The following is a 62,650-nucleotide window of genomic DNA, read 5'->3' as shown; positions in this document are numbered from 1 at the left end:
TGCCTTGGGTTGCCTGGGCTGAGCCTTGAAAGGAGCTGAAGCAGAAGCATGGTTGTCTCCGCTTGTTATGGTGGTCCTTGGACCTGCTCAGGTGGCTGGGATCTATCCCGGGAGGCCCTTGCTTCTGTATGAATAAGGATAGGTTAGCCAGCTTTTGTTGTTGTGCTTGGGTGTGCTGTTAAAAGACTCTCTGTTCATAAGGCTTTTTGTCTTTGAGTATTTCAGCTTCCCTCTGTACAATCTACTACCTCCACCCTTCCCTTTCCCTCTATCTTACTCTTTTAAATAAACATTTATCCATCCTAAGGTCAGTGTGATTCCTTCTGGATAACCTCAGTACTAATTTCAGTGCCTTTTGGCCTGGGAGGGTGGCTACTGTGTGTCTTTTGGGGAACTTGAGACCAGAAGTGCCCTGTCCTAACTTGCAGGAGAGTTGGAACCAGTTTCCATTCTTCTTCACAGTTATAAACACTGGAGGGTTTTCTCCACTGGGTGAGAGAGCTAAGCCTAACACTGGTCCTACACCACTTTCATCTAAAGAGGCATCAAAAAAGCAGTTCCAAGGGAGTCAATCATGTCACAGGGCATGGGGTTCCCAAAGGGCAAATCTCAGGGCAGGCACACGTCAACCTAAGTCAGGGTGTGGGAAACCTCAGGCCCAGGGCCCAAATCTGGACCTCCTGGTATCCCAATAAGTCCCTCCAGTGTTTGTAAATTAATAAGTAAAATAAACAGTTGCAGGACAAAAAAAAGAGGAGATATTAGGTACAATTATAGGCAGATTTAGAAGCTGCCATGTTGGAGAAAGGTATTACAAGATCCTGGAATCTGTTGACGTACAAGACTAATACATTATCTGAAGAATTAGAGGCTGGAAGCATATTTCACAGTAGTCTTTCACTGCACACAAGAACTAGAACCTGTAATATTTCAACAGATAAAAGTCCCTGAAGCAGATGAAACCTTGAAACCTAGGCAGTTGCTGTCTCTGAGAGAAACAGACTTTGGAGAAAGCTCCCTTAAACTGAGTTAGACCATTGGTGTCTTGAGCTCAGTATTATCTACACCAGGAGTAGGTGATATCTGGGGGGAAACTGTCCTGGGCACCACCACAAAATGAGTGCACTGTAGATGAAAGCATCACCCTGCAGCCACCCACCATCTTCATTTTTTTTTTTTTTATAATATCTCTGGCCTTGTGCTACACGTGGGTTTCATTCATGAAAGAGGATGGGTGAAGAGGATGGGAGCAGCTAGAGAACCTCACTTGGCTTGCAAGGGATCCCAGCCGCAACTAGGACATTTTGTATATAAAAATAAGCAAAATTAGAAGTCAGAGGAGTGGGGCACTTCAGCAGGGGACAAGAAAGATGTCAACGGACAATCTGGTTCCCATATGTGCCACGTTGCCTGTTGCTGGTCTACAGTGACTGGCAGTGGTTCTCCAGGGTTTGAGACAAGAGTTTTTCCCAATCCTAGCTGGAGATGCTGCAGATCAAACCTGGGACATTCCACATGCAAAGTGTGCTCTCTACCAATGAACTGCAGACCTTTCCTGCCCACTTGCCCTATTAGCTCAGCTCCTCCAGCCTCCCCTCCAGTGTGACTGGAGGTTCATATCTGAGTAAGTGGGGAGGGAGAGTGGAGGCATGTTGGGGGAGGAGGTTCAGGGAGACCATGTGGGCCACTTAGGTGTGCTGGAGAGGACCGTGGTCACTCCCCCCCCCATTTCTATCTTGCCCATCAAATGCACAGACACATCTGCCAGACTTTGGCAGCATCACAATCTGACTTTCTTCTGATAGCTCGATAATCCCTGATCGTCACACATCATGCACCTCGTCTTTCCCAGGGCCCTGTAGTTTGTGGTGCTGCAAGTTTAGTTGTACCTGGACACGTTTGCATCCCTGATATAATTGGTACAGAGCTCCCATCATTCCCAGCTGCCACAGCCAATGGCTATACAGTTTAGGAATGCTAGAGGTTCCAATCAAAAACATCTTAAAGGCATCCTAGGTCATAGAGTTCTCCCAGGATCAATTTCGGGGTGGAGTTCTAGCGCGCAATCAGAGCATCTGTCACAAGAATGAGAGTGGAAGGACCGTGCTGCCTTGACTCCTGAGCTGTTAATAATAGACTTAGGTGCTGGGTTCCACACAAGACCAAAGGTAGACTCTGAGATCTAAAGACACATCTATCAACTTGAGGGTGCAATGATGGCCAAAAGGAGGCCGTCTTTGCTGCCACCATTGCCACATGGAAACGTGATAATGTGCTCTCCCCTCTGCTCGGTTGCATTTGTTCCGACGTTAGCTGCACTTGAGCTCTACCCATTTTCCAGCCTACCTCACAGTCTGGAGCTCTCCTGAAATCCAGGGAGCCATCTGAGCAGGGAGAATGCTCAGGCACGACAGTGGGAGTTAGGCCTCCAAGGGGACACCTGCCATGCCAAACAAAAGGTTCCCCAAAGCATTCAGGAATCCCTTGGATTCCAGAGGGTTCTTGGAGGTGGACACACTTAGCAGGTTTCCTGCCCATGCAGGATAACCGCAGACAGACTGGTCACGTCATCCAAGAATGGCTTATTGCCCAGCCTTACACTGCCATAATCTGGCGCCAACTCCTTCCTTTCGCAGCCGTCAATCTGGGCTAGTGAACTTTGGCACAAGCCCGAATCTTGGATTTTGCTGCTCAGATTTACACAGGCAAAAGCACAGAAGCTGACAACTAAGTTAAGTCCATCTGTCCTATGCAGAAGCAAAGAGTGATGGAAACCTATTTTTCTCCCTCCAAAGTGCAAAGGGAGCCCAGCATTCTGGGGCTGTGGTTGTTTTGCTAACCTGGAATTACCAAAATGACAGTAATTCTTGAGGAATCCCCAATGGATTTCCATCCAGAATGTCAATAACAAAGAAATCCTGGAGAAAATGTGCTTGATATAAATGCGCCCTGAGCCCTCCCATGTGGGGCTGGGGTGGTGTCTAATGACTTGGTGTTTGCTCATTCTTGGCTAAGATCCAGTTCCCCTGCCGAGGCATAACACCTGCTCTCTTTCAGGTTCTGTTTGTCTCTGACCTAGAACGGAAGTAAACTCTGGGTGGGTCCCTGATGATTTGGTGGCTGCTGCTGCTGTTTTGGCTCCTGCCTCAGGCCACCCAGAGGATGCTGAGGACCAAGTGCTCAGGTGACCAGGCCTTTTAAATCACAAAAGAATATTGAAGGCCTGGAGGCTGCATTGTTGGTGGGATTGCCACTTGGCAGTTGGTTTGTTTTTAATGAAAATACACGGGACTTCCATAGTTTAGCCCCATTAGAGCTGTGCACTGTTCCAGCATAAGTTTCCAGAAAAGGGATCTGGGATAGATCCTTGCCTGCTTTGCTTTCAGATCAGAGGACTCTTGCCTGGGATATGCATCAGCCATGCTGCTGGCATTCAAGATTTCCTAGTTTGGTATGTATGTTTCGGAGGCTTGTCAGGATTGGCTTTGGCCCTTAATGAGAGTGATAGACTTGAGGGACCTTCTCTGGCTTCGTTCTCAGGGATTTTATGCAGGGAGCAGAGGCACAGCTGACCAACAATCAGGTTTCCTGTTGACAATCTGGTCATGACTAAGAAATGTCCCCCTGCCTCTGCCCCAAGCAGACTTCTTCTAAGGCATGGGTGGGGAAGGTAGGTCTGGATCTACTGGTAGATCTCTGGGTAATCTGCAGGAGATCAGAAAGCATTTTGAATGCCCAGTTGTGTAATAACAGCAGCAACAAAGGACTCCCACCAGCCCTACACCAGCTGAGCTAAAGCATGAGAATCTCGGGTGCTTCCTCCTTTCCTAGGTCTTCGGGTTCTCTCCTTTCACCTTCCACAGGATCATATTCAGGGTGCAGTTCAAGCAGTCAACCAGACCCTCAGTCTGAGTGAGGATGGAAATGGGAAATCTGTAACCACAACAGGAGCTTGGTCAGGTGCAGCTGTGATGTGAAGGCCATTCCTTTGTCCGGCTGTAGTTGATGGGGAAAGATCTCCAGGGGAAACCCATGTGAGCTCACACAGTATGGCTGCCATGACTGTACCATCATTGCACTGTAGGTTCTGTTGGAACATAAGATGGATGGGCCCTGCTATAAGTAGGGATGTTGCACATGGACTCCCCCCCTCACTTGGCCCCCTGGATGTGGCTCACTGAGCCCCCCGAGCCACGTGAGCCAGTGCGATTTACTGGTCCCGGCCATTGTGTGCAAGATTTGATGTAGGGAGAATAGCGAGTCATCATTTCTACATATAATGGCAACTTGCACAGAGGATGGGTGGCTGCAGGCGCATGGCTCAGTGGGCGGGGGCGACACTCCTCTCTCCCCCTCCCGTCCTGGCTACTGCGAAGGAAGCGCCTTGACAGGAGGAGGACATGAGGGAAGCCCCTCTCGACCTCCTCCTGTCAAGCTGCTCCCCCCCCCCAGGTACCCAGCCTGGGATGGGAGGGGGAGAAATGAGCAACTCTCCTGGGAGCGACAACATAAAGTGCACAAGTTGCCATTTTTACATATAATGGTGACTCACCCAGAGGATGGGTAGCATAGCTCAGTGGGTGGGGCAAGCATGGAGGCTCAATGAGTGGGTCATAGAATCATAGAATAGTAGGGTTGGAAGGGGCCAGCAAGACCATCGAGCCCAGCCCCCTGCGCCTGCTCAATGCAAGAATCCAAGTCAGAGCATCCCTGACAAGTGGCTGTCCAGCTTCATCTCGAATGCCTCCAGTGTGGGAGAGCCCACCACCTCCCTAGGGAATTGGTTCCATTGTCATATTGCTCTAACAGTCAGGAAGTTTTTCCTGATGTTCAGCCGGAATCTGGCTTCCTGTCACTTGAGCCCATTCTTCCATGTCCTGCACTCTGAGATGATCGAGAAGAGATCCTGGCCTTCCTCTCTGTGACAACTTTTTAAGTACTTGAAGAGCGTTATCCTATCTCCCCTCAGTCTTCTCTTCTCCAGGCTAAATATGCCCAGTTCTTTCAGTCACCCCTCATAGGGCTTTGTTTCCAGTTCCCTGATCATCTTTGTTGCCCTCCTCTGGACCCTCTCCAGTTTGTCTGCATCCTTCTTCAAGTGTGGTGCCTAGAACTGGACACAGTACTCCAGATGAGGCCTAAGCAGTGCTGAGTAGAGGGGAACTAGCACTTCATGTGTTTTGGAAGCTATCCTTCTATTAATGCAGCCCAAAATAGCATTTGCCTTTTTTGCAGCCACATCACGTTGCTGGCTCATATGGGTCTGGGCCATGCAAGTGGGGGCGGTCACTCATCAAGCCCCTGGCTGACCCAGACAGATGTGACTCCATCCATCCCTAGCTATAAGGCGGTGATACCTAGTCACCCATACTGTTCATCTCCCCCTGCCCTGCTCCAGCGTAAGAACAAGGAGGGCCTTTCCCCAGGACCCTGGAACCTCCCTGTTCACGCTGAGGACATGACCAACCTGAACAAGCAAAAGCTAGGAAGATATCCAATTAATCCACTTACCTGTCACCCCCTGCCAAGATGGATGGTCTAGGAGTGGCACCACTAAGGTGGTTGCTTTGTATCTCTTGGGTCCAGGGTATCCCTTCCCAGGGCTGGGCCATGATCCACACCAACAACCCTCCCTGTTCCTCAAACGGGGATTCCTCACAGCTCACCATTAACTCATTGAATGCCCATGGGTTTGGGGTGGAGGGTTAATCACCAGAAGCCAGAGACAAGTCCTACTTCAATGGCCTTGAGGGGTAATTTCCTTGCCTCCAAGGCAACTTGGCTCTAATGGAAGGAGGAGGTCATGATCCTCCCTGAGACCTACTACAAGATGCTTACCTGGCTGAGGAACAAGCCAGGAAGGGTCTTCATAGTTGTCTTTGTCTCTAGACACCCCCCCTCCCCAGCTCTGTGGTTCCATGGTAAGATTCCTAGGAAAGGCCCCAAACAGCAAAGTTATGGCAAGAATAGGCCCTGAACGGCATGCGATAAAAGTGCAGACATGCCAGAAATGGCGTTGTTTTTCACCCACACTGTTGTAATCCCACACATGAGAACATGAGAACATAAGAAGAGCCGTGCTGGATCAGACCAAGGTCCATCTAGTCCAGCATTCTGTTCACACAGTGGCCAACTCCTCCTCCCTTTCCACAGCCATCAATCTGGGCTTATGAACTTTGGACCGACTGACTCCATCTTGGATTTAGGAGTTCAGCTTCAGGCCAGCCCAGAACCTGATGACTGAAGTCAGATCTGCCCACTTGGTGCACCATGGTGGCAGAGAAGTTGGCCTCATTCACCACCACTGCCACGTGGTAGGCAGGATTTGGAGCTCTCCCTTGTTCTCAGTTGCATTTCTTCTAATACTTGTGCAACTGGCACGACTTTAGCCACCATGCGGCCTGCTTCCTAGCCCAAAGTTATCCTAAAAACTAGAGATCCATCTGAGCTCCACAGACATGACCATGGAATCATAGACTCATAGAATAGTAGGGTTGGAAGGGGCCTACAAGACCATCGAGTCCAACCCCCTGCTCGGTGCAGGAATCTAAGTCAGAGCATCCCTGACAAGTGGCTGTCCAGCCTCGTCTTGAACGCCTCCAGTGTGGGAGAGCCCACCACCTCCCTAGGGAATTGGTTCCATTGTCGTATTGCTCTAACAGTCAGGAAGTTTTTCCTGATGTTCAGATGGAATCTGGCTTCCTGTCACTTGAGCCCATTATTCCGTATGCTGCACTCTGGGATGATGGAGAAGAGATCCTGGCCTTCCTCTCTGTGACAACCTTTCAAGTACTTGGAGAGCGCTATCCTATCTCCCCTCAGTCTTCTCTTCTCCAGGCTAAACATGCCCAGTTCTTTCAGTGTCTCCCCATGGGGCTTTGTTTCCACTCCCCTGATCATCTTTGTTGTCCTCCTCTGAACCCTCTCCAGTTTGTCCGCATCCTTCTTAAAGTGTGGCGCCCAGAATTGGAGACATTACTCCAGGTGAGGTCTAAGCAGTGCTGCGTAGAGGGGAACTAGTAAATAGAATCATAGGGTTGAAAGGGGCCTACAAGACCATCAAGTCCAACTCCCTGCTTAATGCAGGAAGCCTGATTCCCAGGCAGTTTCCCATCCAAGTACTAACCGGGGTGACCCTGCTTAGCTTCCGAGATCAGATGAGATCAAGCACATCCAGCCTATGTTGATGGCTTTTTCCATCCCACTGTTCCACAGTGAGACTAGGGGGGTGTCTCCATGACAACAGAAGGAGAAGCCAATGGTGGCTTACCCGGATTTTTCAAGGAGACAGCTTTGGTCTGTGTAGGGCTCCACAAACGAGTGGACCGCACCATTCTAAGTCCCTTCACAGGAACATACTTCTAGGTGAGGTGGGGGGATTGAACGTCATCAGACTGGCAGGGGCTGATCAACCAATGCAAGAGGCTTCCCCTATCCTTCCTTACAGCTGACAAAGCTGCAAACAATCGAAGCTTTGCATTAATTAGTCCAAAGCAAACCTTAAAGAAACACAGGTGCATCCTTCTTTCTTCCCTGAAGCTCCCAAAGCTGCAAATGATCGAAGCTTTGCAGTAATTACTCCCTTACAGCTAGGGATGTATGAAAGTGACTTACCTTTTGCAGATTATGTTGATGGTGGGGGGGAGGCATTCCGTCCCTCCCCACAGAATCCTGGCCGGGGGGGGAGGCGCTCCGTTCCTCCCCCTGGAATCCTCGAACGGCCGGCTGTGCTCCGCGGCAGCTCCGTGGAGCAGCCGGCCAGGCCCGGCCCAGCCAGGCCAGAGCCGTCCACGGCTGGATTTCCGGCCATGGAGGGCTCTGGGTAAAAAACACACAAAAAAACCACGTACACAAATGGCGGCGGCTATGGCCGCCGCCATTTGCATTCCTTCTTTTTGGCTGTCTTAATCTACGTAAATATTTACGTAGACTATGATGGCCAAAATAAAGGGGAATGCAAATAGCATAGCGGGTGCTATTTACATCCCTTTTTGATTCGCCATTTTAGCCTACGTAAATCTTTACGTAGGCTAAAATGGCGAATCCAAAGGGGAGGCAAATAGCGCCTGCTACGCTATTTGCATTCCCCTTTATTTTCGCCGTCATAGTCTACGTAAATATTTACGTAGATTAAGATGGTAAAAAGAAGGAACACAAATGGTGGCGGCCATAGCCGCCGCCATTTGCGTACATGGTTTTGTTTTTTTTTAAACCCACCCAACCATGATAGGCTACGTAAATCTTTACGTAGCCTATCACGTCTCTCTCTCTTTTTTTTTTACACACGCCTGGAAATGGTGGCGGCAGCCAGTCGGAAGACTGGCCGCCGCCGCTGAAGCCACCGCTGAAGCCACCGCTGCAGCTGCCGCCAGAGCCGCCGCCGCCTGGAAGATCCGCCCCAGGTGAGTCTCGTTCCGGGGGGATCCGTGGGGGGGGGGCAAGCCGTTCCACCATGGAGTTCAGGGGGCCGAATGCACTGGCATTCGGCCTCACCAAGATCCGTGGCGGAATTCTCTGACATCCCTACTTACAGCTGAGAAAGCAGCTTTGACATAGCGCTTCACAGCCTTTAGGAGAGTTAACCATCTGAATACTTGAAGCACCGTGGCTCTAACCAGCCCCCTTTCTAATCCTCTTTCTCCTTTCCACTGAAGCTTCCGATGCTGCCAAGGATCAAAGCTGCAAATTAATTACTTTCAAAAAGCCAGGAAGCAAACATCAAAGACACACAGCTTTGACATTAAGGCTCCTAAATGTGGTATTTTGATGCGTGGGAATCTCGGTAACTTCTAGAGTGTGCATTTTGGGGAAAAGTCTCATTGACCACAGTGGAAGTTACTTCTGAGTAGACACACATATATGTGTGCTGGGAAAGAAAGGGACAGGAAACCAGCCCCTTTTTTAAGCTGATGCAGCGCAGGGTGGAATGTGTAAACATAGTTACATCCAAACAGTACATCCAAAACCAAACAATGGAGAATCACAGCTTCGAGATAGTACTTTACAGCCTTTAGGGAAGTAGTGCTTTAAAATGTGCTGTTTCGATTGAGGGGATCTCTAAATTCTGAAGTGCGCATTCAGGGGACAAGCATCATTGACCACAATGGGAGTTACTTCTCAGTAGACAGTAATTGGTTTGTGCTGGGAAACACTGGGACAGGAAACACCCCTTGACTGGGGACATGGTGAAAGGCACACCCCTGGGCAGGGCTAGTAAACCCAAGATAAATGCAGGGGTTGGGGAACGTAACAACCACACTGCAGAGAACCTGACTTAAGGAAAGACTTAAGGAAAAGAATAGGATTTAAAGTAGTCTCAGGAAATCTGGTTTTTCTGTGAAAAGCCCCAGGGTGGTTGCAGGATGGCACAATGTCACGTGCCCTGAATGACCTCAAAACGGAGCCAGCTCACAGCAAATCAACTGTGGAGACACCCCCCAGGGCCTTGTCTTGGTCAGTTCTCTCCTTCCATTTCATCATACATTATGCTCCTGGAAAACAACAACAACAACAACAACATGTGATGAGGTTTGTTGTTTGGTCCTGTAACACTCATGAGGACCCAGGCCTTATCTATCAGCCAGAGAACCCAGGGCCACTGGGAGGCTGTGCTCCCTGCCTCCCAGGAGGTACATCATGGTAAGGGGGAGACCAACCTGGCCCCATCCATCGGCTAGAGTGGGGGCAGCTGCAGGGAGCTCCTTTCATCCTTTCCTGCCAGAAGGAGCACCCATGAGAACTTTGAAAAGAGGGATGTATGAGGATTTTGTTTTGATTCCTTTTCTATCGGGAGGTGGCCCATTCACAGCCCTTAATGCAAACCGGAGTGCAACTATCGGAAAAAGTTCACCCATCCCTGAAGCTTGAGATTACGTTAGAAAAAATTGTTAACAAGAATTAATGTGGTCTTTAAAATGTGCATTTAAAAAACGGTTATACTACTTTTCACACTTAGTCTATGGGGGAAACTGCACATTTTTGGTGTGTGCTTTAAAAAATGTGCACTGAAACTTTTCTGGTTCGAAATGGGGGGTGGAAGCACTCACATTTTGGAAGTGGGAATGAGCTGAACCGAGCTCTGAGGTGGAAAACAGAGAACCTCAACAAGCTCGGACCTCACTGGTTCTGCCATCTGTAGCTGAACCTAACAACTGGTGTGTGAGTTTAGTTTTTTCCCTCCCTCCCTCCTCCCTCCCAATCCCTTTTCCTTTTGTGCCATGTCTTTTAGATTGTAAGCCTGAAGGCTTATTATTCATCTTTGTCATCTGTTCTAAGAGTCTTGTTTGGCTGAAAAATGGGGTAAAAATGTTGTAAATAGAAAAAAAAATCATATAAGCTGCTGCTGTACAAAAAGAAAGTCTGATACTGGATACCGTTATGGGCAGGCTTAGAAGCCACCATCTTTGAGAAAGATATTACAAGATTCTGGAATCTGTTAGCCTACAGGACTAATATGATATCTGAAGGATTAGAGGCCCACATCGTGACTGGAAGATGGGAAGCACAAGTCTTTAACAACAGAGAAGAACTGGAACCCATAATATTTCCATAAATAAAAGTTCCGTCACCAGACAAAACTGTGGAACTTAGGTAGTTGTGCCCTCTGAGATTTTTTTTTAAAATGTCCTAAAGGAAGCTGCCTTATAGGTAGGGATGGACGAAAGGGACTTACCTTGTCCCGCAGCTTGCTTTGCGGTGGGGGGGAGGAGCTTCGCTTCTCCCCCCGAAGTTCAAGCGAGGGGGAGGAGGCGCCCCGCCTCACCCGGTTGAAATTCAGGCTGGGGGGGAGGCGCCCCGCCTTGCCCAGCCGAAATTCAGGCGAGGGAGAAGCGCCCTGTCTCCCCGGCCGCGAAAGAAAAAGTGAAAAAAACAAACAAAAAAAACCCGTGATAGGCTATGTAACGATTAACGTAGCCTATCACGGCTAGATTTCTAAAGTCAGCCATGATAGGCTATGTAAATCGTCATGTAGCCTATCACGGGTGACTTTGGGGGGAAAAAAGCGCTTACGTAAATGGCGGCGCCCATGGGGTGCCGCCATTTGCGTTCCTTAGTTTGGCATGTCTAGTTTACGTAAAGATTTACGTAGACTACGGCGAAAATAAGGGCAACGCAAATAGCATTCCCTTATTTTCGCCGTAGTCTACATAAATCTTTACGTAGACTAGATGTGCCAAACTAAGGAACGCAAATGGCGGCACCCCATGGGCACCGCCATTTGCGTACGTGCTTTTTTTTTTTTCAAAGTCACCCGTGATTGGCTACGTGACAATTTACATAGCCTATCACGGCTGACTTTGGAAATCTAGCCGTGATAGGCTACGTAAATCGTTATGTAGCCTATCACGGGTGTGTGGTTGTTGTTTTTTTACTTTATTTTTTTATTTTGCAATGGCGGCGGTGGCAGCTGGTCGGGAGACCGGCCACCGCCCCCGCCGAACCGCCGCCGGGACCCACCGCTGAGAGGGACATTCGCCGAAGGTACGTCCCATCCCGGGGGGGGGCGGGGGGCCGGCGGAGAATTTCCCCAACACTTTCGGGGGGCCAAATGCGTCGGCACTCGGCCTCCCGATGATTCGTGGAGAAATTCTCCGCCATCCCTACTTATAGGAAGTTAGACCATTGTTCTGTTGAGCCTCGTATTGTCTACACAAAGCATAGGTGACCTTTTGGGGGCCATGGGCACACATGGTTCTTTGAGAAAGTGTCCTGGGCACCACCTCAAAACGGGCGCCCTTCAGATGGAAGCATTGACCCACAGCTACCTGCCATCTTCATTTCCCAAGAATTTCTTTGAGCATGCGGCTCAGAGGCATTGTAAGAAAAGAAGATGGGAGCAGATACTACAAGATTCTGGAATCTATTAGTGTTTCGTACTAACACAGTGTCTGAGGGATTACAGGTCCAGAGTATGACAGAAAGGCGGGATGCACATCGCACACAAGTCTTTAACTACAGAGAAAGACTTGCAATATTTCCACAGCTAGAAGTCCCTCAACTGCGTGAAATTGTGCAACTTTGGCAGTTGTTCCCTCTGACTTAAAAATGCTGTTACACTCCTGCACCCGAGTCCTGAGAGGGGTGAACTTGTAGGGACTTCAACACTTATTCAGACTTCAGTTTCCTGGAAGGAGGGCACTGGAGACTTGTGGTGTTTCTTTTATAAAGGTCTGTCTACACTGTGCTCAGGATGAAGGCCTGCGACATCACAACTCCAAGCAAAACCCTGCTTCCTCGCGGCTGTTGAGGAGTCTTCTTCCACAGTACAAAAGCTGCTCTCCCTTTGTCTAAGGTTCAGCCTTCCCCCAGATCAATTTCTTCCTGTCCCCTCCGCCCTGTAGGACAAAGTTAACCAGTTCAAGTCAGAGTTGTTGGGGGGGGGGACGCTCCGGCTCTTTGTACTCAGTAGCACCCAATTCTGAGGGATGCCTGGAGGCAATTTAGACTGACCCCAAACACATGACAATACTTTGGAGGAAGCTGCCTTGTGGCAAGCTCAGTATTGTCTTCAAGAGGACTGGCAACTTTTTTTCAACCTGTGAGCACATTTGGCCATTTGGGAAGCTGTCCTGGACACCACCACAAAATGGGAGCTCTGCAGATGAAAGCATTGGCCTGCACCCGCCCACCATCTTAATTTCCTAAGAATGTCTCTGAGCTCCACCTGTGGCCCAGGGGTGAGAGTTGATTTAAATACGAACATAGAAAGCTGCCTTTCATGAAGCCAGAACTTGCTCCATCTAGCCCACTGTTGTCCCCATTGTGGTAAGTGCAGACATTTAGTATAAGCAGTTGCTGCACAAGATGAAATCCAGAGATTGTGCACAGTAATGTGGAAACAAGGAAGTTGCTGTGTTGAAGAAACTTACAACAAGGTTTCAGAATCTGTTAGCAAATAGGAGTAGCACAATTTGTAAAGAATCAGAGGCCCAAATGGTGACAGAAAAGCGGGAAGTTCTTTGAGAAGATATTTCCAAAGATAAAAATCCCTCAACTAGATGAAACAGAACCTTGGGCAGTTTCTCTCTTTGAGGTCACAGGACTGATAAGGAAGCTGCCTTCTACCCAATCAGAATGAACCATAAAGCTCAGGATCCTATACACTAACTGGCAGCCGCTTCCCAGGTCCCGCATGGGGGTCTTTCCCAGCCCTACCTAGAGATGCCAGGGATTGAACTGAGGACCTTCTGCAAGCAGTGAGTGCTCCTCCATCACTGAGCTACAAACCTTCTCAGCCACCCTGCCACCCTGTCCTACTAGCCTGTCTGTCCTCTCCTCCACTGCAAACAGAGGTTCATATCAGAGTAAATGGGGAAGGAGAATAAAAGCATGTTGGAGGTGTGCTTTCAGGAAGACAATGTGGGCTTTTGGGTACGCTGGAGGGCCACTGGGGGCCACAGCCACTCCCTTCCCCTCCCTCTCTTTCCCATTGAATGCACAGACCAATCTACCAGACTTTGGCAACATCTCAGTCAGACTTCTCCATTTCTTTTTGGAAGGCTTGATGAGCCCCGATGGTCACTCATCTTGCGTCTTCTCTTGCAGAGGGCCTTGTACTTCCTGGGGCAGAAAACGTAATGGCACCTGGTAGGGATGACACAGGTGCCCGTCTCAATCAGAGGTGCCAGTGGATCACCCATGCCTGCACCCCCGGCCTGCTCCCGCTGGGCTCCTGCCCCTGCTCAAGCCCCTCCCACTCTCACTGAGCTGTCTGCAACTTAACCTGTGCCCCATCCACCTCCACCGCAATCACCATGTTTTGAAAAAACATGGCAATTGCAATACTGTGCACATAGACCTGTACGCAAAATGGCATCATAGATCTTGTGTATATGGGTAATTCTAGGGCTGTGCACCACTTCAGTCCAAATCCTGAATAATGAGTTGAAGTGGGCTGCTTCGGAGGTGCCTCGGCGTGATATGGATCAGAACAGCACCAAGGTGCCCCAATGCAAAGCGGCTCGTCGACGAGGTCTGCCTTGGAGAGTCAGAACTCTTCTGATGCCTGTTGAGCAGCCCAGACAGGTGGACTCCAAATGTATCCATTTGAGAGAGATCCAGGAGGGCGAGAAGAGGAGGAGGGAGGGGGGAATGGGGGAGGAGGAGGAAGGAGTGAGCTGTGGCGAATGGAAACTCTTGTTGCTAAATTAGGGCTGAACAGAACCCAGCAGTCTCCAATCAGTGACAGTGGCGGAGGCAGGGGAATACTAGATTAAACTGGAGAAATGGATGTGTTTGCTCTTTGTGAGAGAAGTGGTGTTACTGGAGAGGGCTCTGTCTGAAGTTATTTGGCTAGAGGGATGTGTGTGTGTGTGTGTGTGTGTGTTATGTAGCCTATATGTATGTATAGGCTACATAATATGTATTAATATATGTATGTATGTATTTGTACTACTGTTCTTCTTCCTTCCCAATTGAACTATCTCTTTCCAGACTCTTTATTTTAAAAAACAAACATTTAGTACCTACTTTGAGTTTCCTCCCTGGGTCTTAGTCTCATCCCACCCCAGCCTTCTGTAATAGTTTTTGCCGTTCATTATTCTTGTTTATTCATTTAAAAAAATGGAAAATTTCACTTCGCTTCATTCTTTAGCTTCCCCCCACCTTCTCAATTCTCTCTCAACCATTAGTTCACCCTCACTTTGATTCTGGCTAGATTTTATACTGCAGTACTTTCTTGGCCTTGTTCTTGGCTCCCTCCACCACCACCACCCTTCTCAATTCCTGTGTTCCTTTTCTTCCCATTTTTGATCCCACCCCCAAGTTTAGTGTTTGCTTTTCTTTTGCTTGTGTGCATGTGTATGCATGTGCTTGTGCTGTGTGGGCAAGCAAGCAGTGCGTGGCAAAGCAGTACACAGTCCACATTTCCAAGAACAGGGGGCAAAGCATGACACACTCCAACAGCTTTTATTTAAATAATGTGATACTATGCTGTGTGGCAAAGCAAGCAAGCCCAATGTGAGGCATCTTCGGGGTGATGTTGGCAGGGGCAGAGGTGGGTGAAGTGTCTCTGGGACTAGGGATGTATGAAAGTCACTTAACTTTTCACGGATTCTGTTCATGGGGGGGGAAGCGTTCTGTCCCTCCCCCCTGAATCCTTGACGGGGGGGAGGCGATCCGGTCCTCCCCCCTGGAATCCTTGACGGCCGGCTGTGCTCCGCGGCGGCTCCGCGGAGCAGCCGGCCAGGCCCAGGCCAGGGCCGTCCGCAGCCGGATTTCTGGCTGCGGAGGGCTCTGAGTAAAAAAAAAAAAAAAAAGCGTACACAAATGGCGGTGGCTATGGCCACCGCCATTTGCATTCTTTATTTTTCGCCATCTTAGTCTATGAAAATATTTACGTAGACTAAGACGAAGAAAAGAAAGGGGAACGCAAATAGCGTACTGAGTGCTATTTGCGTTCCCCTTTCTTGTCTTCAGCTTAGTCTACGTAAATATTTATGTAGACTAAGATGGCGAAAAATAAGGAACACAAATGGTGGCGGCTGTAGCCGCCGCCATTTGCATACGTGTTTTTTTTTTTATCCAGGCATGATAGGCTATGTAAGTCTTTACGTAGCCTATCATGTCTATGGGGGGAAAAAAAGAAAAAAACACAGACTGCAAATGGCGGCAGTGGCAGCAGCCGGTCAGAAGACCAGCCGCTGCTGCCGAAGCCGCCGCTGGTACCGCCGCCATCCGAAACATCCGCCCCAGGTAAGTCTCATCCCGGGGGGATCCGCAGGGGGCGGGGGGGGTGGCAGGTTGTTCCGCGATGGATTTTGGGGGTGCATTTGGGGGGTGCTCTGCCAGTGCATTCAGCCTCACTGAGATCCATCACAGAATTCTCTGACATCCCTAGCTGGGACTAGCAGCACTGTTGCAGAACCCAGAGTCAGAGAGACCACGGAGTGAAGGAAAAAGAGATTCTTTATTTAACGCGCGGGCTTAAGGCTGGAATCGTTTCCAAAGAGCCAGAAGCCCCGATTTACATTAGCACATTGGTTTTATAGACATTGTGACGCATATGAAACGGCTCCTCCTCCCCCTCCCGCATGGGGTTGCAATCCTCAACATTTCTTCTCTTAGCACTATTGTTTATAATACAAGAACTGGGTTATAGGGTAGCCATGATAAGCAGAGAACAGAAGAGAACAGCAGAGAATAAGATATACAACTGTATGACCTTTGACAAGATAAGGAATTCCTGTGTCTCGTCAGCTTACAACAATATATTCAAGGGAGAAAGAGCTCAGCAAGGACATGAAGCATGAGACTGCATGAGGCTACTTAGTCTGACCCCCGATATGGCTGCTACAGCACTGGTAGGCAAACTGGCTCTCCCCCAGTCTGGATAGTGCGTCCTGGTGTAGCAGGGCAGCAGCGTGCAGAGGCCAGTCGCAGTGCCCGGGAGTCACTGTTTGAGGAGGCTGGTGCAGGCAGCAGCAGCGGTACTGTTGCCGAAGGAGCACCCTCTCCTTCTGTGGTGGACGAGGGGAGCCCGCTGATGGAGGTTAGGTCAGAGGTGTCCGATGTCCTCAGCGTGGTGGAGGGCAAAGAGGAGGAGATCCTCCAGGGTGTGGAGGAGGAAGAGCAGCAGGCAGAGTCTCCAGCACCTGACCCCTCTTCTATTGCTCCCCCTGGCTGTGTGGTGACCCCCGAGACTCAAGGCAGGTGGTCTCTGTCTCTACAGAAATGTCAGGGCAGCATCGTATAGGACCACTTGGAGGCGGGAGTGGGTCCCAGCACTGCTATCTGCTGCCACTGCAAGGCGTCTCTGAGTAGGGGGGAACAGCCAGGGTGCTGCACCACCAGGAGCCTGCTCCTGCCCTTAAGGAGGCAGCACCAATCGGTCTTGCTTGGGGAAGAGGCCCCCACGTCCCAGCAGGCAGGCAGCAGAAGGCAAGCAGAAGGCTGATAGTGCCGGAACTCCTGCAAGCTCTCCGTCTCTCACCCCCACGAGGCTCAGGCAGGCCACCGTGGAGGAGATGGGGTGGGGTCCACAAGCGGACGTTGCCAGCACCTGACCAGATCACCAACTGCATACATAAATATAAACTGGATAATGAAGTGAGCTTTGCTACACTCTCAATTACTTTGGTTCAATTGCATCACTTTTTAATTCAAATCTGTCTGAAATTTGGCGGGTGTGGTGTGGCATATATATATATATTTCTGTGCGTACTAAAAAAAAAGGACATTGCTATAAAAATGGCTCTGCTGGCCTGCCTGCTGGTGTTTTCCCAGGTAATATGTATTCCAAATTCAGCCAAAGAGGGCCTGAGGTCATCTGTTATGAAGCTGAATAGGAAATTAGTACTAGGGGAGAGTGGTTATTCGTACTTCAAAGAAACCTATGGCAGACATTAGGGATAGTGCCCTCCTCCACTTCAGCACCTAACTTCTCTGATTATATTATGCCTTCTGAGTTTGGTTTGAGTTTCTGAGAACAGCACATTTCACCCACGCTTAGAACACAAACTACTGCACCAAACTGTCTGAAATCTGGCAGGTAGAATTCCCTCCATGGGGGTTGCCAGGTCGCCACATTTCATGTAATTATCATGAAAACACAAAAGGTTATGGCCATTTGTGTTTTCCAATGCAAGTCAATGGGAAAACGTCAAAAACGAATTATTTGGATATCCGAATCTTGCTTCGGATTCGGATCTGATCTGAAGCGGGTTGGGTCCAAATCAGTCTAAAGTGAAGCAGGGCTGTTTCAGAAGGTCCAAAGTGGCATCTGAAGTGAAGTGTGGGGGGGTCCATGCCCAGCCCTAGGCAATTCATGGCACCATTTTGTTGTTGTTGTTGTTCAGTCGTTCAGTCGTGTCCGACTCTTCATGACCCCATGGACCATAGCACTAGGGATGTACGAAAGGGACTTACCTTGTCCCGCAGCTTTTTTCGTGGTGGGGGGGAGGCGCTTCGCTTCTCCCCCCAAAGTTCATGCGAGGGGGGGGAGGCTTCCCGCCTCGCCTGGCCGAAATTCAGGCTGGGCGGGAGGCGCCCCATCCCTCGCCGGCAAAAGTCAGGCCGGGTAGAAGCGCCCCATCTACCCGGCCGCGGAAAAAAAAAAAAAAACAACCACCCCCATGATAGGCTACGTAACGATTAACGTAGCCTATCATGGCTAGATTTGCAAAGTCAGCCGTGATAGGCTACGTTAATTGTCACGTAGCCTATCACGGGTGACTTTGGGAAAAAAAAAAGCGTGTACGCAAATAGCGGCCCCCATAGGGCGCCGCCATTTGCGTTCCTTATTTGGACCCTGTAGTCTACGTAAATCTTTACGTAAAGCTATTTGCATTGCCCTTATTTTCGCCGTAGTCTATGTAAATCTTTACGTAGACTACATGGACCAAATAAGGAACGCAAATGGCAGCTCCCTATGGGGGCCGCCATTTGCGTACGTGCTTTTTTTTTTCCTGAAGTCACCCGTGATAGGCTACGTGACGATTAACATAGCCTATCACGGTTGACTTTGCAAATCTAGCCGTGATAGGCCACGTTAATCGTTACGTAGCCTATCACGGGGGTGGTTTGTTTTTTTTTTAACTTTCCTTGTAATGGCGGCGGCGGCAGCCGGTCAAACGACCGGCTGCCGCCCCCGCCCCTGACGAAGACCCGACGAACCGCCGCCGGGACCCGCCGCCGGGAGGGACATTTGTGAAAGATAAGTCCCATCCCGGGGGGGTGGCGGGGGGGTGGCGGGGGGGTGGCGGAGAATTTCACCGCCGATTTCGGGGGGCCGAATGCGTTGGCACTCGGCCCCCCGAAGTTTCGGGGAGAAATTCTCCCCCATCCTTACATAGCACACCAGGCCTTCCTGTCCTGCACTCTCTCCCGGAGCATGCTCAAGTCCATATTCATTTCATCAGTTATGCTATCTAGCCATCTCATCCTCTGCCGTCCCGTTCTCCTTTTGCCCTCAGTCTTTCCCAGCATCAGGGTCTTTTCCAGAGAGTTTTCTCTTCGCATTAGGTGGCCAAAATATTGGAGCTTCAGCTTCAGGATCTGTCCTTCCAATGAGCACTCAGGGTTGATTTCCTTTAGGATGGATTGATTTGACCTCCTTGCAGTCCAGGGGACTCGTAAGAGTCTTCTCCAGCACCACAGTTCGAAAGCATCAATTCTTCGATGCTCAGCCTTCCTTATAGTCCAGCTCTCACAGCCATACGTTACTACTGGGAAAACCATAACTTCGATTATACGGACCTTTGTCGGCAAGGTGATGTCTCTGCTTCTTACTATGCTATCTAGGTTTGCCATAGCTTTCCTCCCAAGGAGCAAGTGTCTTTTAATTTCATGGCTACAGTCACCGTCTGCGGTGATCTTGGAGCCCAAGAAAATAATATCTGTCACTGCTTCCATTTCTTCCCCTTCCATATGCCAGGAAGTGTTGCAATTGCCATGGTTGTTTTTTTTTTTTTTCAAAACATGGTGATCGAGGCAGAGACAGATGGGGCCTGGGTAAGTGCGGGTGGCTTGGCAAGTGGGCATGGGGCTCGAGTGTGCGTCTGGGGATGCGCGAGTGGGGGCAGGGGCTGGGTGGACACCTGGGAACCCAGACACAGGAGTGCCTATCCATCCCTAGCACCTGACACATGCATAGTGTTTGCATCCGGAGTGTGAAAGGTATTGGAGATGTTATCTGTAGCCAAGGAGACTGTTTGCCAGGTAGCAATGATGGTGTAGAGGTGGAACATCTGAGACAGGATTAAGGGTCCAACCATGGATGATGAGATGCCATCTGGGCTTCCATCTCAGGCAAGGGGAAGCTGAGACCATGAAGTTGATGTCATGTGCTCTCTATGGATGAAACAGGTTGATGTGGATGATTGTGGAGAAGCAGCCTCAGTTAGGGCTGGGTATCTTCTAATTCACAAGGTATCTTGTACTCAGCTTAGGTGGGAAAAGGTCCCCTGCCAGATACTTTTCAGAGATTTTGGACTAGATGGTAGCAGGATGAGGACCTCATCTCCTGGGGAAAAGCAATTATCTTGATCTCCCTGGATGTACTGGGCAGCCCATTGGAGCTGTGCAATCTACATATGCTCTTAGTTCTGCAATGCAGCAAACAGGTTTGTCATGAACACTAGAAGGGGTTTCTCCACTGGGCGAGAGGGCTAAGCCTATAACTGGTCCTCTTCTGCTTTCATCCAAAGAGGCATCAAAACAGCAGTTCCAATAGGGCAAATCACATCACAGCTTCTGGCGTTCACAAAGGGCAAATATCAGGGCAGGCAATAGCCTAGGTCAGAGGTGAGGACCCCATGCCCAGGGGCCAAATTTTGACCTCCTGAAATCCTAATCCAGCTCTCAGAGATTCTCCGGATGTCCACTCCCTCTTCTCCTGACCCCACCCCCTGTCTCACAACTGACAGTCATTTGGTTATTTTCTGGCTGAATCTCCTACGGTTTAATTGCTGGTAGGAGAAGCTTTAATCTACACTAGGTGGATTTCTTTTGTATTTTAGGCCCCACCATTGCAATGAAGCCCCTGAGAGCTTCTCCAAAATTGAATTTGGCCCTGGGGCTGAACGAGGTCTCCCACCCCTCTCCTAAGTCTTAGGGTACTCCTTCATCACCTTCCACAGAACCATATTCATCATCTGGTTCTAGCACTCAACTAGCCCATCTGTCTGTGGATGGAAAGGGACATCAGTATCTGCAGCAGGAGGTCAGGGCAGCTGTGATTTGAATGCCATTCTGTGATCTGTGATTAGATCTAGGGGGAAACTCCCCAGAGTAAAAACCCAAGTGAGCTTTCAGACAATGGCTGCTGTGACTCACTGAGGGAGGAGGGCCTCTTGATATCTCATGGCATCATCTACCCTCATTGTATGGTAGATTCTATAGACTTGGGATGTGAGAAGGACAGGCCCCAGTATAAGTCCATACCTAGTTGCTCAAAATGGTTGTTCCCCCCACCCCTGAGCATGAGGGCAATCAGGGCCTCTGGAAGCTACAGTTCAAACTGGGGGCAGAAGTGACCTGAACAGGCTGAGGCTAGGAAGACATCCTCCTAATCTACGTACCTGTTGTCTCCCTCTCAAGGTGCCCAGCTGAGGAATAGCTGTTTCTAAGATGGTTACTGGGTATCTCTTGGGATTTTGACACCATCACAATTGGATTTCTCCATTTCTTTTGGAAGGCTTGATCATCCCTGTTCATCATACATCTTACATCTCTACTTAGACAGGGCCCTATAGTCTGGGGTCACAACTAGCTGGACATGTTTTGCATCCTTGTTATAATTGGTATAGACCAGCCTTCTCCCAAGTGATGCCCTCTAGATGTGTTGGACTGCAACTCCCATCATTCTCAGCCATGGTATCTAATGGCCATACTAGTTAGGAATGATGGGAGTTCAAGTCCAAAACTTCCAGAGGGCACCAGCTTCGGGAAGGCGGGTAGATAACAATGCTATTTGTCGCCTGCAAGATTGCCAAAAAGACCGAATACCAGGTGTCAATGATGGTGCTGAGGTGGGTCATCTGAGACAGGGTTAATGCAACATGTCAGCTTGGTTTGAGGGTTCTCCCAGGTAACCTTCCACAGGATCAATTTCAGGATGCAGTTCTAGGGGATGACAGAGGAAGGTCCATGCTGCCTTGACTCTTGAGATGTAAATCCTGGATTAAGGTGCTCGGCTCCACACAGGCCCAAGGACAGACCATGACAACTGAAGTGAAATCCATCACTTGAGGATGCAGTGATGGCCAGGAAGTAGGCCTTCTTCACTGCCGCCACCACTGTCTTATTGTAGGAATAACAATGTGCTCTCACTGATGCTCAGTTGCGTTTGTTCTGGACCTTGCACTATGTGTAGTCCTGCCATCATCTAGCCTGCTTCATGGCCTGAAGCTCTGCTGAAATCCAGGGAGCCATTTGAGCTCTGGAGCACCAGAACAGATGCTTAGGTGTGACACTGAGACCAGGGACCCAGCAGGAGGACCTGCCATGCCAGACAGAAGCTCTCCCAAAGTATTCAGGAATCCCTCAGATTTCATAGGCCTTTCGGGGTGGACCATTGTAATAGGTCCTCTGGCCCTTCAAGGTGTTATAACTGCAGACAGACCAGATGTTCCATCCATCCATGTCTTATTGGTCAGCCCTTATTTATCAGCCCAGCACTGTTATAATCAGGTGCCAACTCTTCCCTTCCCCACTCATCAATCTGGGCTTTGGAATTTTGGCACAAGCTTGGAGTCCATCTCGGAATTAGGAGTTCAACTTCACACAGGCCCAAGTTTGTAACCTGACAACTAAAGTAAAATCTCTGAGCCTGTCTGCTGCAGAAACAAGCAAAGAGTGACGCAAGCATGATTTTCTCTCTCCAAAGTGCAAAGGGAGCTGAGAGCTCTGGGGCTGTGGTTATTTCTCTAGCCAAGAATTATCAAAAAGACAGTAATCCTTGAGGAATCCCCTGTGGATTTCCATCCAGCAAGTCAATAACAAAGGCATCCTGGAGAAAATATGCTTCATATAAATACACCCTGAGCCCTTCCACGTGGGGCTGGGGGGTGTCTGATCATTTGTCATCTGGTCATTTCTGGCTAAGACATAATTCCCCTTCTGGGGCCTATATTGCCAGCTCCTCCAGGTTCGCTTTGGACCTAGGAGGGAAGGTCTCTCTGTGCCACTGATGATTTTCCTGTTGCTGTCACTGCTGTTTTGGCTTCTGCCTCACGCCACCCATAGGATGCTGAGGACCATGTGTCCCATGACCTGGCCATATACACTACAAGAAGATTATTACAGGCCAGGAGACGTTATTGTCGGTGGGAATTTACCACCTTGCACTTATTATTATACAAAGTCAGAAGAGTTTCGTAAATTACCCCCACTGGAGATGACCGATATTCCAGCGTAAGTTTCCACAAGAGGGATCTGGGATAGTTGCTTGCCTGCTTTCCTCTCAGACTGGAAGGCTCCTTCCAGCATTGCTAAAGACATTCAACATAACTTTTGATATCTGAGTCTTTGAGGCTTGTCAGGATTGGATTTGACCCGTAGTGCGAATCGTAGACTTGAGGGTTCTTCTCATTCTGAGGGGTTTTGTGCTAGCAGCATAGGAAGAGCTAACTGATAATTTGTTCTCATCTTGACATTGAGGTAATGACTAAGAAATGTCCCCCGTTCTATGCCCCAAGCAGCCTTAATCTAAGACAGGGGTGGGGAAGGTAGATCTTGATCTATGGGTAGATCTCTGGGTGATTGGCAGTGGATCTGCAAGCATTTCTGACTCACAATTATGTAATAACAGCAGCAATAAATGACTGCCTCCTACCATAAATTATACAGCTGAAATTAAGAAAACTAGTGGGTAATCTGGAGTGGGGGGTTATGTCCGAGGCCTATAGAATCCACTCACTTCTGGCAGACAAAACAGACTCCAGAGATCATAATATTTTAATTCAAAGCACATGTCTTTATTTCAAAATACAGGCTCCGATTGGGGTTGGTGCTAGTTAAAAATTAAGTAGATTCTGTAAGCATGAAGTCCGCCCACTCCTGATCTCATTCCCAACCTAGCATTCTGAGATGTTCTTTGGACTATAACACCCATCATACATAGCCAAATTCGGGGGACAATAGGAGTTGTAATGGACTCCAAGGTTGGGAAATGCTGAAAGCATTCCCATAGCTTGATGCTTCAGGAGTTTTGCAGGGTCTGGATGAGATTCTGTAGTATGCAATACTTGTATGGTTTTTGTAGCTGCAGAAATAAAGACACTGATAATAAATAAATACAGACACTGAAATGATTCAGCTGCAGAAATAAAGACATTGATATAAATACATACATACATACATACATACACTGAAATGATTAACTGCTAGCCATTAGTATCTTTAGTGCAAGAAATAAGATTTTGGCTAAAAATAAAGATACCAGACCTCATGGCTCTGAATAACTGGCTGCTTTAAACAGGAACACTGGGAACTGCCTTGTACTGAGCCAGACCCTGAATCCTCTCTCATTCCATATCTAGCAGTGGCTTTCCAGGATGTTAGACAGGGACACTATCTGCTGCGGTTGCCTGTATATGCCAAGGACTGATGCTGGGACCAGTTGCATTCAAAGGAGATGTTCTATCACTGAACTATGGTCCTAGCTCTAAAAATAAAACAAGTTCCCAGTTCTCATGGTCTCAAAGAAGTACTAAGCTGCTTTATACCATTTCAGCAGTTTGGTGCGACTTGGTTAATATTGCCTGCATTGATTGGCAGCTGGTTTACCTTTGCTTTAAAAAAGATCAGACAAATCCTGGGCATGCTTAGCCTTGAGAACAGAAGACTGAGGGGAGATAGGATAGCGCTGTTCAAGTGCTTGAAAGGCTGCAACAGAGAGGAAGGCCAGGATCTCTCCTTGATCATTCCAGAGTGCAGGACATGGAATAATGGGCTCAGGTTACAGGAAGCCAGATTCCGGCTGAACATCAGGAGAAACTTCCTGACTGTTAGAGCAATATGACTGTGGAACCAATTCCCTAGGGAGGTGGTGGGCTCTCCCACACTGGAGGCCTTCAAGACGAGGCTGGACAGCCATCTGTCAGGGATGCTCTGACTTGGATTCCTGCACTGAGCAGGGGGTTGGACTCAATAGTCTTATAGGCCCCTTCCAACCCTACAACTCTATGATTCTGGGATTCTATGAAATTCCTTGGAGGACAGGTCTATTGGCAGTTATTAACCATGATAGCTAAACAGGGATTCTGTAAAGAGAGGCAGTCTACCACTGAATGGGAAAAGAAGAAAGGAGGGTGGTAGCCTTCATCTCCTTCTTGTGGAGCTCCCAGGAAGCATCTTGGCTGACGGCAGGTGGAAACACGATGCAGAGCTAGATGGAGCCACCTGAGTCTGATCCAAAAACGTCATTTTTGCTATATTCTTCTTTGACAAATTAATGGAGAAGGGTGGTTCAATCAAGAGACATTAGCCATTGTTAGGCCTGACAGAGCTTTCCTGTGGGGAGGATCCTGGCAAACATTTTTATTTTTATTTATTATTTAATTTATTAATCGCCCATCTGGCTGGTCACCCAGCCACTCTGGGCGATGTACAACATACAATAAAACAATAAAATTCTACAATAAAAACATTTTCTAAAATACCCTAACCCACCCCAAATGCCTGCCTGAACAGCCACGTTTTTAATGCACGACGGAAGCTCATTAAAGAGGGGGCATGACGGAGTTCCCTAGGGAGGGAGTTCCACAGAGTGGGGGCCACCACAGAAAAGGCCCTCTCCCTCGTCCCCACCAGTCTAGCTGTCCTGGCTGATGGGACAGAGAGAAGGCCATCCGAGGCTGATCTTGTTAAGCAGCCTGTCTGGTGCTGCTGGAGGCGCTCCTTAAGATAGGCTGGGCCGGAACCATATAGGGTTTGAAAGGTCAAAACCAACACCTTGAATTTGGCCTGGAAAACAACTGGTAACCAGTGCAACTCCTTCAGCACTGGAGTGACGTGATCTCGCCGGCGGCTGCCTTTAATCAGGCGAGCCGCCACATTCTGTACCAGCTGCAGCTTCCGAACCATCTTCAAGGGTAACCCCACGTAGAGCGCATTACAGTAGTCTAAACGAGAGGAGACCAGGGCATGTACTACCGATGGGAGCAGATGGTCGGGAAGGAAGGGGCGCAGCCGCCGTATCAGATGGAGTTGATACAGCGCTGTCCAGCTCACAGCTGACACCTGAGCCTCCATGGACAGCTGGGAGTCCAAAATGACCCCCAGGCTGCGGACCTGGTCTTTCAAGGGTAGCCGTACCCCATTCAACACCAGGTCAACATCCCCCAGCCTCCTCTTGTCTCCCACCAAAAGTACCTCGGTCTTGCCAGGGTAATTTTAAATCTCTTACGTTTATTTTACTATTGCATTTTGGTTTTACCTGGAAGTCTCTTTGGAACCATTTGTATCCTGAAAGGTGGAACATAAATAATTAAAATAGATCATAAATGCATACAATTTTAATTGTGGTGAAGCAGATCTCTGATCCAGCAGGGCTCTTCAGATGTTCCTGTGAAATGCAGTTAGCAAGACTCGGTGCCTCTGTGTGTCAACAGAACCATCTGAATCTCTCTGTGAATGCTTCATGTAGATGTCTTTGGTCGAGAAGGATTCGTCTTTCATCGGAGAAGGTTGACCAAGACAGACTGTTTAGCCCCCACTTCTCATCACTTCTGTTGTGATCCTCACCCACCTCCCCTTCTCACTCTCATCATTGCAGGACAGTAGACCGGAAATACCAGCACTTCCTGGCCTTGGCGCTTGCCATCAGTGAGCTCAACAAGGATCCGACTCTCCTTCCCAACACAGCGCTCGGCTTCCGCATCTATCAGCACCTGGACCTTGTCGGGGTGATTCATAGGAACAGCATCCCTCTGCTTTCCTCTCGGGGCGAATGTTTCCCAATTATAAATGTGACAGATGGGATAATCTGCTGTCCATTCTTGGGGGTCTCAACTCCAAATCCTCAAGAGAAATCGCATACTTAATGGGCATCTACAAGATCCCACGAGTAAGGGGATTCATCTGGGGATAAATGTGGGGGACCTGCAGAGCTCAGGAATGCTAAGATGAACAGGCCAATCTCTAAAAACAGATTTGCCCATCTGGTAGGTGTGTTGCCTTGGCTTGGATGGCAGGAGTAGGGGTCTCCCGAGTTGGCTAACCTGCCACATGAATAACCTTGGTGGTAGCCAGGAATCTGAGGTGGCTATTGTGGGATGAATTACAGCCAGCAATGAGTCTGTTGTGTAAGACAAGGTTTTGGATTGGGAGAAATAACAAGGGGTCCTGTGACACCTTAAAGACTCAGAAAGGGATAAGGTGCTGCAGGACTCCTTGTAGTTCTTGCTGCAATCAATGAATCCAGCTACCCTCTGGGGAATGAGGGAAGCCATCCACATGCACAACAGTCTAAAATGTGTCAGTCTTTTATGTATTTGGCTATCACTGACTACTTCTCTATATGGTCATATGTTATTTCCAGCAGTATCAGAACCAGCATGCCTCTGTATACCAGTTAGCGGGGATCACCACCAGGAGGTGATACACTAATACACTCATGTCCTCTCTTGTGGGTTTCCCACAGGCAGCTGGTTGGTCCATCTGTGCTGGACTAGATGGAACTTGGACTAATGAAGCAGGGCTCTTACATTTTTCTTTTGATATAAAATGGCTTATTTTTCAGCCACATGCATCACATTGTAAGCAGAAAGCATTTGGAGTGGGAGCACTTTGGGGTGTATTATTAAGCCCCACTAACATGGTTTCCAGGGATGTACGGAACACTTACCTGGTTTCATCCAAGGACATCCTCAGTGGGGAGGAGGCGCTCCATCCCTCCCCCCAAAATCCTCGACAGGGGGGGAGGCGATCCATTCCTTCCCCCTGGAATCCTGCCTGGTTGGCTCCACTCCGTGGCCAGGCTGCAGAGCCGTTGGCCGGGCCAACCCAAAGCGGGGCGTCCAGCTGCTGCTGGGCTGGTGTGGACGCAAATGGCGTCCTGAGTAGGGGATGCCATTTGCGTCCCTATGGTAGCCTGTGATAGGCTATGTAAATATTTACATAGCCTATGATGGCTAAAGCGGGAATGCAAATGGCGTCCCCTACACCATTTGCGTTCCCGTTTTATCCGTGATAGGCTACGTAAATATTTACGTAGCCTATGACGGCTAAAGCGGGAATGCAAATGGCGTAGGGGATGCCATTTTCATTCCCGTTTTATCCATGATAGGCTACGTAAATATTTACGTAGCCTATGACGGATAAAACGGGAACGTAAATGGCGTAGGGGATGCCATTTGCATCCCTGCTTTAGCCGTCATAGGCTACTATCACGGGCTACCATAGGGACGCAAATGGCATCCCCTACTCAGGACGCCATTTGCGTCCGCACCAGCCTGGCAGCAGCCGGAGCTGCTGCCGCCGCCACCGCCGCAGCTGCTGCCGTTGCCACTGCCGCAGCCGCAGCCAGGTAGGCTCCGTTTCGCAGGGCTTTTGCGGGGTGGTGGGGCGGGTTGCTCCGTTCTGCCACGGATTCCGGGGGGCCGAATTCACTGGAATTCAGCCCCCTTGGGATCCGTGGCGGAATTCTCTAACATCCCTAATTGTGTCACATTTTCTGTTTTGTGTATCCTGAGCCATTTCCACATAGAATGCAACTGCTTTGGCCAAACTATTGTATTTGGGAAGACAATAACCCCCCAAATAGCATACAAAGGGTCAAATTCTTTGAATATAAAAACACAGACCTGCTCAGTGCATTGGTTAGAAATTGTGCCAGGGTTAGCTGCATGGTAATTGTGTCTTTTGGGGTTGATATCTACACTGGAGGGCGGGTGGAATCCCTAAAGACATCATAGCTTCACTTTATGTTTCCATATCCATTTCTAAAATTGACATCTTCCTCTTGGATAGAACTTCATGCATCTGAAGTTGGCTGTAGCACTCCAGGGAAGCTTATGCCATAAAACCCCAATATGCTAGTTTTTAAATGCCCACAAAAATCTGCCACAACAGACTGACATGAAATTCCTTTCTTCAGCTCGGTTATGGCTTTTTCGACCCTGTTCAGGGAGAGAAAAGTGTGTTTCCATTCTTCTACAGGATTGATCCTGATGAAATTTCTCAGTATGTGGGCTTAGTCCGTCTGCTCCTGCATTTCCACTGGAACTGGATTGGTTTGGTTGCGCTCAGTGATGACAGTGGGAAAAATTTCATCCAGACACTGACACCAATGCTCAAGCAGAATGACATCTGTGTTTCTGTTACTGAAATGTTCAACCCAACAAACCCAGCCCATCTGCTTCGAGTTCGAACTGGCTCTATTCCTAGTTCTTGGTTTGAGCCCCAAGTGATGATCGCTTTGGGGAAATTCATTCTTATAGCACACTTAATAGATTGGTTGGGTGTTCATCAAGAAAATTCCAACACCCCATTTAGGAAAGTCTGGATCCTGACCTCGCATTGGGAACTTCCTGTGATACCATCGCCCTTGGCCCCAGAGTATTTCAAGACTATCCACGGTGCTTTGCACTTCAGAGTCCACAGGAGGGATGTGCCAGAATTCAAGCATTTTCTCTTGGCTTTAGATCCACTCCAACCACAAGGAGATGTCTTTCTCCATTTCTGGTGGGAATTCATGTTTCGCTGCAAGTTTTTGAGATCAGGCCAAACCTCTTCAAGAGGAGACAGACTCTGTACTGGGAAGGAGAAGCTAATGGATGAGCCATACTTCAAGAGCAAATTCAGCATGTCCACTCGCAGCTACACCATCTACAATGCTGTTTATTCTGTGGCGCATGCGCTACATGCCATGTCCTCATCTCGATCCAAACATGGACTGGCAGGGAAAGGCCAGAGGCTTCTGAATATCCAGCCATGGCAGGTGACGTCCTCCTTCAGATTTGGCAATCTTGTAAAAGGCGCCTTGGTGGCTTCTCATTGGGCTGATCTGGGAAGCAAAGGGTGAGCCTGGGAGAAGGGCTATTAGTACAATTGAAAGATACTTAGGACATTCCCCATGGATATTCTTTCATGTTTGTCATTTCCCTTGAAGAGCATTAAGATGTGAGTAAGGAGCAGAGGAGCCTTATAGTGCTTCCATAATAATTAGGCATTAACACCTTTGCATACTGAGGAGGGAGGAATCCGGCAAGCCTCTGCTGCAAACCCAAACTTCTAGTCTACAAAGCATTATAGCTCCATCACGAACGCTCAGAGGCAAAAAATCAGACAGCTCCCCCTACCCAATGTTCCTTCTTGACAGCACGCTGAAGACACCCCGCCCCCAGATGTTGGTCTCTTTGTTTCTATGAGTGAGCTCCCTCCAGTTCCCAGAACCATATGAGGTTGTGCTGTATCTAGTACACATCAGCCACCACCACCCCCAATCACTAGGCAAACATATTTGAGTAGATAGTGCCCAAGGAAGATGAATCTTAAGCATTAAACTAAACAACACAGTACAGGGGTGGGGGGTGGGGAACACAGTTTCCTAATTTGATGGCAGTCACAGTATGTTAGAAGACAGTAGAACTCACTCATAAACATACCATTTTCTGAGTGTCTCGTCCATTTCAGACGCTAGTCTCATTGAGGAGCATCCGATTTAACAACAGCGCTGGAGATGAAGTGTCCTTCACTGGAAATGGCAAGAGATATGATATCCTCAACTCAATCTATTCCCCAAATCGATCTTTTTATCCTGTGAACGTTGGAGAAATAGATTCAGGGGCTCCTCCAGGCCAAGACTTTCCAATTCTCTCTAATGAAGTTGTGTGGTCTACAGAGGTGGGGTTGCAGTGAATGTTCTGGGCTCATTGGAAAATGAAAGAATGTTGCAGTTCTGTCCTTTGAAAAGAGAAGCTGTCTTCCTAGATGAGTTCAAAGGCCTACTGAGTCCGGGAGGGGGTGGCTATTGTCCAGTTGTAAAGTACAATCATTGCATGCCAAAAATCCCAGGTTCTGTCCTTGGCATCTGCAGGTAGGGCTGGAGAAAGGAAAATGCCTGAAATCCTGGAGAGCCGCTGCCAGTCAGTGCAGACAATATTGGGCTAGGATGATCAAGGATTTGACTCTGTAGAAGGCAGCTTCCAATGTTCCTGTTTCTTTCTCAGAATATAATTTAAACAAGCCTCTTTTATGATGGTTCAAAGAAACCTGCAAGCATCCAGAAGATATTTGGCCAACCTATATTGGTGATCCATCATGTAATGGGAAACTCTGTGGAACAGCTGCTTTTAGTGCAATTGTTGGCACTGGATGTGCTCCACTGTTTTATTTTCCCTTTTAGAAGATGCCCTTTGCAAGATGTGTGGAGAGGTGCTCTCTGGGATACCAGAAGAAAGTTCCTGAGGGGAAGCAGGTTTGCTGCTATAGATGTGATCTTTGTCCGGAGGGGACAATTTCTAACTGGACAGGTGCGTCAAACATTGAGAGCCATATAAAAGTGCAGAATGTACTGGTGTAAGAGTAGAACAGGGCTAAGAGGAAGATCATAGAAAAGGAGAAGAGTCGGTTATTTCCCTTAGGAATATTTTTTCTATAAATTCCTGGTTTCCTGGTGTGCAAAGTATTCACCATTTCCTAAAGACAACTTCAGCTTTAATAATAAAATAATAACTGTCAAGCATCATTTTCTAAAATGGTTGTTTTAACATCAGGCCTGAAACAGTTTGGGCAGAACACTGATCAGGGCAGGTTGTTTGTCATCCTTGTAACTACTGGAGCATGTTACCCCAAATTCAAACCAATTGCCTTTTTCATCTATAGTGATTTGTTTAACCTGTTCTCCAACCTCTGCACCAACACATCTCCTCAGAGGACAGAGTATAGTCTAAAAAAATGGCAGATAGTAATCTCTTTAATTTTTTAACCTTCATTCAGAAGGAGCTGAAGGCTACGGATTGTGGGTCAGTTCTTACCCAGTTTTCATTTCTAGTTACAGAGTTTGGGATTTCCACATTGTGTGATAACAAACATGAATCTGGTACAGGGGGTAAAAAAAAAAAAGGTTTGTATATATTCTGACTCTGTTCTTTCTTGTTGAAGTTAATCAAAGGTGTAAAATAAGTTAGAGAAGGGATATTTCCATCTGCTTCTTTGAGGGTTGAATTTGATCCACAGAAAGAACATCTGTGTCACATTTGAAATGCTTCAATACAGATTGCTCATTCTAGATGCAGATCGCTGTGACCCGTGCCCAGAAGATCAGCACCCAAACAAAAACAAGAGCCAGTGTATTCCCAAGAAGGTCCACTTCCTTTCCTATCAAGAGCTGCTGGGCTTCGTTTTAGCTTCTCTGGCTCTTTTCCTCTCTCTGATCACAACTCTAGTACTGGCAATCTTCATTAAACACCGTGACACACCAATTGTCAAAGCCAGCAACCGAAACCTCACCTACATCCTCCTCCTCTCTCTCCTGTTCTGCTTCCTCTGCTCCTTCATGTTCATTGGTCGACCCATGAAGGTTACTTGTTTTCTCCGACAAACTGCTTTTGGCATCATTTTTTCTGTTGCTGTTTCTTCAGTTTTAGCAAAAACTGTCATAGTGGTTCTGGCCTTCATAGCCACCAAGCCAGGGAACATGGCAAGAAAACTCTTGCAAAGACAACTGACAAACTCCATTGTCCTGGCCTGTCCCCTCATCCAAGCTGTGATCTGTGCTGTCTGGCTGGTGACCGCTCCCCCATTCCCAAATTTGGACTTCCATTCCCTGGCCGGAGAGATCATAGTGGAATGTAATGAAGGCTCAGTCACCATGTTTTATGCTGTCCTGGCTTACATGGGCTTCTTGGCTCTCCTCAGCTTCATGGTGGCTTTCCTAGCAAGGAATTTGCCTGACACTTTTAATGAAGCCAAGTTTATCACCTTCAGCATTCTGGTGTTCTGCAGTGTTTGGGTCTCCTTTGTGCCCACTTACCTGAGCACCAAGGGGAAGTCCATGGTGGTTGTGGAGATCTTCTCTATCTTGGCTTCTGGGGCTGGTCTCCTGTGTTGCATCTTTTCACCCAAATGCTACATTATTGTGCTGAGACCCAATCTCAATTGCAGAGATCATCTCATCAGGAAAAAATAATTTGTCTATGTTATGCTTTGGAGAATTCACTGAGAATTCATTTGCTAGTGTCTGAATCATAATTTCCAATCATATATCTCAATACAAGAGTTAATGTGATCCTGTCTATTTTATTAAAAAACAAACAAACTTGTGAATCAAATAGATTATTGTGGTGTGTTTCTTTCTTTCTTTTTTCTTTTTTGCATGGTCTATTTACTTTAGGCTAAGTGGTTCTCAAAATCCAGAGAGAGACATCTTGTGAACTGCTCTCATGTGTTTGCTCTCACATGTTTGCTTAAAGTCATTAGAAGTTAATAATTAGTCACAAATTTAAGATGAAAGCAGCAGTATAGCCATTAGACAAATCGTACAATTTCAATTTAACAATATTTCTTGGAAGCCTGTGGACAGTTAAGTCAATTGCCTAGATATGCTGACTTCATGAACAATTTGGCATTAAATGGATGGGGACTTTGCCGAATGTCTGCTCCTGTTACTATCACCCACCCTCTCAGCTAATGTAGAATTCTAGGATCAAACAATCTTGGGTTTAAGGGTCAAGGTAGATGGGACAAACATGTGACTAGCAGTTGTGGCCTTATATTGTTGCAAATAAACAACAACCAAGGTGTTGTTGTATCAGGACCATGATAGCGGTGCAGGGTTATTTATTTATTTATTTCATTTCTATACTGCCCAATAGCCGAAGCTCTCTGGGCGGTTTACAGAAATGAAAACTAAACAGCACACAATAAAACAATTTAAAATATATACAACATTAAAACCACAATGTAACAATACAACCACAATAAAACCTAGCAGCAGTGCAGAAGTTTAAAATACAGATTTAAAACAGCAAAGCTAAAAGTCTAGAATGCTAAAATGCTAAAATGCCTGGGAAAATAAAAAGGTCTTCACCTGGTGCCGGAAGGAATACAATGTAGGTGCGAGGTGAACCTCACTAGGAAGCTTGTTCCAGAGCCGAGGTGCCACAGCAGAAAAAGCCCTCCTCCTAGTAGCCACCTGCCTCACTTCCTTTGGCAGGGGCTCATGGAGAAGGGCCACTGAGGATGATCTTAAGGTCCAGGCAGGCACATATTGGAGGAGGCGATCCTTCAGGTAACTTGGCCCCAAGACATTAAGGGCTTTGAATGTTAATACCAGGACTTTGAATCGGGCCCGGAAATGGACTGGCAGGCAGTGCAGCTGAAAAAGTACTGGCATAATATGAGCTTGCTGGCCAGTCCCTGTTAACAATCTTGCTGCCCTATTTTGGACCAGCTGAAGTTTCTGGACCATTTTCAAAGGCAGCCCCATGTATAACACATTGCAGTAATCCAGACAAGAAGTTATCAGAGCGTGGATAACTGTAGCTAGGCTATCTCTGTCCAGATAAGGGCATAGTTGGTATACCAGCCTAAGCTGATAAAAAGTGCTCCATGCCACTGAGTTCACCTGTGCCTCGTGACAGTTCTGGATCCAAGAGCACCCCCAAACTATGAACGTGATCCTTTAGGGGGAGTGCAACCCCCTCCAGAACAGGTTGAATATCAACTAGCTGGGCAGACGAACCACCCACTAACAGTACCTCCGTCTTGTCCGGATTGAGTTCCATGTCCGGTTCTTACTGTTGCTTCTTGACTCTCGTACAGGTTTCTGAGGAGGCAGGTAAGGTGGTCTGGTACTCCCATCTCTTTCAGAATTTGCCACAGTTGTCAGTGAAGCCATAAGCTATGCCATGCAGGGCCACCCAAGATGGACAGGTCATGGCAGAGAGTTCTGACAAAATGTGGTCCACTGGAGAAGGAAATGGCAACCCACTCCAGTATTCTTGCCAAGAAAACCCCATGGAACATATCACAAGGCTAAAAGATATGACACCGGAAGATGAGCCCCTCAGGTCGGAAGGTGTCCAATATACTACTGGGGAAGAGCAGAGGGAATTTCCAAGTAGCGCCAGAAAGAGTGAAGCGGCTGGGCCAAAGCCGAAAGGACACTCAGCTGTGGATGTGTCTGGTGGTGAAAAGAAAATCCGATGCTGTAAAGAACAATATTGTTTAGGAACCTGGAATGTCAGATCAATGAATCAAGGTAAGCTGGAGGTGGTCAAACATGAGATGGCAAGATTGAACATGGACATCTTGGGAATCAGCAAACTCAAATGGACAAGCATGGGCGAATTTAATTCAGGTGACCATCATATCTACTACTGTGGGCAAGAATCCCTTAGAAGAAATGGAGTAGCACTCATAGTCAACAAAAGGGTGGGAAAAGCAGCACTGGGGTACAATCTCAAAAACAACAGAATGCTCTCAGTATGAATCCAAGGCAAACCATTCAACATCACAGTAATTCAAGTCTATGCCCCAACCACTGAGGCTGAAGAAGCTGAGGTTGATTGGTTCTATGAAGACCTACAACACCTTCTAGAACTAACACCAAAAAAAGATGTCCTCTTCATCATAGGGGATTGGAATGCTAAAGTAGGAAGTCAAGAAATCAGTGGGATAACAGGCAAGCATGGCCTTGGTGTACAAAATGAAGCAGGACAAAGGCTAATCGAGTTTTGCCAAGAGAACACGCTGATCATAGCAAACACTCTTTTCCAACAGCACAAGAGTCAACTCTACACATGGACATCACCAGATGGTCAATATCGAAACCAGATTGATTATGTCCTTTGCAGCCAAAGATGGAGAAGCTCTATACAGTCAGTAAAAACAAGTCCTGGAGCTGACTGTGGCTCAGATCATGAGCTGCTTCTTGCAAAATTTCGGCTTCAATTGAAGAACGTAGGGAAAACTACTAAACCGTTCAGGTATGACCTAAATCATATCCCTTATGAATATACAGTGGAGGTGAGGAATAGATTTCAGGGATTAGACCTGATAGACAGAGTGCCTGAGGAACTATGGACGGAGGTCTGTAACATTGTTCAGGAGGCAGCAACGAAATCCGTCCCAAAGAAAAAGAAATGCAAGAAAGCCAAGTGGCTGTCTGAGGAGGCTTTACAAGTAGCTGAGGAAAGAAGGGAAGCGAAAAGCAAGGAAGAAAGGGGAAGATATACCCAACTGAATGCAGAGTTCCAGAGAATAGCAAGGAGAGACAAGAAGGCCTTCTTAAATGAACATTGCAAAGAAATCGAGGAAAACAATAGAATGGGAAAGACTAGAGACCTTTTCAAGAAAATCAGAGATCTCAAGGGAACGTTTTGTGCAAAGACAGGCATGATAAAGGACAAAGAAGGCAGGGACCTCACAGAAGCAGATGAGATTAAGAAGAGGTGGAAAGAATACACAGAAGAACTATACAGGAAAGATCTGAATGTCCCTGATAGCCATGACAGTGCGGTCACTGAACCTGAGCCGGACATCCTAGAGAGTGAAGTCAAGTGCGCCTTAGGAAGCATTACTAACAGCAAAGCTAGCGGAGATGACAGTATTCCAGCTGAGCTATTTAAAATCCTAAAAGATGATGCTGTTAAAGTGCTGCACTCAATATGCCAACAAATTTGGAACACTCAGCAGTGGCCACAAGACTGGAAAAGGTCAGTTTACATTCCAATTCCAAAGAAGGGCAATGCCAAACAGTGTTCAAACTACAGTATCATTGCGCTCATTTCACATGCCAGCAAGGTGATGCTCAAAATCCTACAAGCTAGGCTTCAGCAGTATGTGAACTGAGAACTACCGGAATTACAAGCTGGGTTCCGAAGAGGCAGAGGAACTAGAGATCAAATCGTCAACATTCACTGGATCATGGAGAAAGCAAGAGAATTCCAGAAAAATGTCTATTTCTGCTTCATTGACTATGCTAAAGATTCGATTGCGTGGTTCACAACAAACTGTGGCAAATGCTTAAAGAGATGGGAGTACCAGACCACCTTACCTGTCTCCTGAGAAACCTGTACGAGGGTCAAGAAGCAACAGTAAGAACTGGACATGGAACATCCGATTGGTTCAAAATTGGGAAAGGAGTATGACAAGGCTGTATATTGTTGCCCTGCTTATTTAATTTATATGCAGAGTACATCATGAGAAACGCCAGGTTGGATGAATCACAGGTTGGAATTAAGATTGCCGGGAGAATTATCAACAACCTCCGATATGCAGACGATACCACCCTAATGGCAGAAAGCGAAGGAGATCTAAAGGGCCTCTTGTTGAGGGTGAAAGTGGAGAGTGCAAAAGCTGGTTTGAAACTCAACATTAAAAAAACGAAAATCATGGCATCTGGCCCCATCATTTCCTGGCATATGGAAGGGGAAGAAATGGAAGCAGTGACAGATTTCATTTTCTTGGGCTCCAAGATCACCGCAGACGGTGACTGTAGCCATGAAATTAAAAGACGCTTGCTCCTTGGGAGGAAAGCTATGGCAAACCTAGACAGCATAGTAAGAAGCAGAGACATCACCTTGCCAACAAAGATTTGTATAATCAAAGCTATGGTTTTCCCAGTAGCAACGTACGGCTGTGAGAGCTGGAATATAAGGAAGGCTGAGCGCTGAAGAATTGATACCTTCGAACCGTGGTGCTGGAGAAGACTCTTACGAGTCCCCTGGACTGCAAGGAGGTCAAATCAGTCCATCCTAAAGGAAATCAACCCTGAGTGCTCATTGGAAGGACAGATACTGAAGCTGAAGCTCAAATATTTTGGCCACCTAATGCGAAGAGAAAACTCCCTGGAAAAGACCCTGATGCTGGGAAGGATTGAAGGCAAAAGGAGAAGGGGACGGCAGAGGATGAGATGGCTAGATAGCATCACCGATGTAATGAATATGAACTTGAGCACACTCCGGAAGAGAGCGGAGGACAGGAAGGCCTGGTGTGCTATGGTCCATGGGATCACGAAGAGTCGGACACGACTTAATGACTGAACAACCACAAATGGTGGGAAATATCTAATTATAAAAAAATGAGGTGATATCATACGTGGCCCAATTGGTTAAACTGTGGTGAATTAAGACACCAAAACCCGATCATTGTGAGGTGGAGGGTTAATTGCCATAGGCATCTGACGAAAATATAAATGCAAGGGGAGTTGCAGTTTGTCCCTGCAACATTCAAGTCCAATTCTAGGTGCTGGCACTTTTAAAATCCTAAATGGTTCAACTCACAAATATCTAAAGCATTCAAAGTTTTGAAATATATAAATAAGTGTTGACCACTGCCCCATGTTGTGAGACATGGAACTGCAGCCTCTCAAAGAAGTACATTCCAGATCTGCCCTGGCTCCATCCAACCAGGCTGGTGTGAACTGAGCATATATTTTGATTATCAACACTATTAAGAAGAATGATTTTACTTTAATGCCAGATTTGGCTCTGGCCTCACCCCCCTCTTTGTTATGTAGCCCCCGACAGATCATCTAATACCCAATACAGCCCCTGACCATGAGAAGTTTCTGCAACCTGCTCTATTAGACAAAAATATCAAGAATAAAATTTCCAGTGGTGCATTAAGGTATTTTAGAAATAACACCAGGTATGTGTGACATCATATTATTGGATTCCTTTAAAGCTGTCTGATTGGGATCATGTATCAATATGGCAATTGCAAAAAATAATGTATATAAATAAAGAAGGAAATTCCTAAATGAGGACATCATTAGCTTAGAGTCACTACTCAAATTACATCAGGACTCCTCAACTATTCTGGGCCTGTGGCACATTTGGAATTTTGAGAAAGTGCTGAGGGCACCATCACAAAATGGCCTCCATGGGGATGTGAACAATCACAGTATTCACTGCTGCAACAGAACACCACTTTCACAGAAGGTAAACTGTTAAGGCTAAAATACTAATAATCTGCTGCATAACCAAGGTCAAGGTGAGGTCCGAGACACAAAACACAAACCCATTCCTTTGAATACACACATTTTTCTGGCCCATCAGAAGACCCATTTCACAGAAGGTAAACCAAACAATTTCCCCAAATCACCCATAAATAATTCCTCCAGAATTCATTCTCCACCAATACCCACCCACTGTACCTCAGGATCACCACCCAAATGGGCTGTGGCATCTCCCTTTTTCTCCTTTTCTCCCCCTTTGGCTCCTTCACTTTTCCCTCCTTCCCAGGCCTCGGCCCCTCTCGGTTTTTCTACCCCCCCCAGCTTCTTTCTTTTATGTTCCTTCCCTCCCCTCTCATTGATGTTTCCTTCTTCCATGGTGGCACAAACACTAATTGCTTCCCTCTCCTCTCCTGTCCTGAAAGCCCACATTCCTGCCTGCTGGAATTATCTGATTAGGATGGTTTTCTCTCTGCTGGTCATGGTGGTGATACAACAGTCCCAGCAGCGAGAAGAGTTCAAACTGGGGTCTCTCCTCTCTCTGCTGGTCATGTCTTGTTAGGGATGTACGAAAGTCACTTACCTGTTCGCGGATTATGTTGATGGTGGGGGGGAGGCATTCTGTCCCTTCCCCCGGAATCCTGGCCGGCCGGCTGTGCTCCGCAGCAATTCTGTGAAGCCGCCGGCCGGCTCCGCCAGCAGCCGGACATCCGGCTGCTAGCTAGCAGGGACGCAAATGGCGGTGGCCGTAGCCGCCGCCGTTTGCGTCCCTGCAGTCAGCCGTGATAGGCTACGTAAATGTTTATCTAGCCTATCACGGCTGATTTAAAAAACAAAATGTGCGTATGCAAATGGCGGTGGCCATTTTTTAAAAAAAGTCAGCTGTGATAGGCTACGTAAACATTTACGTAGCCTATCATGGTGTTTTTTAAAAAATCTAGCTGTGATAGGCTACATAAATCTTTATGTAGCCTATCACGTGTTTTTTTTTTTTTTAACCTGGAGATGGCGGCGGCAGCTGCTGCTGCCGCCAGGAAGATCTGCCCAAGGTAAGTCCCGTTCCGGGGGGGCAGGGGGGCAGGCTGTTGCGCTGGCATTCAGCCTCCTCGAGATCTGTGGCGGAACTTTCGTACATCCCTAGTCTTGTTACAACTGTAGACTCCTAACGTGTAGGACCTTCCACGAATCCTATTTATTTAGTATTTATTTACTGCTCGCCGCCTTCTCCGTCGCTGCTGCCAGCTGCTGAGGCCTGGATGCGTCAGGCAACTCTTACTGCAGGGAATCACCATTTTTTAAATGGCATTTACGTAGGATAAAACGGTGAAAAGTAGGGAATGCAAATGGCGGCTGCCCTAGCCGCTGCCATTTGCGTACGCATTTTTTTTTTTTACTTTGCCGTGATAGGCTATGTAAATACTTACGTAGCTTATCACGGCAGCCTGGCTGGACGCAAAAGGCGGCAGCTATGGTGGCCGTCATTTGCGTCCGCAGCAGCCTGTCCGCGGCTGGAAATCTGGCTGCAGACGGCCCTGGCCGGCTGCTTCACGGAGACACCGAGGAGTGGAGCTGGCCGGGCAGGATTCCAGGGGGAGGGACGGAGCGTCTCCTCCCCCACCACGAAGCAGATCCGCGAAATGGTGACTTTCGTACACCCCTACATCCAGGTTGCCCTGGGAGGCCTGGGTGATGACACAGGCATCCTACATCAAATGTCCGCATCTCAGCATGTGGGCCTGGGGCAAAGCCATCCCTGCCAAAAGAGATGGAGGGGCGGGCTTTGACCGGTCTGGCCAGGTTTATACATACTAAGCCAGAAAGGGCCCCACTGGCTATTTGCTCTTTGGTCCACTTCTAAGCGCCAGTTCCTTTAAAGCCCTAGCATGAGACCTAAATACCTGAATGATAAAAATATTTGAAACTAGCTGAAGTACCTGGCATTGCCCAGGTTAATTTAATTAGAACATCCAATTTACAATGGATGCAACTCAGGCATCCACATGGTGAGGGGGTGGGGAGCAGGAAATTCAAATGCTCCTTTTTTTCCTGGAATTGTGGCTAAATGGTGAATTTGGTTTTAATGGAAATGGAGGTGGGTGTGGAATACACACACACACACACACACACACACACACATAGAGGATTATAACTTGAAGTGACACAGTTACCTATGTACTGTATTTATTTACTTCTCAGCCATTTTCACTTTTTATTTACTAATCGCTATTAATTTTATAGTGCTTTTCTGTCAGGGATGACTCCAAGTCCCTTGATATGTCTGAGAACTCCGATTCTGAATCAGAGTTGGAACAGCTAGATCAGAATCCAGGGGAGAAACATTCCCCAGAGCCTCAAGGCACTGGGAGAGATTCCTCCCAAAGCCTTGACAAACAGATGGCCCAGGCCAAGTCACTGTCTCCTCCCTGTACTTTGAGAACTCAAGTTGCAGAGGAAGAGGAGGAGGGGCATGACTTGAGAGATGCTAGGGAGTGTTGCAAGGCAAAGCGGGAAAGGTTAGGTCAGAGCTCAGATGCTTCGCCAGGATAGCCAGTCTTAGAAGCCAATGCAGGAGGGAGCTGCCCAAAGCAGCACTGAGAGGCAAGTTTGGCTCTGAGGTTCACAGGCAAACTGTCTGTAACTTCACTACCCTCCGGTTTGTCTTCTCTATTTGGAGATCGCAGATTAGTCATTCAGAGCCTGGAGCAGTCTAAGAGCTTCCTTGAATCCGCATTTGTGGAAAGGCTAGTGTTTAGTAAAATAAAGTTGTAATAGCCTGAAACTTTAATTCTCTGTGGTGTTGACTGTGAAGGGGGAGGACGATCTATTTGTGAAGTTTTCTGTATAACCGGGCAATTGCTTGAGTCAATTTGGTTTTGCCGTATCTTTTCCTCAAGCCACACCAAAATAAGGGCATGAGAGGTGGCCTTCGCTTTTGCCATTCAACAGAGTACATATAGCATAAAGTGGACCCCCCAATTTTTCCTTTTGTTAATTAAGCCTATTGACTTTTTAAATATTAAATGAAAGACTCTCGCTACAGTATCATGTTGGTCATATGGTTTCTGGCCTAAGAATAATTCTCCTGAAATTTCCTTCCATTTAGTATTATAGGTAAAAGAGATAAATCTGGCCGACCACAGTTCCATATGTGGGTCATTGCATCTTGGGTGCACTCATGCATGTAACATGGTCCACCTGTAAATGATGAAGGAAGAATAACTAATTTTCCTACTTTTCCACCATTAGTGTTGCTATTAATCATATCTTGTAAGTAAATGTAACTTCCAGTTCATCATTTTTGTATGTTTGCATGCCTCTGATATTATTATTTTCACATAAAAAGGTAAAGGTGTCCCCAACCAGTCGTGTCCGACTCTAGGGTGCGGTGCTCATCCCCGTTTCTAAGCCAAAGAGCCAGCGCTGTCCGAAGACGCTTCCGTGGCCATGTGGCCGGCATGACTGAACACCGAGGTGCACGGAACGCTGTTACCTTTCCCGCCAAGGCGGTACCTATTTACCTACTTGCAATTTCTTGCTTTCGAGCTGCTAGCCTGGCAGGAGCTGGGACTGAAGACGGGAGCTCACTCTGTCACTCAGCACTCGGGTCTCGAACTGCTGACCTGCCGACCTTCCAGTCTGCAGTTCAACATCTTAACCACTAAGCCACCGCGGCCCCTTGATTATTTTCACATACATATCAACTAAAAATTGATTGAGTAGTTGAAGGTATTAATGTAAATGGTTTTCTTGATCATATTAAATCATCATGTGATAGGCGCAGACGTTCATTGCTGATACAGTTTTACAGGCTCCTGTTGTTGTTGTTGACTATTCGGGTTCACCTCTGGTATGGAAATGGAATAACCGTCTTCTCCTCGATGAAACATCAGTGGATATTGAAGGGTGTCATAAGCAATGTGTGTCTCACAAGTTCGAGTAATTCTCTCGTCATGATCATGACCTTGTAAAATGATATCACAAGTTCCTGTTCTTTTTTGTTGTTCTTTTTTCCCCCCATAAACACCTTTTTAATGCATTGATTGTGAACTTTAATACAATGATCTACTATATATATCAATTTAAATTATCTCTTTCTGCCCATGACATGATGGTCCCCAATCTCTCTTTCCAATAATCCTTCCTTCCTTCCTTCCTTCCTTCCTTCCTTCCTTCCTTCCTTCCTCTCTCCTTTTAACCTCTTTGTATATCTTTCCCTGCCAGCTTCTCTCTCTCTCTCTCTCTCTCTCTCTCTCTCTCCCACCAGCCAATCTCCCTCCCTCCCTCCCTCCCTCCCTCCCTCCCTCCCTCCCTCCCTCTCTCCCTCCCTCCCTCCCTCCCTCTTTTCAACTACTTTGCAAATATATTTGCCTGCCTACCTCCTTTCCCCACTCTCTCTTTTCAACAATCCTTCCTTCCTTCCTTCCTTCCTTCCTTCCTTCCTTCCTTCCTTCCTTCCTCTCTCCTTTTAACCACTTTGTATATCTTTCCCTGCCAGCTTCTCTCTCTCTCTCCCACCAGCCTATCTCCCTCCCTCCCTTCAACTACTTTGCAAATATATTTGCCTGCCTACCTCCTTTCCCCACTCTCTCTTTTCAACAATCCTTCCTTCCTTTTTTTAAAAAAAGTTTGCTTACCAAGAGCAAAAACAATACCAAAAAAAGAGAGAAAAATAACCCTGCCCTGCTCCCAAAACAACACTTTGGGATATTTTTATCAAACCCAATCAGAAAGGTGAGTCCTTAAGCATAAACATATATTGGCTCTCTTCACACCTGGCATTTTATCCCACTACAAACCAGTCCTTTTGATTCCAGATCCTTTCCAGGATTTACACTTGCCCTGTATACAGGGCATCTCTCAGCGCATCCCTCCGCATTATATCTTTTCATGGCTGGGCCGAGCTGCACGGAACAATCAGGACAGAAGTTCCCTACATCCTTTCCATTTTATATTTTCTCACCTAATAAAGGAGCTAACCCGATACCACATCATCCATGCTATCCTACTTTTGTGTAAATCATTCCTCCAATAATCCTAGGAGAGAGGTTGTTTGTTTACATAATAATCTTCTAATTTCCCTCCATTTACCTCTTCTAAAATTTATTTAATTATTAATCTATCATTGGAATGAAAATCTGGGTGTCCAGAGATGGTGATAAGAGGGGAACTCCCAGGAATCGATTTTTCCTTCCAAATTTCCATCCTTTCCAAACTGGTTTTAACGTCCAATGAGGAATTTGTGTACTCTTGTTTTATTTGTTTTATAATATATAGTATAGTATAAAAATTTTCCTTTTGTAATAAAGATTGCTCTATTCTTACCCACTGTTTTGCTTCTTCTTTCCTAACGGCCATTACTGAGAGCAAATGGCAGATCTGGAATGCTTCATAATAAAGCTTTGAACATGGGATCCCCCAACCTCCCTCTCTAATAAGTCTATACCAAAAAGCCTTAATTGCTCAGGGGTTCTCCTTCTTAAAAATAAAAAACCTCCAATTTTTGTTGTAAAATATTGAACCATTGTGGCAGGATTTCAATAGGAAATATGTAAAATAAATATGTAAATTTCAGCAGTGCCATCATTTTTATTAAAAAAATTCTACGTGAAAGTGAAAATGGCATTTTACTCCAATTATTCAGATCTTTCTTAACTTTTTTCCATAGTTCACCATAATTATAACTAAAGGATTTGGAAAATTTTCTTGTAACTTGAACACCTAATGTTGCACTAAAGGAATTCCTAACGTTTTAGACATAAATAGCCGATCATTAGGTTTTAGATTTAAACAAAGAAGGTCTGATTTATCAAAGATGACCCTCAGTCCAGATACCAAATAAAACTGTTGTAACTCAGCTTGTAATTCATCTGATGAGGTTTTGGGATCTGTTAAGATTAAAATCATGTCATCTGCACATAGGCTAATAAGCTGTTCTTGTCCCTGTATTTGTATTCCTTTTATTTGTGCATTATTTCTTAATCTATCAGCCCAAAATTCTATTACCATAACAAAAAGTAATGGTGAGAGTGGACACCCTTGCTTTGTTCCTGATGCAATCTGAAAAGGTTGTGATTCAAAGCTATTAAACCAAATGGTAGCCATGGAGGGTACGTAGATCAATTTTAATATATGCTGAAAATGTGGGTCGAATCTGTATGTCGCTGCTGTGTAAAATAAAACTTTTAAAATTTACATTATCGAAGGCTTTGTATAGACCGAGTGCCATGATTGCTAAAGGGGAGTGCATTTTTTCCCACCTGTATTCTATTATACTAAATAATCTTCTTAAGGGATCAGCTATATACTGATGTGGTGGGAAGTCGTACTGATCAGGATGAATTGCCTTCCCTAAAAATTTCTTTAGTCTATTAGCCCAAATGGAGGCAAAAATTCTATAGCCTACATTAAAAAGGGATACAGGTCAGTAAGAATCTGGCTTCTCCGGATCTTTATTAGGTTTTAATAACAAGACTATTCTGGATTGGTGCCAAGATGGTGAGTGTGCACATTAATTCTACAATTAAAACAGCTACCTCATTTGTAATGGGTGCACTGAAGTGGCCTGGGCAGGCGCCCGCGGGTTTTTTGTCAGCATGTACAATGAGTCTGAAATCAGTGGAATTCATTAGCATTTGCTCTACAGCTGATTTGAAACTCTGGATATATAAATTGTTGTTATGAAGCATCTCTTGTAAATTGGCAAGTTTGGGATTGCTGTGAGCTCTGCGTTGTAACTCACTGTCATGGCCCCCAAGAAAGTAGATCTGTAAAAATCTAGACTCCTGTTAGCAGCAGGCAACACTCTGCCAGCTAAGTGATAAACCTGTCCCTGAACTTTAAATGTGGGTGTGGAATTTCCCTCAAAAATATTTTGCTCCAAAAGATGTCATTTGGAAAGCACTGTTGTAGCTTCTACTTAACTCTAAGAAGTGCTTTGACAATTGATGCTGGTTAAACAAACGGATCTGTGCTGGCCCTGGAGGTGCTCTAAGATTTGCTAGTCTGACTCATCCATTACAGCAGCATAGCCCAGGTGGCTCATCCTTCCATTTGGGGGCCTGGAAGAATTGGCATATGTTGGCTACGTGTCCTATGGTGACAGAATCATCATTTTTATAATTGACTAATGGGTTGTAATGGAAAGCAGATGTAACTTTTCCTACTGAATCTTTTTGGTGGCGTTAATTTTGAGAGCAATACATGCAATAAAATTTGGGGGGGAAATGAATGCTGGATTAGCAAAATATCAGGTAGTTGTTACCTATGAGGGAGAAAAACATGAACAGATGAATATCTGATGCTAACTTATGTTGATCAAATGGTATAGAGGCAGTCTCCTATTTCAAAGGAAGAGTCCTCTATCAGCATGTGCTTTCAAGACACACAGCTTCCTCTAACTGGGAGTCCTGCCAGCAGAGACACTTCAAGGTTGCAGGTAGTAAAGAACTGCGATAAGGTGCAGGGCCAAGAAGCAGCTGCTTAGGTAGTTCAAAAAAAAATCCAAGCAACGGAAATGCAGAGGTGATATCAGAATCAGTCCAAAGTCATTCACAAAATCCACGTCAGGTCAGGAGTTCAGGATGCACAAAGTAGGCACAGATACCAACAACATAAAGATGTTGTTGCCAGCAATGGCTTGAATGGCCTTGCTGCCTTTTATACAGGCCCTAGCCTGGACACAGACACACCCAACTCCGAGCTGCAACTCATTAACAAGCTTTCCAAAGAAGCTGGCTATATAAAGAAGGACTCACAGAGTCAAATTCCTTGCCTGCAATCTTGCACTTTTCCTAAGAGGCTGGGACTGTTCTCAGAATCCAATCCATTTTGGGAAGGAGGAGGCACAGGAGGGTGGCCCCCAGTAGACATTCCAGAGGGGCCTGCCTCCTCTTCAGCTGCACATCCAGAGCCCTCCTGAGACTCTGCATCTGGATCATTCTCAGGGAAAGAAGAGGACTTGAGCTCGACTAAACCAAATGCCTCTGCAGAAGAAGACTCGCGGGGGGGGGGGAATTACAGGCAGTGGGTTTTTGGAAGTTTCAGTTGGCTGCCATTTTGTTTCAAGATGGCAGAGGCAATTATTTTTGTGGCCAAAATTTGCTTGCCACAGTGCTGAATCATGATGCGAAGTTTGGTTGAAATCGATCAAATGGTGTTGAAGCTAGGAATCTTTAAACATTGTGATTGCCCGCCATTTTGTTTCAAGATGGTGAATGAAATGTTCACTATGCCTAAAACCACCCCAGATAGAGGTACAACAACTACTGAAAGTTTCAGAACAATTGTATGTACAGTTTTCAAGTCCACTGAGGACATACAAACTCTTCTTTTTATATATAGAGAGAAGAGAAGAAGATAGATTATGGTGTTAGATTGAGATCTAATAACATTTTAGGTTGGAAATATGTGACAATCCAAAGGGGTTCACAAACTTTTTCTTGCTACTGTAATCCCTGATGGTCACAGATCTTGTCCCTTCTCCTTACCAGGGCCCTGTACTTTCTAGGTTAGTTACCACTGTGGTATCTGCACATGTTTTGCAACCATGGTATAATTGGTACAGACATGCCTTCCACCACCTGATGTTCTCCAGATGTGTGGGACTGCAGCTCCCATCATTCCTAGTCACCATAGACAATTGCTATCCTGGTAAGGAATTATGGGTGTTCTTGTCCAAAACATCTGGAGGGGACCAGATTGGGGAAGGTGAGACTAGAAGTGGCTATCTGCAGCCTGAGGGATGGCCAAAGGCAGAACTCGACAACTGGCCAAGAGATATGCAAAGCGTGATGCAAACCTGCTTTCCTCCTTCCAGAGTGCAAAGGGAGCCCAGCACTCCGGGGCTCTGGGTTTTTCTCTAGCCTGGAATCATCGCTAAAATGACAGTAATTCTTGAGGAATCCCCCATGGATTTCCACCCAGGAAGTCAATAACAAAGACATCCTGGAGAAAACTTACTTAATATAAAAACATTCTGAGCCCCTGTGTGACATTTCTTGCTAACAGCTCTGCTCATTTCTTGCTAAGATCTAACTCCCCTGCCTGGGCCTGAGAAGTCTGCGTCTTTCAGATCCTGCTTGTCTCTGACCCTGAAGGGAAGGTCTGTCTGCGTTGCTGATGGTTTGGTGGCTGCTGCTGCTCTTTCCGATCCTGCCCCAGGCCACCCAGAGGATGCGGAGTATCACGTGCCTCTGGACTTTTCCTTATGAACGTCAAGAGGACTATTACAGGCCTGGAGACATTATTCTTGGTGGGAATTTACTGCTTGGCAGTTATCGTTACCAAAAGACACAAGACTTTCGTAGTTTAGCCCCATTGCAGCTCTCCAATATTCGGGCGTACGTTTCCACAAGAGTTATCTGGGATAGATGCTTGCCTGCTTTGCTTTCAGATTAGAGGGCTCCTTCCAAGGACCCGCATCAGAGATGCTGCTGATCTTCAAATTTTCTTGATTGAATATATCAGTCTCAGAGGCTCATTGTGACTGGCTTCACCCTGTAATGACAGTGGGAGACTTGAGTGTTATTCTCTGGCTTCATTCTGATGGGTTTTGTGAAAGCAGCAAAGGCAGATCTAACCGATAATCTGTTTACATGTTAGTAATCTGGTAATGGCTAAGAAATGACACCCCCCACCTTGCCACAAGAAGACTTCATCTAAGACAGGGGTGGGGAAGGCAGGTCTTGATCTACTGGTAGATCTCTGGGTGATCTGCAGTGGATCATCAAGCATTTCTGACTCCCAACTGTAACTGCAGCAACAAATGACTCCCGCCCACCCTAAATTATACAGCTGAATTTAAGCCAGGAGTGGGGTTTTGGGTTCAAGGCCAGTGGGCTGGTACTCAAAACAGACCCCTGAGCTCAGAATACTTTGATTCTATGTATACGTCCTTTTGCACTAGGGCCCAGTTGGGGGATCTCAGGGTGCTTGTAAAAAATGACATAGATCCTGCAGCCTTGATGTCTCCAAATCCTGATCTGATTCTCGTCCTTGAATTCCCAAATGTTGTTTGGACCACAATTAGCATCATCTATGGCCAAATGCGAGATACAATAGGAGTTGTAACAACAACCGCAACAGCAACTGGGCACCCAAGGTTGGGAAACACAGAAACATCTGTATAGCTGGATGGTTCAGGCATTCTGTGCGGTGTGTATGAGATTCTGTAGCATGCAATAACTGTGTGCTTTCTGTAACCCAGAAATAAGGGCGCTGATAATCCAATGCTGAAATCATTAATGGTTAGTCAGTTGTATATTTATGGCAAGGACTAAACTTTCATACAAAACATTTGCAGTTCCTGAAATATACATAAAATGCAGCACTGAGTGATAGATTAGCTCTCCTCTCCAAGGAGAAATCCCAAGAAGGGAAAGGAAAAGAACAGCTCAATAAGAGGTTCCCCTTGCACTCTTCTCTGTTTCTACGCAAAAAGGCTGCTCCCACTAACTGCAACCTGGGCCCCATTTAAAATTGTGCATCTATATGTATCATTTGATATGTATGTTAAGATACGTTTTGGACTCAGCAGTTCCCCTGTAGGTGCTTTGTAAAAGGAGGAAAACAAAACTGAGTGAACCACCTGGAAAGAGTCCTTCCGTGGAGACAGACCGTTCATTGGTCCGCATAGTTCAGTCTCTCCTGCACTGAGTGGCAGTCATTATCTTTCCTCGTCTTACCTGGAAATTCTGCTGGGGATTAAACCTGGGGCCTTGCTTGTGCAGAGCAGGGGCTGTTTGGTTCCTTTGGCTAAACCCAGAGTCAGAGGCCAGCCCTCATGGCTCTGAACACAGGAGTGCTCTAAGCAGGAACACTGGGCTGCCTCATACCGAGTCAGATCACCTAACCTTTCCTAGCTCCGTATTTAGCAGCAGCAGCTCTCCAGGGAGTTAGAGTTAGACAGAGTTTCTCTCTGCCAGGGTGGACTGTATATGCCAAGGATCGATACTGGGACCAGTTGCAGTCGAAGGAAGTGTGCTGTCATTGAACTAAGGCCCTTCTTCTAAAAGTAAAACAAGTTTCCAGTCCTTGTGGTTCTGAATAAAGGACTGATTTATGTTGGATGCTACTTTAGTCCATATGAGAGTTTTGGTGCAGTTGGGTTAATCCTGCCAGCACCGATTGGCTGCTGGGTTAAGTTTGCTTTAAAAAGGATCAGAGCAATTCCTGAATGACAGGCCCATTTGCAGAAATTAACTGAGATTGCTAAGTAGAGCTTCCATTATGAGAGGCAGTCTACCACTGAACGCAAGTTGCTATGTGGGAGAGAAGAAGGAAGCAGGGCTGTTGCCTTCATGTCTTCTTGTGGGGTTCCCAGGAAGCATATTGGCTGACCACAGGCAGAAACAGGTTGCTGATCTAGATGGAACTACCTTGGTCTGATCCAGAAGGTCTCGTCATCTCATGTGCATTTTACGAGGTTCTCCTTTGACAAATTATTGCAGGAGGCTGGTTCAGTCGCAAGCGATTAGCCATTGTGAAGCCTGCACAGAGCTCCCCTGTGGGAATAATCCCACTTTCTGCTTTAAACTATTGTCTTATTTTGTTTCTGTTGTTGCATTTTGGTTTTATCAGTAAGCCCCCGTGGAATCATGTGTATTGTGAAAGTTGAAACATGAAATACATACATTATAAATGTGCTGAATTAAATCTCTGATCCAATAGATCTCTTCAGATATTCTTATGAAATGCATCTAGAAAGACTCTGTATCTCCATGAGTCAATAGCACCATCTGAATTTCTCTCTGAATCCTTCATGTAGATTTCTTTGGTCTGGAAGCTTTTCTTTCTTTAAAGAGGGTTGAAACAGATGGATGGTTTAACCATCCGCTTCTCAGCAGTTTCGTTGGGACCCTCTCCCACCTCCCAATATCACTCTCATTGCAGGACAATGATCAGGAACTACCAGCACTTCCTGGCCTTCACTTTTGCCATCACTGAGCTCAACAAGGATCCGATGCTTCTTCCCAACACAACGCTGGGCTTCCGCATCTATCAGCACAGGGACATTGTCCGTCTGATGCACGAGAACAGCCTCTCCCTGCTTTCCACTCGGGGGCGAATGGTTCCCAATTATAAATGTGACAGACGGGATAATCTGCTCTCTGTTATTGGGGGTCTCCACTCCCAATCCTCAAGGGAGATCGCATCCTTACTGGGCATCTTCAAGATCCCACAGGTAAGGGGATTCCTCTGGGGAGAGATGTGGGGGACCTACAGAGCTTGAGAGCAGTAAGGTATACGGGCCAATCTCTGAAAACAGATTCACCTATGCAGTGGCTGGGTTGCCCCTATTCTGGGTGGCAGGAGTTGGGGGACTTTGGCTAACCTGCCACTCGATAGCCTTGATGGTAGCCAGGAATCTCGGGTGGCCATTGCGTGTCTAATCCCAGCCAGCAATGGGTCTGTTGTGTAAGAAACATTTTCAGGTTGGTTGAAATAAAAATGAGTCTTGAGTCACCTTAAAGGCTCACTGTAGTGAAACCCCTTCTCCCTTCTCCCAGCTCAAGAAGGTGGGGTTCACTTTTACCTCAGCCTGGGCAGCTTCTCCTCACCCACCTGAGGCTTCCGCCTTTCACCCCCTTTAAGATACTGTCATGTTTCTTTCCCCTTCATGGATCACTGCCTTGTTGTGGCGAAGGGGCTTGCGTAACTCAGTGAAGCCATAGGCTATGCCGTGCAGGGCCACCCAAGACGGACAGGTCATGGCAGAGAGTTCTGACAAAATGTGGTCCACTGGAGAAGGAAATGGCAACCCACTCCAGTATTCTTGCCAAGAAAACCCCATGGAACGTATCACAAGGCTAAAAGAGATGACGCCGGAAGATGAGCCCCTCAGGTCGGAAGGTGTCCAATATGCTACTGGGGAAGAGCAGAGGGTATTTCCAAGTAGCGCCAGAAAGAGTGAAGCGGCTGGGCCAAAGCCGAAAGGACACTCAGCTGTGGATGTGTCTGGCGGTGAAAAGAAAATCCGATGCTGTAAAGAACAATATTGTTTAGGAACCTGGAATGTCAGATCAATGAATCAAGGTAAGCTGGAGGTGGTCAAACATGAGATGGCAAGATTGAACATCGACATCTTGGGAATCAGCGAACTAAAATGGACAGGCATGGGCGAATTTAATTCAGGTGACCATCATATCTACTATTGTGGGCAAGAATCCCTTAGAAGAAATGGAGTAGCACTCATAGTCAACAAAAGGGTGGGAAAAGCAGTACTGGGGTACAATCTTAAAAATGATAGAATGATCTCAGTACGAATCCAAGGCAAACCATTCAACATCACAGTAATTCAAGTCTATGCCCCAACCACTGAGGCCAAAGAAGCTGAGGTTGATTGGTTCTATGAAGACCTACAACACCTTCTAGAACTAACACCAAAAAAAGATGTCCTCTTCATCATAGGGGATTGGAATGCTAAAGTAGGAAGTCAAGAAATAACTGGGATAACAGGCAAGCATGGCCTTGGTGTACAAAATGAGGCAGGACAAAGGCTAATAAAGTTTTGCCAAAGGAACACGCTGATCATAGCAAACACTCTTTTCCAACAGCACAAGAGGAGACTCTACACATGGACATCACCAGATGGTCAATATCGAAATCAGATTGATTATGTCCTTTGCAGCCAAAGATGGAGAAGCTCCATACAGTCAGTCAAAACAAGACCTGGAGCTGACTGTGGCTCAGATCATGAGCTGCTTCTTGCAAAATTTCGGCTTAAATTGAAGAACGTCGGGAAAACCACTAAACCGTTCAGGTATGACCTAAATCATATCCCTGATGAATATACAGTGGAGGTGAGGAATAGATTTCAGGGATTAGACCTGATAGACAGAGTGCCTGAGGAACTATGGACGGAGGTCCGTAACATTGTTCAGGAGGCAGCAACGAAATCCATCCCAAAGAAAAAGAAATGCAAGAAAGCCAAGTGGCTGTCTGAGGAGGCTTTACAAGTAGCTGAGGAAAGAAGGGAAGCGAAAAGCAAGGGAGAAAGGGGAAGATATACCCAACTGAATGCAGAGTTCCAGAGAATAGCTAGGAGAGACAAGAAGGCCTTCTTAAATGAACAATGCAAAGAAATCGAGGAAAACAACAGAATGGGAAAGACTAGAGATCTCTTCAAGAAAATTGGAGATCTCAAGGGAACGTTCTGTGCAAAGACGGGCATGATAAAGGACAAAGAAGGCAGGGACCTAACAGAAGCAGATGAGATTAAGAAGAGGTGGCAAGAATACAGAGAAGAACTATACAGGAAAGATCTGAATGTCCCTGATAGCCATGATAGTGCAGTCACTGAACTTGAGCCGGACATCCTAGAGAGTGAAGTCAAGTGGGCCTTAGGAAGCATTAGTAACAACAAAGCTAGTGGAGATGACAGTATTCCAGCTGAGCTATTTAAAATCCTAAAAGACGATGCTGTTAAAGTGTTGCATTCAATATGCCAACAAATCTGGAACACTCAACAGTGGCCACAAGACTGGAAAAGGTCAGTTTACATTCCAATTCCAAAGAAGGGCAACGCCAAAGAGTGTTCAAACTACCGCACAATTGCGCTCATTTCACATGCCAGCAAGGTGATGCTCAAAATCCTACAAGCTAGGCTTCAGCAGTATGCGAACCGAGAACTACCGGAAGTACAAGCTGGGTTTAGAAGAGGCAGAGGAACTAGAGATCAAATCGCCAATATTCGCTGCATCATGGAGAAAGGAAGAGAATTCCAGAAAAACGTCTATTTCTGCTTCATTGACTACGCTAAAGCCTTTGATTGTGTGGATCACAACCAACTGTGGCAAATTCTTAAAGTGATGGGAGTACCAGACCACCTTACCTGTCTCCTGAGAAACCTGTACGAGGGTCAAGAAGCAACAGTAAGAACCAGACATGGAACAACCGATTGGTTCCAAATTGGGAAAGGAGTACGACAAGGCTGCATATTGTCACCCTGCTTATTTAACTTATATGCAGAGTACATCATGAGAAATGCCGGGTTGGATGAATCAGAGGTCGGAATTCAGATTGCCGGGAGAATTATCAACAACCTCCGATATGCTGACGATACCACCCTAATGGCAGAAAGCGAAGAAGATCTCAAGAGCCTCTTGTTGAGGGTGAAAGAGGAGAGTGCAAAAGCTGGTTTGAAACTCAACATTAAAAAAACTAAGATCATGTCATCTGGACCTATCACTTCCTGGCATATAGAAGGGGAAGAAATGGAAGCAGTGACAGATTTTACTTTCTTGGGCTCCAAGATCACCGCAGACGGTGACTGTAGCCATGAAATTAAAAGACGCTTGCTCCTTGGGAGGAAAGCTATGGCAAACCTAGACAGCATAGTAAGAAGCAGAGACATCACCTTGCCGACAAAGGTCCGTCTAATCAAAGCTATGGTTTTCCCAGTAGTAATGTATGGCTGTGAGAGCTGGACTATAAGGAAGGCTGAGCGCCGAAGAATTGATGCTTTCGAACTGTGGTGCTGGAGAAGACTCTTACGAGTGCCCTGGACTGCAAGGAGGTCAAATCAGTCCATCCTAAAGGAAATCAACCCTGAGTGCTCATTGGAAGGACAGATACTGAAGCTGAAGCTCCAATATTTTGGCCACCTAATGCGAAGAGAAAACTCCCTGGAAAAGACCCTGATGCTGGGAAAGACTGAAGGCAAAAGGAGAAGGGGACGGCAGAGGATGAGATGGCTAGATAGCATCACCGATGCAATGAATATGAACTTGAGCACGCTCCGGGAGAGAGCGCAGGACAGGAAGGCCTGGCGTGCTATGGTCCATGGGGTCACGAAGAGTCGGACACGACTGAACGACTGAACAACAACAACAACATGTTTCTTTAAGAGTAGCGGTGTGTGAGAGATGTTCCCTTGTAATTTTTACCTTGGATATGTACGGGCAGCACGATTATGAATCGAGGACAGAGTCTGGCCTCATCTCCACGGGAATGGAAAGAGAAGGGAGGAGTGGCTCACCCGCATTTTTGTAGGAGCCGCTTTTGGTCCAGGCAGGGCTCCACGAGGGTGTACATCGCGCCATTCTAAGTGGCTTCACATAACTTACTTCCAGGTCGCGGGGTGGGGGGAGGGCTGGCGTGAACTTCATCTGAGTGGCAGGGGTTGCTCCACCAATAAGAGAGGCTCCCCCCCTCAGGCTCCGTAAGGAAGGCGCAAAGTAGTTACTTCCCCTTGTGTGCATTTGTGAGATGAGCCTCCTGACGAGCCCCAAGCCTCGTTGGACACAATGCATGTGACTTCCGAGTAGACACACAGATGCTTGTGTTGGGAAAGGGGAGGAGAGAACATAGGGATGGGAAACCAGCTCCCTTTCTACCCAAACTGATACTGCGCAGGATCTCTATGCGGAAGGTGCAAAGTGGTTACGTCCTACCGCAATAAACCAAACAATGGAGAATCGGAGCCTCCAGATTGCGCTTTAGAGCATTAAGGGAATTTCTGCTTTAAAATGTGCCATTTCAATTGAGGGGGATCTCTGTAAATTCTGGTGTGGGCCAACAGGGGACGAGCTCATTGAGCACAAGGGGAGTTACTTCTGAGTAGACACTAAGTGGTTTGTGCAGGTGCAGGAAACAAATAGGAGACACCCCTTGACTGAGGTCACGGTGAAAGGCACACCCCTGGGCAGGGCTAGCATGCCCGAGGTCAATGCAGGGGTTGGGGCACAAAGCAACTATACTGGGGAGAACCTGACTTAGGGAAAAGAATCGGACTATAAGCAGTCTCATTAAATCCAGATTTTCCCTGATAAGCTCCAGGGTGGCTGCTGGATGGCCACGACATCATCTATCCCTAATGACCTCAACACTCAGCCAGCTCAGAGTAAATCGCTGAAGGAGACGTGCCGTCTGTATAAAGTCACCAAAACCGTTTATTTCATTTAAAACAAATATTTAAATTATATATTAAAAATAATATGAAGCTCTTGTTCTTGGTTACATTGTGATTTAACCTCCTAAGGCCGTAGGCCACAATCCACCCCCACCCCAAGAGATTATGATGCTAATGACGTCAATCCTTATCTGAACCACCTACGTATTCAGCTGCTCCCTGTAACGGATGCTCCTGCACCCTTCCCATCCAGCATTCTCACTGAACAGTCACCCGGCATCAGGCACTCAGCCCATCATACGGTCCCATACATTCCCACTCACTGTCGGCCACCTCAAACGTATGGAGCAGCTATTAAGCCATAAACACAGAGTTTAAAGACATAAAGCCATGGGGCAGTTTTGCCACACTCACAAGCCCAAAAGGTGCTCCAAGGCTCCCTGCTGTTGCTGCAGTTGACCAACACAGCTACCCCTCCGGGAACTGGGGATGCCCCCCACCCGCAACAACATTAAGTTCTCACTCTTCTATGTATTGGGCTATCAATATTCTGTTTGGGGAGCAGCCCTGAAACGCATGTCTTCCATCTGGATAAGAGTTCCTGCTTCTGAAGTCAGCTTACAGCCCGTGGAAGCTGGTGCCATACAATTGTGCTTGCTTTTGAAGTCCCACAGAATTTTTCTGCCACAGACTAACAGGACCTTCCTTCCTCCAGCTTGGTTATGGCTTCTTTGACCCAGTTCAGGGAGAAAAAGGGGCATTTCCTTCCTTTTATCGGATTGATCCCAATGAAATGCCACAGTATGTGGGCTTGGTCCGGCTGCTCCTGCATTTCCACTGGAATTGGATTGGGCTGGCTGTTCATACTGATGACAGTGGCGAGCATTTCATCCAGACACTGACACCAATGCTCAAGCAGAATGACATCTGCGTGGCCGTCACTGACACGTTCAAGTTACTCGACCGGCTCCATATTCTTCGAGTAGATACTGGCTCGATCCCTAGTTCTTGGTTTGAGCCCCAAGTGATGATTGCCTTTGGGGATGCCAGCGTTATACTACAGTTAACCCTGTGGTTGGGTATTCATGAACTGAAGACCAAGATCCCGTTTAGGAAGGTCTGGATCATGACATCGCATTGGGAAATTGCTACGACAGGATCCCCTTTGAGCGGGCAACTTCTAAGAACCATCCATGGTGCTTTGCACTTCAGAGTCCACAGGAGGGATGTGCCAGACTTCGAGCATTTTCTCTCAGCTTTAGATCCCCTCCAGCCACAAGGAGACATCTTTCTCCATTTTTGGTGGGAAAGGGCATTTAGGTGTCACTTTCTGAACTCAGGCCAAAAGGTTCAACAGCGATGGGGAAAGTGTACAGGGAAGGAGAAGCTAAAGGACCTGCTGCCATACTCCACGTTTGAAATGAGCATGTCCAGTCGCAGCAACAGCATCTACAATAGTGTTTATTCCGTGGCACAGGCGCTACATTCCATGTCCTCATCTGGATCCAAACGTGGAGTGACAGGGGAAGGGAAGAGGATTCTGAATATTCAGCCATGGCAGGTAACATCCTCCTTCAGATTTGGCAATCATGTAAAAGGTTCCTTGGTGGTTTCTCAGTGGTCTGATCCTGGAAGCAAAGGGACAGCCTGGGAGAAGGGCTATTGGTCCATTCTCAAGCTCCACAGAAACACTGTCATGCCCGTAATATCAGTTAAAGAGCATTTGGAAGTGAATAAAGAGTACCAGAGATGTATACTGCTTTGGAATAATTATGTCTTTACAACATTGGATCTTGAGGAGGGAGGAATCAGGGAAGCCTCTTTCCCAGATTGGTAGTTCTAGTCTACAAAGCAGTCTTGGTCCCCCCTCCAACACTCAGAAGGAAACAGCAGGCTGCTCCCCCTACCCAGGTTCCTTCTTGACAGGCAGCTGAAGACCCCCAGATGTTGGTGTAATTGCTGCTACAAGCAAACCCCCTCCAGCTCCTACTCAAACTTATGAGGCTGTGTTGTAGCAAGTAGACACCAGCCTGAGAACCCCAAACCACTGGGCAAGCATATTAGGGCAGATAGCTCTCATTATGCACCTGAAGCATTGAACTAAACAGCAGAATACAGGGGAGACCCATCTTCTAAATTAATGGCACTTACAGTATTTTAGAAGTCACCCAACTCACTCAAAGTTCCCCTGTTTTCTAAGAATCTGTTCCATTTCAGATTCTTGCCTCTTTGAGGAGCGTCCGGTTTAACAACACTGCTGGAGATGAAGTCTCTTTTGCAGAAAATGGCAAGAGATATGATATCCTGAACTGGATCTTTTCCCCAAATGGAACTCTTTATGCTGTGAAAGTCGGATGGGTGGATCTCGGAGCTCCCTCAGGCCAAGACTTCACTGTTCAATCTGATGCTATCGTCTGGGCTACAGAGGTGGGGTTGAAGTGAATGTTCCAGGGTCATGGGAGAACGAAAGGATAATGCAGTTCTTCCCTTTGAGAACAGAAGCCATCTTTCCAGATCAGACCAAAAGCCTACTGAGTCACAGATGGGGGTTATTTTCCAGTTGTGAAGTACAATCTTTGCATGCAAAACATCCGGGGTTCAGTCCATGTAGTGCTGGAAAAGGGTCCCATGGCCGAAACTGAAGAGGCACTTCCAGTCAATGCGGACAATACTGGGCTAGGTGGGCCAAGGGTCTGACTCGGTACAAAGCAGCTTCCCGACTTCCTGCAGGCATCCAGAAGCGTTTTGGCCCTCCAAATTGGTGGTCCTATCTATTATGTAATGGGAAATTCCATTGATTGACTTGGAGCCCATTCGAGTGCATTTGTTCTCATATGGAAATGTTTGGGCTTCTTCACGCGTGACTTTATTTGCTGTTGAGATTGGTTACTCGTGGATGTTTGTGGGTCCTCTAGATGATGCCATCAACTTCCAGGGTGTCTCTTGCCTTAAATGGCCTTTTATTCCATTTTTTAAAAGATCGGAGATAATGAGCTATCAAATTACAGTGCTTGAGTTCCGCTTGAGTTCTCTTGTAAAAAAGGAAAACTCACTATAAGAGGAGCTGGACCACAGTGCCATCTAGCGGCTGTATAATGAAACATATTGAAGACTCAGATAAGGGGGAAACGAGGGGGAAGGTGGTGGGAAGGAATCATGTGTAAAGAGAGTCCATCACGATCCTCCATTTAAAACCGAAGCAGAAAGCAGTGTTTTAAATGCGGGATCTTAGGCTGGTGTAGAGACGCTCTTCAACTGTTTGTGTTTTCCCTTCTAGAAGATGCCCTTTGCCAGGTGTGTGGAGAGGTGCTTTCCAGGACACCGAAGAAAAGTTCCAGAAGGGAAGCCGGTTTGCTGCTACAGATGTGATCATTGTACGGAAGGGACGATTTCCAGCTGGACAGGTGCCTCAAGCACTGGGAGCAATATAAAACCACAGAATATACTAGGGCAAGAAGGGAGGGGGTCATTGGGAAGATCATAGACATGGAGAAGATTCTGTCATTTCCCCCAGGAATGTTTTCTCCATAAATACTACTTTGGATGGCATACCTCTGGGGTTTACTGGTCTGCAAACTTTTCACAATGTCTTAGATAAATCTTATTTAAATAATACAATTAGGACTCTGATACAGCACTAATACTCTCAGCTACAAAATCTGTTTGGTTTCCTTTCATAATTTTTTGAAGATCAAATTTCCATCCCCAGTTGTTGTTACTGGTCGGTCGGTCGGTTTCTTTTGTTATCAGACCTGAAGCTCTTTTGGCTGAACGCTGATCAGGGCATGTGGTTGGTCATTCTCGTAACAACTGGAGGATGGACCTTTTTATCTGTAGTGATTTCTTTAACGTGGTTCCCAGCTTCTACACCAACACACTTCAGAGGAGAGTTCTTTTTTTTTTTTTTGTGGACAAAAATGAAAGATATTTATGCATTTATTTGTCCATTGAGAAGGCACTGCAGCTGAATGGTCATGATTTTCTCCTTACAGTTATGTAGTGTTTATTTCTAGTTGCAGACTTTGGGTTTTTCTTCCTTGCAGATTATTGAAGATGTGTCTGATACAGTCAGCCCTCATATGAATAAAAGACAAGACAAGACAGTGTTTTGTATCTTTTCTAACACTGTTCTTATGAAAACTCTTTGCTGAAGTATTAAGAAAAAATAATAAAAGGAAAATCATACTTTCATGTCTGTAATAAGCTAGAGATTGGATATTTCCATCTCCTTCTTTGTGGGCTAAGCTGTCCCCATATAAATAACATGGATGTCATTTTTGAGATACTTCCATTCCTTTTGCTCATTCCAGATGCAGATCGCTGTGACCCGTGCCCAGAAGATCACTACCCAAACAGGAACCAAGACCAGTGTATCCCCAAGAAGACCCACTTCCTTTCTTATCAAGAGCCACTGGGGTCCGTTTTAACTTCTCTGGGCCTTTCCTTCTCCCTTATCACATCTCTAGTGCTGGCAATCTTCATTAAACACCGTGACACACCAATAGTCAAAGCCAACAACCGAGACCTCACCTATGTACTCCTCATCTCCCTCCTGTTCTGCTTCCTCTTCTCCTTTCTGTTCATCGGTCAACCCATGAAGGTCACCTGTCTTCTGAGACAAGCTGCTTTCAGCATCACCTTCTCTGTTGCCATTTCTTCCATCTTGGCAAAAACGGTTGTGGTGGTTCTGGCCTTCATGGCCTCCAAGCCAGGAAACATGGCAAGAAAACTCTTGGGGAGACAACTGACAAACTCCATTGTCCTGGCCTGTCCCCTCATCCAAGCTGTGATCTGTGCTGTCTGGCTGATGACCTCTCCCCCATTCCCAGACTTGGACTTCCATTCCCTAGATGGGGAGATCATAGTGGAATGTAATGAAGGCTCTGTCACCATGTTTTATAGTGTTTTGAGCTACATGGGCTTCCTGGCTCTCATCAGCTTCACAATGGCTTTCCTAGCGAGGAAATTGCCTGACAGCTTTAATGAAGCCAAGTTTATCACTTTCAGTATGCTGGTGTTTTACAGCGTTTGGATCTCCTTTGTTCCAAGCTACCTGAGCACCAAGGGGAAGTCTATGGTGGCTGTGGAGGTCTTCTCCATCCTGGCCTCTGGTGCTGGTCTCCTGGGTTGCATCTTTCTCCCCAAATGCTACATTATTGTGCTGAGGCCCCATCTCAACACTAGGGATCATCTTATACGGAAAAGGAATTAAGGGAACTATCACTTTGGAACATGTTCTTCTAGTTTAGTGCCCTGTTAAGTGTACCTATTTTGGAAGGCCAATAAAATTACTCAAAACTTAATGTGCTGAGTTATTTGTTAAACAACCAGGTTCTTTCCACAATGGGGCCATTGCCCGTTGCTGAGGCATTTGCTCTTTCTCAGTCAACGCAATGTGGACTTAAAATGGTTGTTTCTATGGCAGTATATTCCCCATAAACATCATTCAGTTGTAGAATTAGGTAATAGTCATGCCAATACACTGAGAGAAATTAGGGTACAACCCAGGGCACCCACCTACTATGGAATGTTGTGGTATATCCTCCACCCCTACGGGTTAGGGATCCTGCCAGCACTTCATGCTTTCTTCTGGGATATTATAAATTGTATGGAGTTCAATCCCACTGTAAGGAGAACATTCCAGATTCTTTACAACACAACAGTTTTCTCTTTTTCCCTTCCAACTGACATAACATTCTGTAGCAATTGAGTGTTCTCAGTCCTTCTCATGGGGTTGTTCTTTGGGCAGCTAGGTTTCTTTTGTTTTAATTTTGGGCTTCTTCTGCAAACATCAGTATACCTCAGTGCATGCTGATACCGCACTCATGCATCTCAGTAGACTTATTTTGGCTCAGGTTCTATCGGCACTCATCACCTGAGTTCAGTATTAGAGCGAGTGGCAGTAGCAACAAAAATATATTATACTAAATTATGGAAAATGTTGGCTACCCCCTCATTTGTAGGGTGAGAATGTAAAATGTTGTTCAGTCGTTCAGTCATGTCCGACTCTTCGTGACCCCATTTACCATAGCACACCACGCCTTCCTGTCCTCCGCTCTCTCCCGGAGTGTGCTCAAGTTCATATTCATTGCATCGGTGATGCTATCTAGCCATCCCATCCTCTGCTGTCCCCTTCTCCTTTTGCCTTCAATCTTTCCCAGCATCAGGGTCATTTCCAGTGAGTTTTCTCTTCGCATTAGGTGGCCAAAATATTTGAGCTTCAGCTTCAGGATCTGTCCTTCCAAGGAGCACTCAGGGTTGATTTCCTTTAGGATGGACTGATTTGACCTCCTTGCAGTCCAGGGGACTCGTAAGAGTCTTCTCCAGCACCACAGTTCAAAAGCATCAATTCTTCGGCGCTCAGCCTTCTTTATAGTCCAGCTCTCACAGCCATACGTTGCTACTGGGAAAACCATAGCTTTGATTAGATGAACCTTTGTTGGCAAGGTGATGTCTCTGCTTCTTACTATGCTGTCTAGATTTGCCATAGCTTTCCTCCCAAGGAGCAAGCGTCTTTTAATTTCATGGCTGCAGTCACCGTCTGCAGTGATCTTGGAGCCCAAGAAAATGAAATCTGTCACTGCTTCCATTTCTTCCCCTTCTATATGCCAGGAAGTGATGGGGCCAGATGCCCTGATCGATGCGTTGCCCTTATTTTCGCCGTAGTCTACGTAAATCTTTACATAGACTACAGCGACCAAATAAGGAATGGGAGTGGCAGCTCCCTATGGGGGCCGCCATTATCCATACGCGCTTTTTTTTTTTTTAAAGTCACCCGTGATAGGCTACGTGACGATTTACGTAGCCTATCATGGCTGACTTTGCAAATCTAGCCGTGATAGGCTACGTTAATCGTCACGTAGCCTATCGCGGGGGCTTTTTTTTTTCTTTTGTTGGAATGGCGGCGGCGGCAGCCGGTCGAAAGACCGGCTGCCGCTCCCACCCCGCACGAACAGCTGCCGAACCGCCGGCCGGACCCGCCACCGGGAGGGACATTTGGCGAAGGTAAGTCCCATCCCGGGGGGGGGGGTGCGGGGTGTGGGGGGTGCGGAGGATTTCTCCCCGAAACTTGTTCGGGGGGCCGAACACGTTGGCGCTCGGCCCCCTGAAGTTTCGGGGAGAAATTCTCTGCCATCCCTATCGGTTCTTACTGTTGCTTCTTGACCCTCGTACAGGTTTCTCAGGAGACAGGTAAGGTGGTCTGGTACTCCCATCTCTTTAAGAATTTGCCATAGTTTGTTGTGATCCCCACAATCAAAGGCTTTAGCATAGTCAATGAAGCAGAAATAGATGTTTTTCTGGAATTTTCTTGCTTCCTCCATGATCCAGCGAATGTTGGCGATTTGATCTCTAGTTCCTCTGCCTCTTCGAAACCCAGCTTGTACTTCCGGTAGTTCTCGGTTCACATACTGCTGAAGCCTAGCTTGTAGGATTTTGAGCATAACCCTGCTGGCATG

The 62,650-nt window shown here is 46.7% G+C and overlaps 1 protein-coding gene across 1 annotated transcript; it reads left to right on the top strand.

Moving 5' to 3' along the window:
- Positions 1 to 5,803: 5,803 nt before the first annotated feature.
- LOC146355646 (vomeronasal type-2 receptor 26-like) lies at positions 5,804 to 32,572 on the top strand. The gene is made up of 6 exons (XM_084829954.1): positions 5,804 to 5,921; positions 16,350 to 16,489; positions 28,538 to 29,380; positions 30,076 to 30,285; positions 30,788 to 30,914; positions 31,674 to 32,572. Exons 1-6 carry the CDS (start codon positions 5,804 to 5,806, stop codon positions 32,570 to 32,572), a joined length of 2,337 nt encoding a protein of 778 aa, XP_084686080.1.
- The last annotated feature ends 30,078 nt before the right edge of the window (positions 32,573 to 62,650 follow it).

This window comes from Heloderma suspectum, chromosome 2 (assembly GCF_057233095.1).
Source record: "Heloderma suspectum isolate Gila_16-S chromosome 2, 16-S_ref, whole genome shotgun sequence".
Taxonomy (NCBI): Eukaryota; Metazoa; Chordata; class Lepidosauria; order Squamata; family Helodermatidae; genus Heloderma; species Heloderma suspectum.
This window is presented reverse-complemented; position numbering and strand designations above follow the sequence as displayed.

Bases quoted from the DNA above. Each gene is read 5' to 3' on its own strand.
- LOC146355646 (XM_084829954.1), top strand. From the start codon at position 5,804: ATGATCCTCCCTGAGACCTACTACAAGATGCTTACCTGGCTGAGGAAC. The intron at 5,922-16,349 runs GTAAGATTCCTA...GTCCTGGTGTAG, and splicing joins CCCAGCTCTGTGGTTCCATG to CAGGGCAGCAGCGTGCAGAG. The intron at 30,915-31,673 runs GTGCGTCAAACA...TGCTCATTCTAG, and splicing joins GACAATTTCTAACTGGACAG to ATGCAGATCGCTGTGACCCG.